The sequence below is a fragment of the Carassius gibelio genome, chromosome A7 (genome assembly GCF_023724105.1).
Source record: "Carassius gibelio isolate Cgi1373 ecotype wild population from Czech Republic chromosome A7, carGib1.2-hapl.c, whole genome shotgun sequence".
In the NCBI taxonomy this organism is placed as follows: Eukaryota; Metazoa; Chordata; class Actinopteri; order Cypriniformes; family Cyprinidae; genus Carassius; species Carassius gibelio.
In genome coordinates this window covers 23,546,533-23,618,621 of record NC_068377.1, presented here as the reverse complement: position 1 = coordinate 23,618,621, position 72,089 = coordinate 23,546,533, and the positions used below count along the sequence as shown (strand labels likewise).

The window sequence follows — 72,089 nt, the reverse complement described above, 5'->3', positions numbered from 1 at the left end:
CAAATTATTATATAAATTGGTTTGTGGTTAGTTAGTTAGATAGTTAGTTAGGCAGGTTACACAAGGTAAATGTGAAAGATAGAAAAAAACTGATAAAAATATAGGAGGAAAATAAATAATTAAATGTGCTAATGGAAAATAATAATGAATATGATATTAAAATAAATAAATAATGAAAAATATGACCTGATGTCAAAAGGCTGAATGCAGAAAAACTGCAAAGGTTGGATCAAGGTAACAGACTTTTTTCTAAAGACTAATTAAATAGATTAATCCATGAATAGCTGCCCCACAATAACTGCAAAAGCAACATGGCAATGAAAATTAAACTTACATAAATTCAAAATATCGAAAATGGGAAAAGAAGTGGTAGAATCATTCAAAGTGGAAAAAAAATTACCCTCAGTGCTGGTGCTATGACATAATAAGTACTCTTTCCTGCAACTTTCAGACTTTTAGATGTAGGCCTGCGAGCTGCTCTTTTCTATACAATAAAAGTGGATACTGATTTTGAGTGTAATGCTCCAAAACTTACCACAGCACCACAGACTTCTAGAAAGTAAAAGAAAAGCTGCCAACAAAAACACAGCATGCATAAGAACACCTTCAATACTGTTTCAAAAGCACAGCAGGCTGCACCTTATGAAGTTGTTGAGAGAATGTGGAAGAGAGTGTGCAGAGCAGTAATCTGTGCACAGGTGATGGATTGCCACTTTAGAAATGTAATTTTTAATTAGGTCCTCCAATTGAATTATCTAGTCTCTTTTTATTTGCAGGTAGAGTAAACATAGATAAATATACTTAATTCTTGATCATAACGAATAGCAGCCCGGATAGTAGTGAAACCCTGAGTATTGAGAGCTCCCAAACTACTGTAACGAGCAGTCCACTGAAGGCGAGATTAAGAACCCAAGTGAAACTTTATTTCAAAAGTAATCCGAGATACAAACTTAAGCAAAATAGAGACTTGACTTGGCATGGACAGACTTGACTTGGCATGAACAGACTTGACTTGGCATGAACAGACTTGACTTTGCATGAAGAAACTTAACTCACAAACAGCAGGTTATAGCATCAATACTCGACATTATACCAAGCAGTGCAGGTCACATTACAAGAACCAACCAATAAGAGACAGGACACAAGACAACCAATCAGAACATAACACAATGAACAAAGGAACCAATAGCAGGAATATAAGAGTGCAAAGGAACCACATGACTAAACAGGAACCATGATTAAACTCCAAAATAAAAGACATGAAAACAATGAACAAGGAACAAATCCCCCGTTACATATCTCCCCTCTCAGGGCGGCTCCAAATGCCCTAACAAATCCTAAAAAGTCCAGGAGGGTGGTAGAGTGAAGGTGGAACAGGGGGATGGATGAAGGGCCATGGAGTAGAGGCAGACCATAGGCATTTCTCAATGTCAAGGAAGGATCCTTGGAAGCCAGAATTTTGAGGATGCTACGTCATCGACATCCGTCGAAGGACTGCTCCAATGTCAAGGATCCTCGGAATTTCAACCAAGGACTGAGTCCTTTGTTTGAAAAATGTCCCATATACAGGAAAGTATGCAAATGTGTAGCCTTAGCGCTCTTTGCGGTCTCAAATCACCCACAATCCTATGCGTGCAGCTTTGCTATCTTGTTAAAAAAATTCTACCGAATTCAATTGGGACCTGTCATTTAACAATTGTTAGCTTGGTTGCTGTTACTGTCATTTCTTTATAAACAACTAGTTAAGTTGTCCAAAGTAATTCAACGTTAATATTATACCATTATACCATTCACAGCGTTATTCATAGCTTTCTTGTCTTTTTTAACAAGGACCAAGTAACAAATGGAGGCGTTCATATGTCTCCGTGGAGAAAAACAAGCAGCTGTTTACCGGGGATACCATGGCGAACGGATATCGGTGAGAAAGCAAATTATTTTTAGAAAAGTGGACCTTGTCACTGACATAATGACGCAATGACGTGCGCTTGCTAGCCTGTTCCATTTACGTGTTCTTCAAATGCTAAAGAGGAGCCTTGTCTAGCCTCTGAAGGAAGTGACTTGGAAGGTCCAGTCCGGCCAAGGAAGAATCCTTGACATTGAGAAACGCCCCATGAAACAGTGGAGCAGAAGTCTGCCAGGTAAGATCCAGAGGAGCATGGAGCCCTGGCGGAACAGAGGACCACCAGGTCAGCAGAGCCTACAGGAGCAAAGATTCCCACAGTGGAACAGATGACCACCACACCAAAGCAAGTATCCACCAAGGCGGATCAGAGAGGTTAACAACGGCCTCTGCGGCTGTAAAAGGACAGGTATAGAGTTCATGGATGGCCTCCACGGTCATGACAGGGAGGACTGTGAGTTCAAGAAAAGCCTCCTTGGCCATGGCTGAACAGACAGAGTGGATGCTACTGCCTTGGGAGGTTCTGCAGTGGAAGCCACCACCTCTGGGACAGACTCTTGGACAGGAGAGGCCTCTAAAGTGCAGTGTGCAGCCAGAACACTCAGGATGACTACCGCCATAACAGGAAATACAGAGGATAGGGGAACTGTTTCTGTGATAGCCAGTGCCGAGGCCCTGGGGATGCCATCTGCTCACACTGACATCAGTGGTGGGTCCATTAGACTGCCAATCAGTCCTGGCCCAAGCTCCGCATCTGCAGGAGCTTCAGTACTATATATGGCAGCCATCTTGGTTGATGACTCATGTGTAGTGGCCATCCTGGCCAGGGACTCAGGCGGGGCTGCCATTTTGCAAAGAGACTCTTGAAGGCCGGCTTGACGTGAGCAGGCTCTGGCTTGGCAGACATGAAGTGAAGAGGCTTTGGCGTAGCAGAGATAATGTGAACTGGCCCTGGAGTAGCAGGCATGACGTTAGAAGGCCCAGGAGTAGCTGGCTTTGGCGTAGCAGGAATGATGTGAGCAGGCTCTGAAGCAGCAGGCATGACGCGAGCAGGCTCTGGCTTGGTAGATATGACATGAGTAGATTCTGGCATGGTGGTTACTGCAGGATTGTGGGGTCCCTGGAGACACATTCGAGATCCACTCATAAATAAACTGATAAAACTTTCAGTGAGGTTTCAGCAACCCAGCAATCCAAAGTTTTGACTGTATATGTTAAAATGAATAAAAGAAATTTGGGGATGCATTAGGGTGCAATGTTTTTCTAGCTTATACAAATTCAGAGCAAAACTAGTAAGAAAAATGCAACACCTGAGTGAAATATGGTAAATGTAGTTGTAAATTATATATTTGCTATATAATAGCACTGGAAATAATTAACATTGAAACTGCTTTGTAAGTGTTTTCTGTGCTTACTAATGAATGGCAAGGTTGTACATTTTTCAATGTTAAAATCCAATGAAATGTCACTCAGGTATGATTCTGTTCTATTTCTTTAATTTTATAATTAGTTTTAAATATCACTGTCCTATTGTGCATACTAAATGCTTGAGGCTATACATTTTTTTCAGAAACATTCATGTTGCATTCAAGTTTGAAATTGAGTGGTACATTAGATGATTCATTAGATGATTCAGAATCATAGTATTATTGTTTTGATTGAGGTGGGGAATTAATATGCAACCTTGTTCTGGCACTGTGTTCTTCTCATCAGAAAATATGTGGCAGAATTCCCATAAAAGAGGGAAGGGAAGAGTCATATCGACTATTATGGATCGGAGGAGTCTCACACAGTTATGTTTTTTTCAGAACTGGACTAAGATCTTACATGTGGCTCACATGTGGCCTTCTTTTTCCATTGTGTTAATGTGCTGTGGTAAAGGGACTGGTTATTCCCAAGGAATTTAAGTAACTCAATCATATCTGCAGCCGCTCCTATTTCCAAGAAAAGATGGGTTCATTTTCAAGAGGCAGAAAGAGCAACGCTGAAGCACTCCAGTCCTCACAGTTATAGTATGTGGTTTGACAGGTTGTATCCCAGGTGTTTGTTATCCACTAGCACAAAGATGGTGTTAAATGTACTTCTTTCAGAACTAAATCTCACAAACAGCATTCAGATGAATGCACCATGGTAGTCCAGGAGTAACAAGTGCAAAAAGCAATGGGTCTTGACACCACATGTAGGGTAAAATTTTGAACTAATAGATATCAACATACTTTCCCAGTTTGATAAGTCAAATTACATTAGGACAGCTGTTTTGTATTACAATTTTTCTTAAATAAGACAAATAATATACTAACAAACCCCTCTGTAAAAACCTACAGATAGAAATAAAACTTTTGGTGTATTTAAGTGCTATTGAAATGGAGATTTCTGCAGGAGAGAAAAAAACTTTAAGGTTATGTATTGTAATAAAACTATACAAAAGCAAGTAGATGTGTATTTTTGGATATTTTCTTTCCAATATGGTCAGTCAAGTTTGCTAGTTATGGAAGCAAACTTTGCCTGTATTGTCAACCTGAAAGTATACGGAGTACCAAGTACAAATGTATATGTTCTTTCTTACAATACTGATATTAAACAGTTTAACTTATATTCAAGGTCAATTTTCCTCACATAATGCAATCCCTGGGATTCAAAGCTATGATGCTGTTGTTGCTAACACAATGCTTTACTGTTGATCGCTATCAACAGTTAGCAACATTTTTCTCACCTGACTAACCTGATTATCTGATATATTTTTGTTTTCTCCTAGCACAGACAGTAAAACTAAAAAATAACTACACTGGTGTGAAATAGCATAAACACTGTATAAGAAAATGTTCAGCCATCTTAAAGTATGTACTTCTAAAGACCATGATTCAGACATTTCGTCCTTGAATCAATTTATCTTCAAAGTTGTTTTAAAATCAAGGTTGTGGGGCAATCAAGATAAATTTTTATCACCGATGAGAAGTCCTATGAAAATAAACACTAAAGAAAGTCAAGGACAGGAAATGTATGTATAGCCATGTGTTAGCAGTGGTGTGAGATGTGTAAGAGCTGGGTCAGAGGGATAGAAATCAGCTGGAACATGTTTCTCCATGCCCAGTGGGGTGGGTAAAGCTCTTTAGTTCAGTGTTATTTTAAAGGCTTTTGGTTGTTTTATTTCAAGGTGCTTAGTTAGAAATTCTTTGTGGAAGGAGTATGATGAATGATCTAAATACACTTGGATCAAGGTTTCCAAATGTTTTCTCTGGACATCCACAACATTCTCCTTGGACTCCTCCTGCCATGCACTTAATCTTTCTTTTTATTGGTGTACATGTTTTAAAAAGCATCTTTTCTAATCGTAATGGGTTTATTTTAACTCTCTGGCACACTCAATTTGTTTATTTGTGAGGAATCAGAAACCAAATTGTCTTGCTATAAGTTGTCAGTTGGAGAGTTCATCCCTTTCATAATTTCTGGTCAATGTTCTGATAAGGTTAAGAGCTGTCAACAGATGAGTGATGTTGCCATGCTCCTCATTTATTGAAGTGGAACATTGCTGAGGTTATGCAACCACACAATGTGTTCATTGGACATTTTAAAACAATATACATATAATGGTGTTCAGTATGCATACACAAAACTAGACTAACCCTAATGACATTTAATGTTGGATTTTTGTAGCCTAGTGTTTTTCCACCAGGATCAGGATATTTTAATTATGTTATGCCTGAAATGAGAGAGATTATTGCAGTTAACATGCTAAGGCTAAATAAAGAGCTGTTCATAGGCTGTATATTCAATATTTTTCATTTAGCCCCAGAAAAGATTTTGGAACTTTCATTGTAAATTAGTGTTTGTAGATTAAATCTTAAAGTAAATTTAATTCGCCTCAAGATTATGTGAACAATAAGAACGTAGTGAAGGAAATAATTAATAGGAATGGAAAATGAAGGCTGTGGGACTATGGGATTTTCAGAAGTCAAAAGTGAGGTTGATATCATCAGGCCCGAGGAGAGAGAGTGAGGGCGAGCGAGCAAGTCTTGAGCAAATGGAGAGGCTGTATGGACTGTTCTTTCAGGATCTGATAGTAGCTAAACAAAGAAACAGGTACAAAATGTGGTATATTGACAGACAGGGGTGTTGGGTGAAAGTTTAGGATGGGTCTCAGTTCTCACCACTGGAGAATTTTCAAAGCCTCACACACTCACAAACTCATCCACTCGTTCATTATGTAGGTAGAAGCAGTATCAAAGAATAGCACACTTCATGTGTCCCAGGTGGGCTGCTACTCTCATGTCCTGCTGACTTTGACTTTGGCAGTTTTGATCTTCTCTTTCCAACTGTGGGCAGATAAAACACATGAAAGCTATCTAGTTCATTTGAGGAGTAGGTGCCTTAGGTTCACAGATTATTTCCAAGGGAGGACACAAACCAAGAGGTAATAAGAAATAAGAGCTAAAAGAAAAAGAAGGAGTGATGCAAATAAATGACTTAGACTATTATGGAGATGAGGCTGAGTGTTATGAATAAAATGAAACATAAAATAAAAAGAGATACACTAAGGGGAAGATGGAGACATTATGCAATTACTGCTCGTGTAATCAAATGTGATAAAAAAGCCATTGCATTCAGATAAATTGAATAATTCCATGTCTTTTGTTTTCATACTTTCTGTCCTATTGAGCCGTAATACTGTGAAAGCAATGCAGAGCAACATCTGAGTTCAAACATTGAAAGTACATTGAACTTTAAACATGTGAAATACAATTATTGAAAAATACACTTACTGGAGAATTTAGCATCATGTACAGTGGAAGTACAGGATAATATACCTAGTAAAGTTACTGTACTGTGTGCTTTCTTCAATATGAAAATGCTTTTCATTCACCACTAAATTAAAATGCTCATTTGCACATATTGGTACTGCCTAAATATACATTATACATTATTAGTTAGTTAACATTAGCTAATTCAGTTAGTTAACATTAGCTAATGCTTTGGTCATCGTAAACTAACAATAAACAGTACTTTAAAGCATTTATTTTAAGGTTAATGTTAATACAGAACTACAATTGTTTTAGACATCAGTTATGAATTATGTAAATTACAATGTTAATGTATTTTGATTAACAGTGATCAATAGTATATTTACAAATTATAATCATTCCCATACTATTGATTATATATGATTTTATTTAGAAATCATATATGATTATAAATTAATTTAAACAGCAATTATAATGGTGTACTTTGACACTTTAGGCTGTTGGTGGATCAGGGCAGTCTTAATTTTGTCTGGCTTTTATGCTGCATTATGTCTCTACACAGAATTTTGAGCAGACACAGAGCAGCCTGTGTTACGTTGTGTAAAGATGCCTTTACTGAAGACACTTGAAAAGAAACTAAATAGAATACAAATTTCATACTAATGAAAAAAAAATTGCCCTCAGTTGACTTAGCTTACATTTTACACTTTAATTGGAATTTTTTTTATTTATTGTGAAATCCCCTCAAAATGTCAAAATGTTCAGAAGAGTTAAGATATTACAATGACAACCGCATGAATCTCTTTCTGCAAGGGGTCTATGCAGAGCCACAGATATTATTATGTGCCATATGCCGCACTCCGATGAGCTGGACCCTATACTGGAATTAGTTTCCAAGGGAAAATTGCAAAGAGTTATTCTATTTTATCAGTTGATCCAGCTGTCCTCAATGGCCTTGAATTCTCCTGATCCTTCCTCCCCTCCCCAACCAATAATAATAATAATAAAAACTCAGAGTCATCCAAAGATGTATGAAAAACTGTGTTCTGAAATAAATTAATTGTATAACATTAATACCGAATGATCAGTTCTGGTCAGTCTCAAACCTGCGTGTACACAAGGTGGATGATGCAGGAAAATGTATGAAAAGCGAAGCTCCACAATTGCTTGATTTTGATTCTGAGTGACACCTCAAGACGACATCCACCTTGAAACTACTGTCATGTTGTTGTTGTTGTTTTTTTCAAATGTGTGTTATTCAGCCGACATTTAACCGAGAACTGAAGAGCATTCATGTTTAAATTTAAGAAGTGCTTACTGGGTTATTGTCGTTGTTGTTGTTTCTTTCGGTTTATTGTTCTGAGGCTCTCACTTCACTCTATTTATTCCAGCACTGGCATCATCAGAGAAACAAAAAAGAGAAAGAGCTTCTGCTATTGTATTATTTGTCTCATCCCTCTGCTTCATCTTTTGTTTTTGTCCTCTCCATCTCTCTGTGAAACAGCTGACTCCACTGTTGTATATATGTCTCAAGGAAGATCAGGATGTTGCCATGGAGACCCCTTATATGATGTTTTACCTCCTATTTAATAGACTGAAGGGCTGCAAGGTTTGAGCCTGTGAGAAGCTGTCAACGCACCAAAATATGCATAGACAAAAACAACTTTCAGTTGGATTTTTGTATGAAATTACCACATAATATCAGGGAATTACATTTACTATTATAATAAAGCCCATGCTCATTTTGATATTAATTTGAAATCTTTGAGTATAAACTCCATTGGCAAAAACATTCAATTCATTAAGAATGGATTGACTCTGGCAATTAAAAGCATTTAACTGTTTTTGACAATGTTTGCATACTAGAAAACAGAGATTGTATAGATGAATATAAGTAGCCTGATCTGCCAAAAATATACCAGTTGTTAGTTTGTGTGATTCTTTAGCGCCCTCCTCTGTCATAGATGCGCATTACAAACAAAATACATGTTATTATGTACCTGGAGAAATAAATTACTAAAAATGTATCTATTACACTGTAGTTTTTTTTTTTTTTTTGCATTATCTGTCTGTACTAACCAAACTCGACAAACGTTGATTTAAAAATCCACAATAACATGACATATGTTGTATATATTTATTGAACTATATACAACAAGCATCTCATAGCTGTCCACAATTAGGCTGGTTTTAGCATTACCCCTTAACTGTGGTGAAACCACTGCTGTTCAGTTTTGAGCAGTGATGTCGAGGAATATCTACTCATTTTGTTTCTTTAGTTGGAAGCCAGAATCTCATCCACCCAGCTGCGGAGCTCAGTGACCCGGGCGTACACACCAGGAATACTGGTGTCACAGCGGCTGCTTCCCCAGGACACGATACCCACCAGAGTCCAGACATCACTCTTCTGACACACCAGGGGACCACCAGAGTCACCCTAAACAGACAGAAGGACATAAGACAGTTAGGGGAGAACATTAGAGAGGAAGAGAGGAAGAGAAGAAGCGAGGACGGGCCAATAGTCTTACCATGCAAGAGGAGGCACCAGCAGCACCTGCACAAATCATTGTGTCATGGATGTTGCTTCCCCAGTAGTTCTTACAGTCCTCGTTTGACAACAGAGGCAAAGCAACCTGCTGAAGCTCATTAGGGGTGAACAGAGCTACATGGAGAGAGAGAGAGAATAAAGAAGCAATTGTAAAACATATCAGCTATTGCAAATATATGTAAAATACCATTAAGTTTTGTTTTTTGCCAAAGTAATTATTACTTTTATTCAACAAAGACACATTAAACTGTTCAAAAGAGACAGCAAAACGGATTGAAGGAAAAAAAATTAAATATCTATTGATCTACAACCAAGAGCAAGTATGTATTATGGACTGTGGTCATATGTTAGTCAGATAACCAACCATTGTATCTGGTCACTCCCCAGCCAGAAGTTACACAGGTCATGCCAGGGGCAAATTCATCTGAAGTCTCAGCGAGACAAACGGGGGACACATGGGCATTCAGTGAGACGGGGGCAGTCAGCTTGATCAAGGCAATGTCATTTTCGATGGTGTTAGAGTTCCACTGAGGGTGGGTGAAAACCTGGAATTGAGATTGACTCATAAATGTTGTGCCAAAATGCAGAAAAAGCATTAATTACAATGACGAGAAACACAGATGTTTAATACACTCTCAGAAAAAGGTATAAAGCTGTCACTGGGGCAATACCTTATTTACCTCTAAAAGAAACATAATAGGGCCTTGAAGGTACATGTGAATACTTTAAAAGTATGTATAGCTTCCTAAAATGTACATAATTAAGATCTTTTTGAAAGGCTATTGCCCCAGTGACAGTTTTTTATTGTTGTTTGTATTGTTGAGGAATAGGATTGAAGTTCTTGAGCCTCACTTTTGACACTTTCATAGTCTGCGTGTCCTCCTGAGTGTTGCCGCTTCCCTTGTTATGCTCTCCCAGGATCACACGGTGACTAGTTCTGGAGATAAATCACAGAGGTGAATAAATCCATGTCTATCCCAGCATTTATGCAGTTAACACAATGATTTAACTGCCTCACCTCACACTGCAGTGGGCAGCAGTCACAACCCAGTTCTCATTAATCAGAGAGCCACCGCAGAAGTGGAAGCCAGTGAAGTCCTGTCATTTAAAAGATGTGAGGTCATTTTCAAGCAACATAACTGAAATCAGAAAAAGTAGGTTTAAGTATTACTATAACACTAACACTGTACCTGCAGAGAGACCTGCCAGGGCCAGGAGTGAGGGACCGCCTCCTCACCATTCACAATGCGGGCATAGCCACTGACAACAGGAGGAATGCTAGGAATGCCACAGCCTGAAGAAAAGAAGTGCAAAGGGATTAAGAAGAGATGCAAGAAGATAAATAATGAAATTTCATAGTACAGTCCAATTGACCAGGGCCAATATATATATATATATATATATATATATATATATATATATATATATATATATATATATATATATATATATATATATATATATATATATATATATATATATATATATATATATATATATATATATATATATATATATATATTTGACAGTGGAGACTAGCAATGCTGATCTTTTCAGCAACTATGACCATGACCCTTGAAAAACAGAGAGAACTTAAAAAAAAAAAAAACCCTGAAGGGGGGAAAACACTTTCTCACCATAGGCTGCACTAACAAAGGCAACGCAGGACAGCAGCCACAGGAAAGACATTGTGCAGTAGACAGAATTATTGACAGCAGAAAGACCTATTTAACACCAAACCATGATTTCACTCATACCAATGAGGGCATGACAACCTGACGTTATGGTCAAAAATTAACCCAGAGAGTCTGCATCAGCTGGGCGTCACCTGTGCATAATCCCAGGATGTCACACCACTGTATATGAACATTGTCATGTTAAACATACATAGTACATTGCATTCTTTATAAACTGGGCAATACTTCATGAATATGTTATTGAAATCTTGTTTGATTGATTTTAAAATGTTGTTTTTGAAACGTTTTAGTGTTAAATTATTTGATAATCTTATTTGATGCTATGGTAAAAAAATAAATAAATAAAATTAAACAAATGACTGAATATGTTAGCCAGCTAATCTTTCACTGAATTGTTCAAATTAAATTAATTACATTAAAAAAAATCTGCATTGTAAAAGTTTTAATAAATATATTCATGAGTAAATCATATACTCATCCTTGTGTTGATTCACCTGTATGACTTCTTATTCCTGTGCAACACAAAAGAAGATATTTTGAGAAGAGTTTTTAGTTTTCTTGTACTGTCATTAAGGTTAGGTTAATATTTTTGTTTTGCAAAAGCATCACCATAACATCATAATTTTTAATAAAAAATTCCTTTAAAAAACACCTTTTACTTATAACTGTAAAAAAAAAATATATATAATTAACTCTTGCTGGGCACATAATATATCTTTGTAAAAACAAAATGTTTCCTAAATTTTACTATTTGGAATAACATTTAAAAAACAAACAAACAAAAAACATTTTATTCAATTAGAGGTCAAATTTGTTTGGGTAACATGCAAAATCTAATTTGACAACACTAAGATATTGCTGATAAGCAAATGCTAATGCATCTTCACTTAAACTTGGCTATTTCTCCTTTACCCATGAAATGTCTGTCGTATTTTTAACTTTGGTAAAATTATTGAAATGAAACATGAAATACTTCATATATAATGCAATGCTACAGTATATGTAAGAGGTTGAGATAAGAAGTGTGAGAAGGTGCCATGTTCACATAGTACATACTGCATGTGTCATTCTAAAACATTTTCTAAAAATAAAATGCTAAAGCTTTAAATACAGTTGAAAAGCATCTTGATTTTTACTAATCATGATGCATGACTTTACTGTTTTCTTATTCTTGCACCTATTTATATGCACACATTCTTACAAAATGTTATGCTCTAAGACAAGTGATCTAAAGTTTGAACTATAATATTATTTAAAAATAGATATATAATATAGATGTATTTAGTTTTATGTCTTCTTAACATTGCAATATGATACAATAATAATAATAATAAAATAATAATCATATATCATTTTAAAAAAAGTGTTATACGAAATAAAGGAGACATGATCTATATATGGGGTTTCTGGAATATTTAATATCTTAAGTCATAAGTTATATCATTATATAAGTGAAAAGTCAAGGTAAAAATGTCAGCAAATTTCAAGAATGACTCATGTTTGTTGCAAATTATTTAATGGGAAGGTCAGACACACACACATTTTTGGCATTAAAGAAAAATCTATAATTGTGACACATTTTTGAAATTAAAGAAAAATCTATAATTTTGACTCATACAATGCATTTTTGGCTATTGCTACAAATATACCCCAGAGACTTTTGGTCCAGCTGGTTTTGTGCTCCAGGGTCACATGTTTGTGTGTGTCACAACTGGCTTCCACTTCCGCAGTGGCTCTCTGATCAGTGAGTGGTGGGTTGTAACTGCTGCTCACTGCAATGTCAGGTAAAACGTTTTAAAGAATTCACTGTAATAATAATAATAATAATAATAATAATAATAATAATAATAATAATAATTATTATTATTATTATTATTATTAGTAGTAGTAGTAGTAGTAGTACTAGTAGTAGTAGGGCCTATTTATATTAGTATTAATATTAGTATCAGTATTATTTACAAACTATCATTTAAAAGTAGGTCTCTTCTGTGCAATTCTGGAAGTAAAAATTAAAATATTATTATTAGGACCTCTCACCGTGTCATCCTGGGTAAGCATGATCATTCCTCCAATGCACAGCCCACTCACACCATGACTATTTGCAAGGTGTGTACACCTTTAATATTTCCTGTTTCAAGCCTAATTTATTTTTCTGTACAATCCTGCCATATGTACATTAACTGACAGTTACTACTGATAAGCTACTACTAGATATATTGTTGAAGCGTAATTTTCTGTAAAGTTGCTATCCAACAATTTGTATCATGAAAAGTGCTATACAAACGTACTTGACTTGACCTAAACCACTGAGATTACTGCAGAGAATGCTTATGTGTCTGAATCCTCTTCACAAAGGTTTTCAAGCACCCTAACTACAACAGCTTCACCATCAACAATGACATCCTCCTGATCAAGCTGGCCACTCCTGCTCAGATCAACACTCACGTGTTTCCTTCCCTGGTTGCCTGAAGTGTGTGACCTCTGGATGGGGCCTGACCAGATATAATGGTAGATTTTATTCCTGAATTATCTTCTGTTGAAACATTTCAAAATATACCTTCCAATCTACCCTTTTCAGCTCCTGATACCCCTGCCCTGCTCCAGCAGGCTGCTCTGCCACTGCTGACCAATGACGACTGCAAGCGTTACTGGGGAACCAACATCACTGATCTGATGATCTGTGCTTGGTAAATTTCTATTGATTTCGCAGTTTACCTCTCTTTTTGTTCTCAAAGTTCTTGAAGATTGTACAGATCTGACTTACTTTTGTGTGTTTCAGGGTGATTCTGGTGGTCCTCTGGTCTGTGAGAAGTATGGAGTCTGGACTCTGGTTGGTATCGTGTCTTGGGGAAGCATCACCAGCTCATGTTTATCAATTAAGTTTTATTTTGAGAAAACAAAACTCCCTGATTGTTCTTGTGTAGTAAAAATTTACATTTTAAAAGAATTAAAGTGGACAATGGACATTCAATTTGTTTGAGTGATTTAATCTTTTTGCATAATATTAATAACTTCAAATCAATCCTAAAATTATTTTTGAAAATAACTTTGAAATTTGAAAATAAAATAATAGTGATATAAAGCAGGCAATTATGTCTAGCACATCTGGAGTTAATGAATTAATGAACTGCAAAAAAAAAAAAACATTTATGTATGTAATGTATACTTACTGTACAAAAAGAAAGGTGGGCTCTATGACATTGAGCTAATATACATACATACATAAATATTTATAGTACAATATATATATATATATATATATATATATTTATATATATATATATATATATATATATATATACAGTGCATTGCAAATGTTTTCCTACCCTTTCATTTTTTTTCACGTTTTGTTTTGTTGCTACCTTATGTTAAACTTTTTTAAATTAGTTTTTTTTTTTTTTTTTACCACAACAATCTACACTCCATATACCACATTTGTAAAGAAAACAAGCCAACATCTTTCAACATCTTTGCAGATTTATTAAAAAATTAAAAAAGTAAAAAATTAAATTGATCAATTGCATATCTGGGAAAGATGAAATTTAGCTCAGGAGTATTAATTTTGTTTGTCGATGTTACTACACTTTAAGTCAGGATAACCTGTGGCAAATTCAATTGAGGGTATGATTTGGGTATGATTTGGAAAGGTACACACGTTTTAATAAAAGGTCTAACAGCTGATAAGGCATATCAGAGCAAATACCAAGCACTGAGGTCAAAAGAACTGCCTGTAGTGTGTCAAGCCACACATATGTCAAGCCAAAAAAACTGTTAGTTTTATGTTATAAAATCTTTTCTGCCCTTACACTCCGAAGTGCCCTTTTTTTGGTGGTGTTTTTTTTTTTTTTTTTTTAATGCTATTGGTCACCCTTTACGTCTGTATGTCTGTTTTACAAATATTTAGCAAATTAAAGTTCTTAAAACGAGCTTGTGTAAATCCAATTCGATCCTCAAGCTGTCAGTAAGCTGATAACTCCGCCCCCTCTATATTCATTGAATCAACTGAAGTTCCACAGCAGCCGCACAGTAGACAACAGCTGAGCTGAACAGTTTAGGGTAAATAAATATCTTGTTGTTTGAATAAGTACTACTAAACACTATGTCTATAAAGGCTCATATTTTATTTATTGGATGTCTGTCTGACTGACTGAGACATGTGGGACGTCGCCTGAGAGAGAGGGCTAGCATTTGCCATCTAGTCATAGCCAATACACAACACTTAAATAGCCTGTGCATACAGTAGCATTTCATCTTTTATAAAATGCGATTTTGGCCAAATTGTTTTTACCACAGGAAAAACTGAGCGCTCCGTCTATATAGCTACAAAAACTAGTTTGTTACCTGTAGATGAAAATGTAATGCGATTTACCATCGGAAAATCATAACAGGTGCGCCCCCGCACTGTTTCGTACTGGAACTTACACAAAGCGACGAGTGATCCTCGTCACCTAGATAACTATATTTCTAAGAAATTTCTTTATTTGATTTATGATTGCTGATACAGTTAATTTATTAACATTTAGGCTAATCATGTTATGGTATACTCTCCGTATACTCTCTGTATAAAATGTAGTAAAACATGGTTTTACTACAGTAATGTAGTAGTAACAATTTTTTTTTTTACAGAAGATCACTGTGAAATCTTTATATTTTATCATGCAGAATGTAATTCATGATTCATTCCAAGGATTCGTTTATTTGATCCAAAATACAGCAAAAACAGTAATATAGTGTAATATTTTTACAATTTTAAATAACGGTTTTCTATTAGAATATATTTTAAAATGAAATTTATTTTTGTGATCAAAGCTGAATTTTCAGCATCATTACTCCAGTTCAGTACTCTTCAGTGTCACGTGATCCTTCAGAAATGCTTTTCACTGCAACTGTACTTTTCACACTATTTTTATTTATTTTTTCACTGCTGGCTTATTTAATGGAAAGTGTAGTGAATAAAGAACTTCAAGAAACCAACATCCCTGGTCCACCACAGTATCAAATTTTTGCCAGGTAGGCGGATACATGTTGGATATGTTATAGTAACGGTATGGCTATACTTTCTTATAATCTGGAATTGAGTTGGACATAATTACTTAAATTATATTTCAAAAAAGTTTGTCAAAAATACTTGACTCATTGCTCACCTTCCCCTCTTCTCAATTACATTCATAATAATGTTAACCAAATAATAAAAATTAGCTTATGAAACCAAACAGAATAGCTAAAAAAGAGTATATATAATTGATATAAAAAAAAGAGGGGGTGCCCTTTTTCAGTTTCAGCACATGCCCCTCAAAAGGTCTGTGCACGGACCTGGCGCCTATCCAGTCCTTATGGTGGTGTGGCCAAATGTCTCAGGTTACATGTAACCATGGTTCCTCGTGGAGTGAGATCAGATTGGAGAACCATACTCGGCCCAGCCAGAACGGGGCTACTAATAACAACCGAACCCCGTCCCAGCGTACTCTTGCCAGGCAAAAGAGTACAGACGAAGCCTCGAGCAAGTCTGTACCATAGCGTTCAGTCCCAGAGGAGCTGAATGAACTAGAGAGAACCAGAGGGGACATTGCAATGTCTCCTGATGAACTGGAGAGAACCAGAGGGGACGTTGGGATGTCTCCTGAGTCACAAAAAAAGGTCCACCTAAGCCTGGACAAAAACTCTCCATATCTGCTTCACCACCTCGGGGTGAAGAATCCATTCCCCGGGCCTCGGCCCCTGTCTCTATGGGACTACCTCTGCTCCCATATTGAGATACCCAGGAATAAATACTGCTCTGAGTGAGAGGAGTTTGTCATGGGACCACACAAGGATCTGGTTCGCCAGCTTATTCAAGGGTCGCAGACCTCCTTGGTGGTTGACATAAGAGACCACTGATGTGTTGTCGGTGCACACTAACACATGATGGTTATGCCATGTCAACACATGATATGCCATGTCTGATGGAGACCACATTGTGTGCAGACACGCACCGGCTTGACCTGCTGCCGTGTACCCCTTGCCTACCAGGGCTGATGTTGTATGCAGCAGCTTGTAGGGCAGTACTGGAGCCTTCAGGGACAATGTCGCGCCTGGGGACAGATTGCTGGATAGTGTCTCCTTAACCTGGGACATCGCCTTGTAACCACGCTCACTCAACCCTGCCAGATTTCCATAATAGTTGGAAGCAGGAATGAAGAGGTGGGCCAAGAAAGGAGGTGTATGGCAGGATCCGGCATGGAGGTGTTGGCCTTGACCACAGGAAGCATTCATCCAACTTGCTTTGTTGCGGCTCTTTCTGACTGTCAGCGGGCCAATCGATATTTAATTGGTCTACCGCACTGGGGGCGAGAGCAAGACCTCATAGATGCTCTCCACATCAATCTCCTCAGAGGAAGACAGGGGAAGGGCCGAGCTTTCACCCCATTAGGAAGTAGCCGCAGTGTGGGCTTCCAAACCCAGAGATTGGGCAGATCTGGTGGGTGAGGAAGAAGATAGGGACTTGCCTGTCTCCATTCCTTCCAGCAGATCTAACTACAAACCCCATGAATGAAGCCACCGCTCCACGTCGCCAGAAGCGGGACCAGCACAGCAAAGAACGCCAGTGAAGGGAGCCTTCCGAGAGTGAAGCAAACGCAGTGGAAGACGCTTGCAATGCGGGCAGTCGGCCCCCTCGAGAGTGTGTTAATCACCACCTGTGATGTAGCATGGGCAGGGGGGAACAAACAATCTAAAACGTGACTCGGTTTCTCCATAATGTTTTGTTTTAGACTGAGCTTTCGGCATAGTGGAGCTTCTTTACGGGGTTGTGGAAGACAAATAAAGGTAAATAAGACTCACAACACAGATTGAGACTGACAACACACAGACTGCTTGCTGAAATGACAGAAGGCTGACGCTGGTACTGCTGCACATATCTTTAAGCTTCCTTTTCAATAACGTCACCGGCCTTTGACGTCTTGTCTTTCCACTGGGCTGATTAAACATTTGATTCAGAGCGCGGTCACGCAGAAGACATTCACCATAGTGTTTTGACACAGCTCAAATTCCTGAAGAGGACTCTGAGAAACAAGATTATTTGGTCTGATGAACCTTACTTGTAAGCATCATGTCTGAAGGAAACCAGCTCTGCTCATCAGCTGCACAGTACCATCTCAAAAGTAAAGTGTGCTGGAAGCAGCCTCATGCTGTGGGACTGTTTTTCAGTGCCAGGGACAGAAGGACTCGTCAGAGTAGAAGGAACACTTTCAGTCTAGAGCATTCAGAATCTCAAACTAGGCAGAAGATTCATCTTCCAACAGGACAGTGAGGCTAAGCACACAGAAAGAGTGGATTATAGACAACTGTGTGAATGTCCTTGAGTGGCCCAGGCACAGCCTGAGCTTGAACCCAATCAAATATTTCTGGAGAAACCTGAAAATGTGCATCTGCCCCCATCTAACATGACAGAGCTTGAGAGGTGAAGAGATGAGAAGAAGAATGGCAGATAATCGCCAAATGCCGATGAGCAAAATTTGTTGCATCAAACAAAAACAGACCTGAGACTGTAAAGGTGCTTCAACTAAATATTTAGTAATATTATTTTGCAATGTACTGATTTCAGTTGTTTATTTTTAATAAATTTAAAGGGGGGGTGAAATGCTCGTTTTCACTCAATATCCTGTTAATCTTGAGTACCTATAGAGTAGCACTGCATCCTTCATAAATCCAAAAAGTCTTTAGTTTTATTATATTCATAAGAGAAAGATAGTCTGTGCCGATTTTTCCCGGAAAAACACGGCCGACTGGAGGCGTGATGTGTGGGCGGAGCTAAAGAATCACAAGCGCGAATAGGCTTTTGCGTTGAGAGCATGTGGAAGCTGTGACATTACCGTGAGGGAAAACCCATCATCCAAAACAAACCATGGCTTACAGTCAGATTCATCCATTTATTTATGATCCAGAATCAGATCCAGAGGCTGAAAGTGAACGAAAGCAGCAGCAGCAACGACTCGCTCCGAGCGGGGCTCGAACCCGGGTCTCTGGCATGCAGGGAACAAACAAAAACACTTGCACAACTCCGTTGATGCTCTGTAAAAATAAACTCCATCCACTGGTCCCTTAATGCTGTTTTTTTTGGGTAATCTGTGCATGGTTGTCTTGCCCTGGCAACCAAAAACATACTTCTTTTGTGACTTTTCGCAACGCTCTCGCTCTGATCAGTGAATCGCTCTGATCAGTGAAATGTCTGTGCTGCTCAGCCTCGCTATACGGGAGCGCGCGCTCTTCCGGCAGACGTGCGTCAGGACCCATATAAGGAAATTCCGCTCCATCTAACGTCACACAGAGCCATACTCGAAAAAAAACTTTCCGAAACTTGTGACAAACCGGAAGGAGTATTTTGGGAACAAAAATACTCCTTCAGATGTACAACTTAATTTTTGAAACTTTGTCCATGTTTAGCATGGGAATCCAACTCTTTAACAGTGTAAAAAACTCAGTATGCATGAAATAGCATTTCACCCCCCCTTTAAGTTGTGACAATTCTGTTTTTTCTTTGTCAGTATGGTGTATGTAGTGTAGATTGATGTGGAATAAAAGTAATAAAAGTAATTTAAAGAAGTTTATCATAGGGCAGCAACATAATAATATGTATATATATATATATATATATATATATATATATATATATATGTGTGTGTGTGTGTGTGTGTGTGTGTGTGTGTGTGTTTCATTTTTCATTTACTTTCATTCAAATTCTTACATTTGATCTTTAGGTTCAGTTATAATAATGTGTTTATCTATATGTTAAATAAAATAATTGACACAGAAAAATACAATTGCATTAAATAATATTACGAGATAATTTTTAATATTTTTGAATATGCAAACAAGAAATGGTGGTGGAAACAATACTTTTCAATGAAATTAAAATGTCAGGAAGTGCCAGTAGTGTGCAAAACAGTATTTTTTTCATTACGCACTTATGAATATAAAAGCACAGTGAAACCATTTAACACATTTAACTGTTAATCTAATAAATCTAAAAACATTGAAAAAAAAAAGGAGACAATTACGGTATTCACAGTCTCTCCAATCTCCATTTCAACTTTTCAAAGCAATACTAGTAATTTTGGATTCCTTAAAATTATTTCCTACTGCTTTCCATTCCATTTAAATCTCTGAATTATAACAAGCACCAAACAAATACATTTAAATAAAAATAATAATAATAGAAAATGACTAATGAATAAAAAATTATACCAAGCCCCTTTTCTCTCTTAATTAAATATCATAATATTTGATATCCAGTATATATTGGTTGCAGAATGCAAGTTATGTAACTCTTGTGATTATGTACATTTACAGTACATACAGCTGCACTAATGTACTTGTAGGGAATATGCTAAGTGAAGAGGTTTACCGTACCTGGGAATCAGTGCAGATGTGAACACACAGGCCTTGAAACTGAGAAAACAGCTTTATCAGTGTGTTTAAAAATACAACCAATCACATCAGGATTATTGCAGTAAACACGATGACTTTTGATAAATTTATGTTACACAACAAAAAATTAAAGAGAACTGAATGCAAGTTATCAGTCTTCACATAACAGTTTTCCTAAGAAATTATTTCACAGTATTACAGCTATTTTCTGTCTGTTAATCTGCAGCATTCAGTCTTTATTGGTAGTATTCCTGTAGCTCCAACAGTACAGCAAGGTGCTAGCAATGTCAAGGTTAAGGGTTTGACTCCCAGGAAATGCATGAACTGATCAAATTATTAATTTCAATGCAGTTTTAGTTTCTGTTAAATGCATACATTTAAATGAAATTCACAGATGAAAGACTTTAAGCTGATTTAAAGCAACCAGAAGGAGGAAGCGTTATCTTTTGTAGGGATGAAAAAAAAAATTCTAGGTGCACACAATCCCACAGTAGCGAGATAAGATGTCCAGTGTATGAATGAGGACAGAATATATAAAGCCCTCAGAGGAGCAGACAACATTCAACTGCAGCAATGGCCTTCTTGTGGATCTTCTCCTGTCTCGCCTTCTTTGGTGCAGCCTATGGTACGATTTGTTTCAAAATAAGATACTTTAATAACAGCCTTTAAGCCTAGATTACGTTAATTAAATAGCCCTTAGAACAAATTAATCTGTTAAATTGCTTTGATTCAATTTTTTGTGGTCTGCCAGGCTGTGGCGTTCCTGCCATCCCCCCTGTTATCACTGGCTACTCCAGGATTGTGAATGGTGAGGAGGTTCGTCCTCACTCCTGGCCCTGGCAGGTGTCTCTGCAGGTAAAATCTGTCAATAACAATACATTTCAATGCTAACTCAAAAGGTTTATTAAATTATTACATCATTACAATTTTTATTCCAGGACTCCACTGGCTTCCACTTCTGCGGTGGCTCCCTGATCAATGAGTGGTGGGTTGTGACTGCTGCTCACTGCAATGTCAGGTAAACAGTATTAAAGATTAAATCTACAACTTTACAATGTTTAGCTTGTAGGACTCTATTAAGATTAAGTTTGCATTTTAAACTAGCAAGTACTGTTGTCAAAGATTTTGTGTTATAAAATGTAATTTTTTACAGAACCTCTCACCGCGTCATCCTGGGAGAGCATGATCGCTCATCCAATGCTGAGGCCATTCAGACCATTAGTGTTGGAAAGGTGTGTAGACTCTCAATATCTATTATACTGAGCATCATTTCCTACAGAATTCTGCTTTAGCAGGGGAAACCTCCATCCAAATTCACTCCATAAATAAATAACAAAATCATTTAATTGATTAATAAAAACTACACGTAAAATGCGAATCTTTTTAACAACACATCATATGGACAATCAGTAAGTGATGATCCTTACACAGAACATTCTTCAATCATTCAACATCTGTGAAAATGTTCAAAATTACTATTCAGGATTCATACCTCAATCAGTGTACTAAGTTTCATGATTTTACTTTCTACAGTTCATAGGGCTACCCTAGACTTCTAACAGTACCAATAGGGGCTACAGCAACTTCAGTCATTGGCCCCTAATAATGATAACTTGCATTTCTGTAAGTCAGGTGTTGATTCACAAACATATCTGATCGATATAGTTCAGTAAAGACTTGATCAAACTGGAATCTTTTTGAACTAGTAGCTGATTCCTCGCTGCTGAAGCGCTGCAGGACTAGTGTATTGCACCTGAATCACTGGAGAGAGAATTCCCACAGATGAAAATCTTAAAATCTACTTAGAAATCTGAACGTTTAAATGTCTGTATCCTTTCCCCACAGTCTATCAAGCACCCTAACTACAACAGCTACACCATCAACAATGACATCCTCCTGATCAAGCTGGCCACTCCTGCTCAGATCAACACTCACGTGTCTCCTGTGTGTCTCGCTGAAACCAGTGATAACTTCGCTGGTGGCCTGAAGTGTGTGACCTCTGGATGGGGCCTGACCAGATATAATGGTGAGTTTCAGAATCTCCTTCATTTCAGCATTTGTATCAGTTTGCATGTATTTCTAAACTTGAATGTATGTTTTAGCCTTTGTTCATATTCTCTGTCCTAATTTATTTTCTGTTGAAAGCCTTTAAAATTCTGCCAATCTACCCTTTTCAGCTCCTGATACCCCTGCCCTGCTCCAGCAGGCTGCTCTGCCACTGCTGACCAATGACGACTGCAAGCGTTACTGGGGAACCAACATCACTGATCTGATGATCTGTGCTGGAGCCTCTGGTGCTTCTTCCTGCATGGTAAATTTCTATTGATTTCGCAGTTTACCTCTCTATTTGTTCTTGAAGTTCTTGAAGACTGTACAGATCTGACTTACTTTTGTGTGTTTCAGGGTGATTCTGGCGGTCCTCTGGTCTGTGAGAAGAATGGAGTCTGGACTCTGGTTGGTATCGTGTCTTGGGGAAGCAGCACCTGCTCAACCAGTTCACCAGGCGTGTACGCCCGTGTCACCAAACTCCGTGCCTGGGTTGACCAGACCATTGCTTCAAACTAAAACACAATGTTTATACAGTAGTTCTTGGTCATGTTTATCAATAAAGTTTTATTTTGAGAAAACAAAACTCCCCAATTGTTCTTGTGCAATAAAAAAGTTATTTATAGTGGACTATGGACAACATGTTTGAGAGATTTAATCTTATTGCATCATATTAATAGCTACAAATCAATCATAAAATTATTTTTGAATATAATTGTGAAATTTGAAAATAAACTAATACTAGTGATATAAAGCAGGCAATTATGGCTAGCACTTTTGGAGCACTTTGTGAACATTAATGAACTGCAAAAAATAAAAATAAAAATAAAATAAAATAAATTGACAGTGAAAACCAAAATAATATAAAAAAAAACATAATTTATTTGAATGTATGTAATGTATACTTACAGTGCCCTCCACTTTTATTGGCACCCTTGGAAAATATGAGCAGAGGCATCTTTAAAAATAAATCTGCATTGTTTATTCTTCTGAATTTTCATTAAAATAAAATCACAAAATGCTAAACTTTAATTTAAATAAAACAACTGAAAATGGGTATGAAAATCTCATTGTGCAATAAATGATTTCTCTAGTTCATGTTGGCCACAATTATTGGCACCCAATCATTGCAACACATTTTTCCAAGTTAACAGCTCTGAGTTTTCTCTTATAATGCCTGAAGAGTTTGGAGAACACTTAATAAGAAATCAGAGACCATTCCTTCATGCAGAATCTCTCCAGATCATTCAGATTCACAGCTCCATGATGGTGCTTCTTCTCTTCAGTTCACCTCATTCATTTTCTATAGGGTTCAGGTCAGAGGACTGGGACAGCCATGGCGGAAGCTTCATTTTGTGCTCAGTTACCCATTTTTGGGTTGATTTTAATATTTGTTTTGGATTAATGTCCTGAAGGAAGATCCAACCACAGTCAATTAAAAGATTTCTAACAGAGGATAGATTTAAAACATTTTTTTTTTCTTTGGTATCTGTTTGAATACATTATGTCATGTTACATGATGTCCAGGACCTCCGGTAGTAAAAAAGGCAGATCCAGCAGTATATTTAAACCTGGGCATGGGGTACTTTTTTTATCCCTGTTTGTACTAAACCCCTCTGGTGATTTATTTATTTATTTATTTATTTTTTCATCAAAAGAATGAAAACATTAATCTATATTTTATTCCAATGAAAATTAAACAAACCTTTTAATTTTTGTACATTAAAAAGTGCTACACAACAGATGTTTATAATGTAAAGATCAATGTCACAGAATTTGTCAAATATTGAATGAATAAATCAAAAGCAATTCAGTACACCTCAATCAAACCAAATGGCAAAATACTATTTAGCTACTACTGTCGACAACCACCAGCGCTGTGCAGTAAATTCCGTTTTTAAGAATGGATTTCGGTATTCCGTCCCCATTTTCTACATCATTGAAATCATAGGGGCCCTACTTTTGCTAAGAAGCATGTTCAACACAGATGTACAGACAGTTCTGTCAGGACCACTATCGTTAAAATGATAGATACTTAGCATGTACTTTGATTTGGCGGTATGGTTCTGTTCTGGACAAAAAACTCCCTGCCCATCTATGCAGCATGTCATGAATGAGCAGGGAGATCAGCAATAATAACCCCCTTGTGTAAACAGAACAGAACAGAACAAGGCAGATATCATTAATATACTTAATGATATATTTAAGTGTAACACTTTAATCAAGATAAAGGAGTCTGATTTGCAAGGAATATCAGAAAGCCAAGCCCTAACTGTGGCGAAAGGAGGAGCTGGGGATGGAGAAGGGTAATTTGCTCCTGAGCAAGCTGAAAAGCTGCTGAAAACTACTGAATAAGGCTTATATAGGAATGCCGCAATAGGTGTCGTATTCCTATAGGTAGATGTGAAAAGCCACCACTTTCACGTCCGCACCGAACATGAATCTTGCATATAAACATTTTTTTAGGGGGCCCTTGGCTTTTGGGGGCTCAAGGCAGTTGACTACCTTGGTCTAATGGTTAAGTCTGCCTCTGGGCCTTTGTGTTCCTCATATTTATAATTCTGTGGAACAATTTAATGCTCATAATCAACCTAATGTGCTAAAAAAAATTAAATATCAATGATAATATACAGTATTGTTCAAAATAATAGCAGTACAATGTGACTAACCAGAATAATCAAGGTTTTTCGTATATTTTTTTATTGCTACGTGGCAAACAAGTTACCAGTAGGTTCAGTAGATTCTCAGAAAACAAATGAGACCCAGCATTCATGATATGCACGCTCTTAAGGCTGTGCAATTGGGCAATTAGTTGAATTAGTTGAAAGGGGTGTGTTCAAAAAAATAGCAGTGTGGCATTCAATCACTGAGGTCATCAATTTTGTGAAGAAACAGGTGTGAATCAGGTGGCCCCTATTTAAGGATGAAGCCAACACTTGTTGAACATGCATTTGAAAGCTGAGGAAAATGGGTCGTTCAAGACATTGTTCAGAAGAACAGCGTACTTTGATTAAAAAGTTGATTAGAGAGGGGAAAACCTATAAAGAGGTGCAAAAAATGATAGGCTGTTCAGCTAAAATGATCTCCAATGCCTTAAAATGGAGAGCAAAACCAGAGAGACGTGGAAGAAAACGGAAGACAACCATCAAAATGGATAGAAGAATAACCAGAATGGCAAAGGCTCAGCCAATGATCAAAGACAGTCTGGAGTTACCTGTAAGTACTGTGACAGTTAGAAGACGTCTGTGTGAAGCTAATCTATTTTCAAGAATCCCCCGCAAAGTCCCTCTGTTAAAAAAAAGGCATGTGCAGAAGAGGTTACAATTTGCCAAAGAACACATCAACTGGCCTAAAGAGAAATGGAGGAACATTTTGTGGACTGATGAGAGTAAAATTGTTCTTTTTGGGTCCAAGGGCCACAGGCAGTTTGTGAGACGACCCCCAAACTCTGAATTCAAGCCATAGTACACAGTGAAGACAGTGAAGCATGGAGGTGCAAGCATCATGATATGGGCATGTTTCTCCTACTATGGTGTTGGGCCTATTTCTCGCATACCAGGGATCATGGATCAGTTTGCATATGTTAAAATACTTGAAGAGGTCATGTTGCCCTATGCTGAAGAGGACATGCCCTTGAAATGGTTGTTTCAACAAGACAATGACCCAAAACACACTAGTAAACGGGCAAAGTCTTGGTTCCAAACCAACAAAATTAATGTTATGGAGTGGCCAGCCCAATCTCCAGACCTTAATCCAATTGAGAACTTGTGGGGTGATATCAAAAATGCTGTTTCTGAAGCAAAACCAAGAAATGTGAATGAATTGTGGAATGTTGTTAAAGAATCATGGAGTGGAATAACAGCTGAGAGGTGCCACAAGTTGGTTGACTCCATGCCACACAGATGTCAAGCAGTTTTAAAAAACTGTGGTCATACAACTAAATATTAGTTTAGTGATTCACAGGATTGCTAAATCCCAGAAAAAAAAAAATGTTTGTACAAAATAGTTTTGAGTTTGTACAGTCAAAGGTAGACACTGCTATTTTTTTGAACACACCCCTTTCAACTAATTGCCCAATTGCACAGCCTTAAGAGCGTGCATATCATGAATGCTGGGTCTTGTTTGTTTTCTGACAATCTACTGAACCTACTGGTAACTTGTTTGCCACGTAGCAATAAAACATATACTAAAAACCTTGATTATTCTGGTTAGTCACATTGTACTGCTATTATTTTGAACAAAACTGTACTTCAGAGATATTTTACCTTAAAATTATTTCTAGGGGTGTCAATAATTGTGGCCATTATGAATTGGGGATAAAGATCATCAAGAGATTTTCTCCCCACTTTCAATTGTTTTACTTTAATGAAATGTTAGAATTTTGTGATTTTTTAAATAATGATCAAAAGGATAAACAATGCCAATTTATTTTCACAGCCACCTTTGTTCATATTTACCAAGGGTGCCAACAATAGTGGAGGGCACTGTATATGTGAGGGAATAAAAATGAAAAAAAAAAAAACTATAAAAATTAAACATTTTAACCTATAATATAATTATATATATATAAATTGTTCTGTTTTCTGTATGTTACCCTGGACCACAAAACCAGTCATAAGGGTAATTTTTTTTTTTTCCTAAATCGAGGTTCATACATTGAGATTTATGCTGAATAAATAAGCTTTCCACTGATGTATGTTTTTTTTTAGGATAGGACAATATTTGGCTGAGATATTTGAAAAGCTGAAATCTGAGGGTGCAAAAAACCTATGCAACGCATTTTTGGTATTGCTACAAATATACCCCAGAGACTTAAGACAACGATAATGATAACATAAGTCTTGCAAGTATCTTTATAAATACACTGTTATTGCTTTAAAGCACATAACATTCGATAAATGTTACTAAATTATATAGTATAACGCCTCAGTTACATATGGTAACCCCTTATTCTCTGAAGGAGGGAACAGAGATGTCATGGTGACTGATGAATTGGGATCTCACTTGGAGAGACCAATCTACTAAGTGTTAACTACTAAGTAAACGAGCCAATGCACGTTGCAGTTGATCACATGATGAGCATGAAAAGGCAGTAGGTGCAATGCATACCAGGTTTTCACTGAGCGGTAGTAAAGCAACCAACAGGACGTGACGTCTCCCTGTGTGAGCCACCTGTGCCCCTTTTTTGTGTAGGCCAGGACTTGCAAACAAGAAGACCATTCACCATTAACAAGCACTACCCACTCAGTGAGACTGGGAAAAACACACACTGGGAAAAAGTACCTGTTCCATATGAACATCCAAAATTGGAGGTGATTGTAAACTCAGGCTCTGTGGCTATACCGTTGACTTTACATATATAGGATCCACTTAGGTCTCACATATAGAAGCTATCCTTCTACCAGTTGTCAATGATTTAACTAGTGAAGTCCTGGTGCCGGAAGTTCTGTGTCTGGCTGCCGATGGAATGGAGGAGCTTACCAGTGTCTTCAGTAAGGAAATTTCCAGAGGTCTGGACACGGTGCCACAGGGTGCCACATCTCTGAGTCAGTGGATCCTTCCTCAGAGGAATCTGCCTGGGAGGGGCTGTTGTGAGGAGCAGTAGTTCAGGGAACCAGGTCTGAGTGGGCCAATATGCCAAGCAAGACCTGCTCCTCATCCTCCCTGACCTTGCACAGCGTCTGTGTGAGCTGTGTGCCAGTGCGTCCATGCTGGGTGTTCCCTTGGTCAGGGAGTAGAACAACTGACAGTGAGAGGTCTTTGGAGAGGCAAACAGGTCTACCTGAGCGGCTCCGAAACATTTCCAAATCAGCTGGACTGTCCGGGGATGGAGTTGCCACTCTCCCGCATAGCCAAGGCAGATGGTCCGCAGGTACCAGTGAGATGGGCTAGGTAGCACTAGCCAGGCACTCAGATACCATGCAAGCTTGACCAACGGAACCAAAACTGTACCCGCAGTGGGGCAGTGAGGTGGAATGCACGGACCAAACTTGAGTGGCTTGTGAGTGGACTGAAGCGGGGACTGAGTGTACAGTGCAACGCAGAGGGTGCATGAGAAGGAGCTTTGTTGATGCTCTCAAACCACCCACTGCTGCCGGCTGGCAAAGGAGGAGGATGAGTGAGGTCCGGTGTTGTACCATCTGTGACTTTCTGTGCCCCAGATAGAGAAAACCGCTCGCAGTGAGATTATCCATAATCTCCACCTGGCCCTCCTACATAGGAGGGAGAGGTGCCTTCACCATCCCACAGAGAGCAGCTTCCTTTCTCTCTGGGTCGCCTGTCCCGGGCCTCTTGTTCTTTCGCTCACCACCTGGTTTGACAGGGGCCAGGACAGGTGAGGCATCTTGCCTATGCCCAGCTCAATGGTACCGCTTGCTGTTGGCTGCTGCAGATCCGGCATAGGATTGTGGGCAGATGCAGACATGCAGGCTGGGGTAATGTGGGAAGTGGACGGGTGGAGGCAGCAGATGCCCGCCGGGGCAGGGTATGACAAACTGCTTTAGTCTGCTTCTGTGTAGCCGAGAGCTGCTGGGCCAGGCTCTCGACCCCATTGCTGAAGAGGCCTGTCTGGGACACAGTGGCATTAAGAAACCGAACTTTGTCAGTGTCCCTCAAATAGATCAGACACATTCACTTTTGGCACTCCTGGACCACCTTAGTGGACATTGCACCGCCCAGAGACCGCACAGTGACCTTAGTCGCTCATAGCAAGAGGTCAGTAGTGGTACAGAGTTCTCTCAGAACTTCTGGTTTGTGACCATCCTTGTGCAGGTCCTTCAGTGCCTTGGCCAAGTGCACCTGCAGTAATGCCGTAGTGTGTAAGGCAGAGGCAGGATCTCAACAGGCCATATAGGCGTCGCCGAACAGGCCAGACGAGTACCTACAGACCCAGGAGAGGAGGCACTGTTCGCCCTGCCGGGTGAAGGCGGTATTAGGACACAACTTCTTGGGATGTGGTGGAGGTTTGCACTCAAGCCCTACCTCTTTGGCGGCTTGTGAAAGTATAGCTATTTTTTTTAGGCATTGCTACCATCTTCCACAGAGAGCTCTCACACTGATGTAGTGATTGACATCCGGTCATTGGGAGGAGCCCGACGTGAAGTCCAGAGTGACTGACTGAAAGGGAACCAATCTTACAACTTTAAATACAATATCTTTGGACAGCTCCAAAACTGACATTTGATCATAAAGGGGCTACATTTTGTTAAGCAATTATGAATATGACAGCACAATGAAGACATTTATACACAACTGTTAATCTAATAAATCTTAAAACATTGAAAAAAATAATAAATAATTATTACTGTATTCACAGTCTCTCCACTCTCCATTTAAATGTTAAACTTTTCAAAGCAATACTAGTAATATTGCTTTCCTTATATATAATAAAGTCCTAATGTCTTCCATTACATTTAAATCTATGAATTAAAAGGAGCACCACAGGAATAAAAATAGATTTGAAAATTAATACAAAATTACCAATGAATAAACAATTAAAATAGGTATACCAAGCTCAGTTTCTCACTGAATTAAATGTATTAATATTTGATATCAGTACAAAGTATATTGGTTGCAGAATGCAAGTTATGTAACTCTTGTGATTATGTACATTTACATTACATACAGCTGCACTAATGTACTTGTAGGGAATATGCTACGTGAAGAGGTTTACCGTACCTGGGAATCAGTGCAGATGTGAACACACAGGCCTTGAAACTGAGAACACAGCTTTATCAGTGTGTTTAAAAATACAACCAATCACGTCAGGGTTATTGCAGTAAACACGATGACTTTTGATAAATGTATGTTACACAACAAAAATTAAAGAGAACTGAATTAATTTAATAAGCTTATTTGACAGATGCAATAAAATCCTCTAATTAAACTTACAGGAAGTGTTTTTATGCTAATTAACAGAGGATATTACACAAAATAACAAAACTCACACGTGAAATATGTCACAGCCAATTACCAATTCCACCACATGCTGTAGTTATTATCAACAATAATCATTCATTTAAAATGGAAGTTATCAGTATTCTTAGAACAGTTTTCCTAAGAAATTATTTCACAGTATTACAGCTATTTTCTGTCTGTTAATCTGCAGCATTCAGTCTTTATTGGTAGTATTCCTGTAGCTCCAACAGTACAGCAAGGTGCTAGCAATGTCAAGGTTAAGGGTTTGACTCCCAGGAAATGCATGAACTGATCAAATTATTAATTTCAATGCAGTTTTAGTTTCTGTTAAATGCATACATTTAAATTAAATTCACAGTTGAAAGACTTAAAGCTGATTTAAAGCAAGGAGGAGGCGTTATCTTTTGTTGGGATGGAAAAAAAACTCTCTTGCAAGGTGCACACAATCCCACAGTGGCGAGATAAGATGTCCAGTGTATGAATGAGGACAGAATATATAAAGCCCTCAGAGGAGCAGACAACATTCAACTGCAGCAATGGCCTTCTTGTGGATCTTCTCTTGTCTCGCCTTCTTTGGTGCAGCCTATGGTACGATTTGTTTCAAAATAAGATACTTTAATAACAGCCTTTAAGCCTAGATTATGTTCATTAAATAGTCCTTAAAACAAATTAATCTGTTAAATTGCTTTGATTCAATTTTTTGTGGTCTGCCAGGCTGTGGCGTTCCTGCCATCCCCCCTGTTATCACTGGCTACTCCAGGATTGTGAATGGTGAGGAGGTTCGTCCTCACTCCTGGCCCTGGCAGGTGTCTCTGCAGGTAAAATCTGTCAATAACAATACATTTCAATGCTAACTCAAAAGGTTTATTAAATTGTTACATCATTAAAATTTTTATTCCAGGACTCCACTGGCTTCCACTTCTGCGGTGGCTCCCTGATCAATGAGTGGTGGGTTGTGACTGCTGCTCACTGCAATGTCAGGTAAACAGTATTAAAGATTAAATCTACAACTTTACAATGTTTAGCTTGTAGGACTTTATTAAGATTAAGTTTGCATTTTAAACTAGCATGTACTGTTGCCAAAGATTTTGTGTTATAAAATGTACTTTTTTACAGAACCTCTCACCGCGTCATTCTGGGAGAGCATGATCGCTCATCCAATGCTGAGGCCATTCAGACCATTAGTGTTGGAAAGGTGTGTAGACTCTCAATATCTATTATACTGAGCATCATTTCCAGCCATTCTGTCACAGGAACATAATTCACATTCACACTCACAACCTTTAGTATGATTTATTTTCACTGCAGGACTAGTGTATCATACCTTAACCACTGGAGAGAGAATTCCAACATAAATCTGAAAATCTACTTAAAAAATCTGAACGTTTAAATGTCTGTATCCTTTCCCCACAGTCTATCAAGCACCCTAACTACAACAGCTACACCATCAACAACGACATCCTCCTGATCAAGCTGGCCACTCCTGCTCAGATCAACACTCACGTGTCTCCTGTGTGTCTCGCTGAAACCAGTGATAACTTCGCTGGTGGCCTGAAGTGTGTGACCTCTGGATGGGGCCTGACCAGATATAATGGTGAGATTTAGAATCTTCTTCATTTCAGCATTTTTATCAGTTTGCATGTATTTCTAAACTTGAATGTATGTTTTAGCCTTTGTTCATATTCTCTGTCTTAATTTATTTTCTGTTGAAAGCCTTTAAAATTCTGCCAATCTACCCTTTTCAGCTCCTGATACCCCTGCCCTGCTCCAGCAGGCTGCTCTGCCACTGCTGACCAATGACGACTGCAAGCGTTACTGGGGAACCAATATCACTGATCTGATGATCTGTGCTGGAGCCTCTGGTGTTTCCTCTTGCATGGTGAGCTGTCCCAAATACATTTATGATCATTATTAAGTATTATTTTAAAATGTCTTCTAACATGTATAGGTAAATGTTTGATTACAGCTCTCCTATGTGTGTTTCAGGGTGATTCTGGTGGTCCTCTGGTCTGTGAGAAGAATGGAGTCTGGACTCTGGTTGGTATCGTGTCTTGGGGAAGCAGCACCTGCTCCACTTCCACCCCAGCCGTGTACGCCCGTGTCACCCAACTCCGTGCCTGGGTTGACCAGACCATTGCTGCAAACTAAAGCAGCCATTAAAACGGTCTTTAGTTTCATCAATAAAGACATATGACATGACCTTTGGTTCAGTTGTTTTGGCTATGATGAAAAACAGAGTGCAACATACCTATATATGCACTGTAGAAATCTGTAAATGCACATTCATCCACTATCAGTATTCTTTACTAGTATTATCTTCTCCATTTTAGAATATCATGAAGTCATCAAAACACAATTGGAATTATGGAACAGAGCTTACAAATGTTAAAAATATTTTAAAAAATTGCATTATATTTTAGCTTCTTAAAAATAGTCACTATTTGCCATAAACATGCTCTGTTTATTTTCTGAAATGATTTTATGAGGTGTATCCTGGGATGCTTTTTCAAAATATTGAAAGTTTTGCAATGCATGCAGCACGTTTGTTGCATTTTAATTTTACCGAAGAACAACAAAAACATTTAACATTTAATCATTCCTTTAATCAAACAAAACAAAGAATGTGTAATCTTTAGTTTGAGGTCCTGCTCAGCCCAGACAAAGCTCTTTTTGATTCTGTTCGGGTGATTGTGCAGGGCTGGTCTGAGGTTTAAGGTTTAAGGTTTGACGATGGTCAGATGCTCGGTCACATGAGTTAGTATGTGTGTGTGTGTGTGTGTTTGTGTGTATCCGGGTATTCAGCTATGGGAAGTCCGACTCGTTTACACGAATCGGTTCTTTCGAACAGTGTTGAAAGATTCTAGCTTCAAAACAATTGTCGTCTGTTTTACGTCATTAGGGCTCTAGACTAAAACCTTCCCAAATGGCCCTGTCCCAAATGGCAAACTTCATGTGCATCTGCGGACCCTAACCCACGCTCGCGATGAACTTCGTTTTAATAAATTCATAAACAATTATTACATTTCATTCTTACGCTTTGACTGTCAAAACGGCACGGAAATGTGGAAGACCGCGGGGGTTTAGGGTGCGATTTGGGACGGGGCCAATGTTTCCAAATTAAATTTAATAATAATGTTTAAGAATTTATTCAAACGAAGTGCTTCGTATGTGTAGGCCTATTGATTGAACTGCCATACAATCGAGCTTTCCTCTACCCTAGTAGCTGGCTCATTGAATCGTTCAGACCAGTTTTGTGAAGCTGTTCAAACAATTCACTGAAAAGATCCGACTCAGAAGAACGATTCTTTATCGATCTGACCGTACTACCACTCAAGACTGCACTAAGGCTACATCCGTCTCTCTGTTAAGCTAGTACACCGGTAGTCTTATTTTCTCACAATGCCTTTCTCTGAATTATATTTTAATGTGGATAACGGTTATCTGGAGGGGCTGGTGAGAGGTTTTAAGGCTGGTATTTTATCTCAGGCGGATTATTTGAATCTCGTTCAGTGTGAAACTCTGGAAGGTGAGTCCAATGTTTGTTGCTGCTAACGTTAGCTGATCTGCTAGCTCTCTGTTTTCATAAGTGACATTTCCACATACATCTTTGTTGACATTTATCGTCATTTAAAGGTGCAAATCCGAATTACTGTGGTAACTCGCTGAGAAATATAACAATATAACGTAACAGTAGCACAGCTAACGTTAATGTTATTAGCACATTTAACGTTAGCTTGTTTCTTTAACCATTCAAATTCCATTCAGCAGGTGAAGATCAGTTATTGTCACTATATATTCCTAATTTTCCTCAGACCTAATATTAAGTAAACAATGGAAGTCCCGTGATTATTTTACTTGTTACTATTCACTATTAGCATTTAAATGTAACGTTACATGCTAACTGTAATGCTACATATTGAATGTAGCTAACTTTACTATTTTCTGAATACGTGTTCAATTTAAATGATCGTATGCAAATGTTTAGAGCACGGCTCTATTTTAATTATGCAAAGTATGTAGTACTATATTGTTTTTATAAGGTATTGGTTAAACCTGATTGACTGACGGGTTAATTTTTTTAATTGTTATGTCGAGTAATAGATACGGTGCCTTTTATAGCAACGATCGAGATGAACAGTAAATGTTTAACTTTTTTATATAAACGAAATATGCTGGTTTCATTTGAGGAATGACAGTCGATGGTGCTGGTCATGTGATATTTCATGACGTCAAAACGAGCAAGAGCTCTTGGGAATATACTGCTGAATGGAGCAATATTAAATTGTATAGTTTAAACATCTCCTGTATTTACTGGAGAGGAGCATGGTTATACTGAGATGTACTGCATTTCTACCAAAATAAGAATTGCTACTTTTTTTCTGGTATTTCCAAGTGGCGTGTATCCTGTAATATCCTGTAAAAATTGAGGAAGAAACTTAATATATTAAATCAATGCAATCAGATACATTCATTGGCAGGAATCTTGTTGTTTAGTTTACTGTTAATGCCTTTTATTGCACTTTTTTTTATTTAAATTGCTTAACAATTTGCCTAGATATGAAATCTTTCTTGCTGAGATTTCTCATACTGTAAAAATCTTATAACTCATAAACAATAAGAAGAATAACAAATTAGAGGATTATGATTTTTCTTACTGATTGAGTTATTTATTATTATTATTTTTTAAAGAGACCATTTGTTTACTTGTTCAACCTGTGCTGCATTATATCATAATATTTCACACTTTACAATAAAGTCCTTTCAAAATAACCCAGATTCTTGGACTATTTAAATTAAAGCTAGATGTATATATATATATATGTGTGTGTGTGTGTGCGTGTGTGTAATAAAGTTTAGCTAATTTTGTCTCTCCTTTAAGCATCAATGGCATGTGACTCACATGGAAAATTTTATCTGTGCTTTAGGGAACTGGAAATGATGTAAAAACGGTTTCAGATGAATGTAGAAATCACTGCCAGAACACAAGCTTTTAACACTGAAGAACAAGGTTTTGAGTTAATTTTTGAATCTTTAGGGGTTTTTCTTGTTTTCGTTTCCTCAGACCTGAAGCTTCACTTGCAGAGCACTGACTATGGAAGCTTCCTGGCCAATGAAGCCTCTCCCCTCACCGTCTCCGTCATTGATGACAAGCTGAAAGAGAAGATGGTGGTTGAGTTCCGGCATATGAGGAACCAGTCTTATGAGCCTCTGGCCAGCTTCATGGATTTCATCACGTGAGTGCAGAGTCAGACAGACATCAAAGAGTATAAGCAAACCACACTTCAGATTCACACATAATACTGAGCTCCTGTAATTTACAGAAGTATTATGTTTGGTTAATATTCATAGCCAAGAATATGTTTGTTTGCTTTCACTGCCATTTTTTGACTTCATCACTTTTTCTGTTTTAAAGCACTTCACCTGTCAGGACCCATTATTAAGCTCTTTTCCATCTTTCTGCTTTATCAGATACAGCTATATGATTGACAACGTCATCCTGTTGATCACTGGAACTCTCCATCAGCGGGCCATTTCAGAGCTGGTGCCCAAGTGCCATCCTCTTGGCAGCTTTGAACAGATGGAGGCCGTTAACATCGCCCAAACTCCAGCAGAGCTCTATAATGCCATCCTGGTGGATACACCTCTTGGTAAGACAGCCTGATATGAAAAATTCACACATGATTGACATTCACTGCATGTTTTGTAGCCAGAGAAAGTCAGTGGCATATCATGTCATTATTTTTTAAGCATTCAGAAATATTGTGAAACAACTCAAAAACATGTTCTAAATAATACCAAGGTGCTTATTTCTACATCACAGTTAATGTCTGTGTCCGTTTGTTTCAGCTGCTTTCTTTCAGGACTGCATCTCTGAGCAGGATTTGGATGAGATGAACATTGAAATTATTCGCAACACTCTTTACAAGGTCAGCCTTGTGATGGAAGATACTAGCATGTAAATCTTAAACATTCACTAGGAATTTTTCTATGACATGACAAGTATGCATAGACACAGAAGCCTGCTGGTTTATGTGTGGGTAGTGAACGTAAACACTGTTTTTACAGGGGTAGTCAGTTTCTGTATAGGCACATATAGTACCAATATGTTATAAAAAAATTATAGTGTTATAGTGCAGTTGACAAGGAAAAACTATACAGCTCATTATACACTTTTCTTGCAAGATTCAAGAATTTATTCATCATATACAGTTATACAGCGTTCAGTGAAATGTAAACCTGGACATCTTATTTTATTTGCATTAAATATGAATAGGATGTACAATTCTAAAGTAAGGTGTCATAAGGAATAATAATGGGAAAAAGTAAATAATAACAACAAAATAGCATTAAGGTAAGTAGGATTAGAAAATGCTAGGCATGTTTCCTGCAGAATATATAAAGTCAGTATTAAATCTGTTATTGTTACATCAGTATATCAGTTATTTCATTAATGACTCTCTAGGTTTATAAAGGCCTTTAACTAAGAAATCAAGAGCTGTAGTTGATCTCCTCTCTGTGTCTCCAGGCCTATCTAGAAGCTTTCTACAAGTTCTGCTCTTCACTGGGTGGCACAACCGCAGATACCATGTGCCCAATTCTGGAGGTGCGTAAACACCCATCAAATCAAGTATAGGGAACTTGATTCTAAAATCTGATTCTTTTTATTGTTGTTGTAACCAACATATTTCAGTATTTTAAGAACTAAAGCAAAGGTTTGCTTCTGTATCAGTTTGAGGCAGACAGACGAGCTTTCATCATTACCATTAACTCTTTTGGTACGGAGCTCTCCAAAGAAGACCGAGCTAAACTCTTCCCACACTGTGGCAAGCTCTACCCAGAAGGTCTTGCACAGCTAGCCCGCGCAGATGATTACGAGCAGGTCAAAGCTGTGGCTGAATACTACCCTGTAAGTATCTGTGTAGACCTCAGTGAGTTTAAACCGAGCGCCAACCTCCCGCTCTCTCTCGTGAGGCCAATAAGGAAGTGATTAAAACTGCAATTCATCGACTGGCCGCTGGAGGCTGGCTGCAGAAGAGAGTCAGTCCCATAGACTCCCCATGTTAAAATGCTCAACTTTACAGCAGAAAAAAAAAAACGTTTACAGCCTGGTGCAAAAAAATTATTTTGGTCTAAATAGCTAATTTTGCCCTTCATATGACAACTGTGAGGGGGGTTAATTTTTTTTTTAGAACTCATCCGTTTAAATTATTTTAAGACTTAAAATTCTGCATAATTAGGGGGGTGGCCACTTGAGTGACGGGGGATTGCCGTTTTTGGCCACTAAAAAAAATGTGAGGATTAACAGGTGTTGATGCTGTTTCAGGAGTACAAGCTTCTCTTTGAGGGTGCTGGTAGCAACCCAGGAGACAAAACCCTCGAGGATCGCTTTTTTGAACATGAGGTGAGCAAACGTTTTGACATGGTGAAAGAGAGAGAATGTTACTGCATTGAAAATCACAATTGTTTTTGATGTTCACAGATTTCTCTGGTTTGAAAGGTCTCTGCTAACAATAAACTGTGGGTTATATTCTTGCAGGTGAAACTCAATAAGCTGGCCTTCCTGAATCAGTTTCATTTCAGCGTGTTCTATGCCTACGTCAAGTTGAAGGAACAAGAGTGCCGAAACATTGTGTGGATTGCTGAGTGTATTGCCCAAAGGCATCGGGCTAAGATTGACAACTACATCCCCATATTCTAATGGTACATAATATCAGTCTTGAACAGTGATCCACATGGCATGCATTAACTGTGCTCTGTTATGTCAAGGTTTGAAAATGACGATCCTGTCTCCGCCCTGTTTCATTGTGATTGTCTTTATTAGAGTTAAGGATCATTCCTTTTTGTTTGACAGAAAAAACAATGCAGTAGCATCCCCCCTCCACCCTTAGGATTTTTTAAAGGAAGCTTTTAGTAAAGTAAGATGTTTTTTGTTTCTTCATGATGTCATGACTGTGAATCCGGTTACCTGGCAACCAGTCACAGCCCATTGCAAGTGAAGGTTCCAGGGAATTATGGAGAAACAGGGAAGTTTAAGTGAAATGCAAAACTCAAGACATCTAATTGTCATACTCTTCCAGTGATCTTCCTGCTAAGAAAACATGCATTCCATTATTATCATTTATGCTTATAATTTTCAGCTGATAAACTCTCTGAACTCTTGGTCTCCCAGTGTTCACATCTGATGAGTGTTAGAGAATCGCTGGTTATTTAGACGGTGAGCCTTATTTTGAAACGCAAGCAGAATGAATTAGTTTTGTGTAAACCGTTGTATTTAGTTCAACTGCATGGTTGCATAAAAATGGATTTATAATTGATTTACAGAATAATTGTTTTGCTTGTGTTTTACTAATAAGGAACAATGGGATTATCCTTAATAAATAAGAGAATTGCTGGGAATTAACATGGGGACATTTTTTTCTTTTGTTTTGTTTGTTAAAATGAGAATTGTGTGCTTGTAAATTATTGCTAAAATTTGTGCTGATGTAATTTATGGAGTAGATCATATTTTATGATTGACAGCTGAATTAGTGAGGTCAAATAGATGTGATATTAAGAAAGACCTTGCATCAGCTAAATCTATTGTGCTATTGTAATCATGTCGTCTGTATTTTGTGATCATATATATATATATATATATATATATATATACATACACTATATAAAAAGTTAATCTGTGTTTGTGTTTTTGAATGTCGTCTTTCATAGAAAAAAGAGACAAAAACAGCCACTATAGCAAGTTGTACAGCATAAATAGTACTGTAGTTGCATTATTCACCACCAGATGGTGCAAAGAGCCCAATCATTCTTCATCAATGTAGTGTACTCTATGCAGTTTGCCTTGGACTTCACATTTTGGCTACAGCATAAGCTTAAGAATTAAAATGTGCATTTTACTACAGACAGATATTCAGCTGAACAAAAAGGATTTGCTGTACCTTCTGACACAGATGTAAGATATTCATTATAATCAGAATTAGTTGAGGGCTTTGTGATACAGTGCTGAGATGCTTAAGCATGTGATGTGCTAGTTGACAGGAAGATTAGAGTCTGCCATAACCCACTATAGGCCTCGGGCTAATGATGCCATGTTTACATTAACTCTGCCAAAAGCGAATCTGTATCTAAACATGTGAAAGCGGTGCCAGCCACTTACTGACAGAGCTTTTGTAAATACCTGACTTGGTTTAAACATGCAGTTGAATGGCTGGTTATCTGTGTTTCACATCCATTGATAAGAAATGGTCTTAGGGCTTAGTGATGTTCTAAACACCCACGCAGTGCACAGAGTTTTGTATTTCTGTTTGGATGAACATCACTTTTTTTATTTTTAGGGGGATTTGGATCACTCCCTGATGACCCCATCCTCGCTCTTTCTACGTGCTAAAACATTAAGATTCAGGCCTCATTAAAAACGCTTAATTACTGCAAACAATCGCAGCCATTTAGCTCTGCAGTGCTCTGGACCTTTTGCAGATCAGAAGACAGAAAAGGGCTCGGATTCTAGCGATCTTTGCAAATTATCTTAGCAGCCATCTCACTGCCGCCAAAAGAAGAGCACAATGAGGTTAAACAGAGTTTATACTCTTACTGCCACACGGGTCATGATAGTACTGGAAAATGCATAAATCTTCCAGATGCCTCCAGCTGTTTTTTTTAATTCAGTATATGAATATACAGGGTATGACTTAGGTTGATGTTCACTTTTGACTTCATCATAATACTATAGTACTGATTGTAGTATTCCTCTTCTTCGTGTTCACCAAATATCAAATCATAAAAATGATTAGTTTAGCCAAATCTGATGCCGTTCAATATATATATAATGGAAGCCTCAGAGTTAAGCAAAATGAGAAAATAGTTACTAAAAGTAATGACTTTTCTGGTTACCTTTGTAAATACATGTGCGTTTATGGAACAGTGTGATTTGAATTAGGTGATACATGTTGCACAATGTTTCTGTTGAATCATCATCTGTCACACAAGTATCTCAGAACAACAATTAACTTCGTTCAGTCTTATGTCATTTCAAACCTGTATGACGTTCTTCTGCAGAACACAAAGGAAGTGCCAAAACTGGTTGGCAACTTCAAAATTAATTATTTTGTGTTCCAGAAGAAAGTCATACAGATTTGTAATGACACGAGGGTGACTGAATAATGGTAGAATTTTGATTCTGGGGTGAACTGTTACTTTAAGTTCTTGCAATGTTAAAAGAATAGTAAGCAGTATAGTAACCAGTCTTATGTCCCTTAGCTTTTAAGAGCATGTTAACTATTCTATAATTGGATTCCAATCCCTGCAGTCGAGCAGGGTGATGCCCTCCAACATCCTCTAGACGTCCCCATAATTAGTGGTGAGAGGCCTTGGTTATTTTTTTGCTGATACTAGGAAATGTAGTTTTAGTATTTCTGTGGTAGAAACCATGTGTTACCAATGACCGGAAGGACTAGCATTTGGTAAGCTTTAATGAGATACAGAAATAAAGATGATATTGTGAGAGTATGGGAGGTAAGTGAGACAGGACATTGTCACCTGCTATAACTGGCAAAACACTCACACTGGAGATGCAGGTTCAAAAAGACAGCATTCATTTTTATGACTTGTGGATCTGGTGGAGAAGGGAAGATGAATTGAAAATGGGTGTTATGTCTACATACTTGTGGGTTTCTTTGCTCTAGCAAGAAATGGCCCTCTGGTTGCACAAGCCACACTGGGATTTGACTGGCATTTTTACAAGTGCACTGGGAAGATTCATCTCCATGGGCTTTTTCTTTGACAAGAAGATCTCTGCTGGAAACCAGATGAGCAAAAATAGCCTTTTAATGATCTTTTTGTGGGCCATTGTCAAGTAGTGAATGAGAGGAGAAGTCGAGGGCTGATGTATGCAGACTTGTACTCATTGACCTCCACTTACAAACACAGTGAAACAAAAGCGACGTATAGGCATCCTGAAACATGAAAACGCTGCAACCTTTGTGTCTGAATGGGTGGGAACTGCTTAACATTCACTGCACATGAACTGACATCACATTCCCATGCTTATGCAAAGCTGCGAAAGCTTGCATCAGATAACGGGCGACATTCTGCGAAAGTGAACATGAAGAATAGCATCATTTAGTTCTGCTATAATTACTCAAAAAATCGAAATCAAGGATGTGACCTCATTTTCAGTAAACCAGTGGGAGAACATAGTGAGATGCCATTACAATAAGGCAATCTTTGCCAATCCATTCTTTATTTGTATGGATGAAATGAATGGTATTGAGGCCTAAGACTACTGTATTAATTGGGCATGTGTGCCCTGTGGTATCCAAGCCCCTCTGTGCCCCTCAGTTTGGACATCTGACAAATGCCCCGGTGGTCTGGCCCCATGTCCTAGTGGTAAATGCTGTGAATAAATATGCTATACATTGTGTCCAACAGTCCAGGAAGAAAACAAACAAACAGTGGGAACTCAATGGGCTTTGAAGAGTATGACGTGAACTGGAATGTGGTGACATGTTAGATAGCATTTTCATTGAGACATTAGCTCATTCAAGGAGATTTACAGATGGTCTCATGAGTAAAATCTCTAGGAAATGGTGCCTCATTCATGTGGAAGGAAACTCCATTTTGGGCATTAATATTTTAGGTTGTTTTTACACTTGTTTGTAATATTTTTAGAAAATGTTTGCTGCTAACATAAAACTCATTTGAGTTTTAGATAAAAAATAATTTTGTTAATATCACTTTTTAATCACACATCACAAATCACAAAAATAAACTATTAAAAATTAGAATAAAATGATAATTTTGTATACTTTATTATGTCTTTCAAACATATTTAATACAATTATGCAAATGAAAATTTATTTTTTTTAACCAATTTTCAACCAATTTTTTTCCCTTCTACTTTCTCTTCCATTCACTTTTTCCCTTTCCTTTTGTGATAATACCCACCACCAACACATATAGAAGAAGAACAACAGCAATAACATTAACATACAAAAACACTTGTACATATGAGAAATAGGGGAAATAATAAAAAAAGAAAAATGCACAGACATTCACATATTCTTATCAAACTCTTATAATGACACCTAATTCTTAATAAGTAATTTAAATAATCTTAAAAAAATAATTAATAATAATATTAAATAAATAAAATAAATGAATAAATTAAAATTGAGACCGATAATGCAAAATTAATTACTATAATTATAATCAAAATTCTAATTCAAATTGCTTTTACCTCTTAAATGTTACTCAGTCAGTGTTGTCCTATTTTGTGTCAGTTAGAATTTTTTCGCTGAGGATTCTTTCTCATGCTTCGTCTTAAAAAACCAAACAGCTGAGAGCAGATTCTTAGAAACAGACCTATGTGGCTGTTCCTTGAAGTCTGTTATGGTTTTGGATCTAGTTCTTTAGCTTAGTGAGTCTAGCCAGCACAAACGTTACCATTTTCCAACACTCCAAGTATGCTTAGTGTTAGGAACTTAGTGTGTTGATGTTGGCAAGTGTGCTGTGCTGGATTTTAACATCTGCAGTGCTCTGAGACAGTGTACAGCTCTCCTCGCTTTGAGATCTGGCAAATTACACCGTGGCCTTAAAACTTGTGGCACACCTGCAAAGGTTTTTAATGCTAAGCTTTAAGCAGTCTGAAATTTGTAGCAAGCAGCCCAGTCACTCACCCTTTTTAAGGTTAAAGAGTTCATATGACGTTTCTAAAAAGAACATTATTTGGTGTAATGCAATGTGTTTATGTGGTTTAAGGTTAAAAAACACTTTATCTTCCTCATACTGTACATTATTGTTGCTCCTTCATGTTCCAGCCTTCTGAAACGTGTCGACTTTTACAAAGCTCATCAGTCTGAAAAGCCAGGTGTGCTCTGATTGGCCAGCTATCCAGTGCGTTGTGATTGGCCGAATGCCTCAAACGTGTGACCAAAATGTCATGACCCTTACCATACTGTGATGCTGTGTCCCGGGCACGATGAGACAAAAACAATCAAACCCATTACAAACGAGGCATTTGCTGCAATTAGTGTGGACATAATTAATGATTATAATGACTTATATTGTCGCTTTATTGTATGTGTAGTGTTGCATTGCATTGCGTATCGCACCGTGTAAACATAAAAGCGGCAAACTCTTCTTGACTGCTGGTGGATAGAGTGAGCAGCTGGTTGATTCGACGAAGGAGTGGCCAGCGGGCTTGCAGCAACCACACGTGACAACCCCGGGCTGGACTCCGCTTCATCCACAGTGAGAGCCGATCCGGGGATCCACAGTGCGAAGTTGATGTATTTCCTCAGCGACCAGCACGGATCAGCTCTAGACACGATGAAGCGGACATCATCCTCTTTTGGATGGCCAAACAAAGTAGTTTCACTTTCACAATGAATCTCCATCTCCACAACATGGCTGTGGCGGCAACAACAATACTACAGCGAGAATCAAAAAGTCTTCTTACGTCTTCTTCTTTTTATAAACATTTGGGCTGTGTAATGCAATTCTTCCCACACAGTGATGTAGACATGTGGGGCGTGTTAATTTTGATAGCAAATTTTGATTTATTTTTAGTCATAGACTTTTTACTAAAATGCCATTTAGTTTTAGTCATATTTTTGTCATCTGAATTGTTTTTAGTTTTAGTGTAATTTTAGTCAACTAAATCTACAGCAAATTTAGTCAGCTAAAACCTAATTGGTTTAGTTACACTGTAATGCATTTATTAAGCATTTCTTTAAAATTTCCAAATTCATTATATAGGTTTGATATTAAGGTTTTATCACGATCGACACTGATTTAACTGCGGTGACACACGACATGCCTTTATGTTAAAATTAAATCAAACAAATTCTCATAAAGAAAAAGAACATGGACTTCTTATTAATGAAATACCAATGGTTAAAGGCTAATTATGCATTCTTTATAGCAACTTGTTTACCATATTCTTCATCCTTTCAAACAGACATTTATTTCTATAAATACATTTTGATTAATCTTTAGGGCTACTAAAGTTTTTTCAGTCAAGAGCAGTGAGTGACTTTCTGTCTTTCTTTTGTTGCTTGATTAACATCAGTGCCACAGACAATAGCAACAAAATTAGGCTGCTGTCCCTTTCAAACCAAATGCACAGATGCAATGGATGCAATGTACTCATATACCTTCTCCCTGCTGTTTACGTTCACTTGAGATGTTAGGGCTGGGTAAAAATATAGAGATCTTGATATTAATCGATTCTCTTTTTTACGGAACAATATCAATTCTTGAATCCCAAGAATCAATTAGTGTAGCCTGTTTTCAGTTAATAGACGGAACGTTGAAGGGCACTTCCCATCCAATAAATCACAATAAGCAATGTGCTTTGGTGCTTTTAATATGGAACAAAGCCTCAGGTTTAAATTTATGTCCATTGTATTGCAGTATTCAAAAAATAAATGCCGTTTTGATGCTGTTTAATGTGGAGTGACAGATCGCTATATGGATTTTCTTATGATGTTAACGTTCTTTAATGTATACCTTAAACATACTTTAAAGTTCAAAAAACACATTATTTTTCAAATACTGTACATTGCCTCTCTCAAACGCGTTGTTTTCTACAAAGTCCCTCTTTCCGACAAGCACAGTCTGCTCTGATTGGCCAACTGTCCCAGTGCATTGTGATTGGCCGAACACCACAAGCTAGCACTCGTTGGAAATGTAAGGTCCCTTTCCATAATCACGAGCTTCATCTTTCAAAATAAATGTAAAAATATTTACACATAGTGATGTAGACATGTAGGGGCGTGTTTAAACGAGCCGTTTTAGGATAAAATAAATAATAATAATAATGGTTTAACCAGAACACACTGGGATCTGCATTTGCAATAATCAGTCCCTGTTCAACATTATTGATACACTTTTTGTGGAGTATGTAAAGGGGGGAAATTCAAGTGCTTGCAGGATTCTTAGTTAAATGTAGCTATGTATAAAATGAAGCCTATTTTATAAAAAGATCTTACATATTTTTAGACCCTGCTTAAATGATTGTGACATACAATGTCGTAACATTTTGATCTGAACAAAATAATTACATCTGCTTAATATCAATAAAAAAGAAAGTGCTAACAGCATTCCTAAAACTCTTCTAAAACTATTCAAGGCCGCAAATTCGCTTGGATGCACGCGGAAAATATGACATAATCACGGTGTTGCATAGTTGAACAGACGCGGCAGCACGTAGCGCACGTGAATTTACCATCTTCTCCACATTAACAACAGCTTCAGCGCAAAATAATCATGGACTTCCGAAGGTAAGTTAAAAGAAAGAGTACAACTATATTATCCATATCCTGTCTCATGTAATCGCTCAATCAGTGTTCCAGCCAGGCTAAGACGTCAAAATAACAGCTTGTAAGCAATGTCTCGTAATGTCACATATTTACCTCAGAAACAAACATACTTGGTGATAAACTAATTAATTATATGATAAAAAATTAATAAATCCATAATTTGTTTATGACAGGCACCATTTAAATGTTTATATTTTAAAAAAGAATCGAAGTAGAAACATTATTATGTAATTGTAACTGTATTATTTTAAAAACTTAATTGTGTAATTTTAACAGTTGTATGTTATAGCTTACAAATCAATCAGTTTTAACCTTCAATATTATAGTATGGTATGTAGTACCAAATGACTCTAATGTATATTTTATAGCATTAGTTACGTTTTTTTTTTTCTTGAGAAATTTTGGCATGTAGGCTACTGTGCACCTGATATGTATCCAAAGTAATCAATGTTGAATCGAATAGAATCAAATTGGTAATTTAATTGATTCGAAAGCTTGTGAATGAGAATCGAATCAATCATTACATTTTTGTCAAAACCTAGACCTATAACACGTAATCAACTGTGTTTACATTCATACTTGTCAAAATTGACAATTCAACATAATTTTGTGTGTAATTCTCTGTTCATGCGATGTGAAAGAGTACTCGCTCGCTGTGAGATGCACTCTCTCTCTGTGTGTAGCTATGCTTCAGTGTCTGTGCCCAGAAAACCAGACCGAAATTAATCTCTCTCGCGTTGTCAGATTAATCTGTATGTCAGCTCCTCTCTTACTCCCACATATTGACATTTTTTTTTTATGTTTTATGAGACATGCAGCTAGGGGTGTGTGATATGACGATTTTTGATCGCGGATGATAAAAATGTCTCTATGACTTGCTTTTGAAAAAAATAGTATCGCGCTACAGCTGCAGTTCTGGCGCCTCAATCATATAGCTACTGTACAACGCCGCATGCATGCACAGCAGTGTTAACTCAGCGGTAGAGTTACTCTCTCATTATTTGCATGTGCTTTTAAGTGTTTCATATACAATGGAAAATCATGCGGATAGTCCATGTATGATGAATGAAACCAGCTGTGAGGTAACTCTGGATTGGCCTACAGCGTTTATTTATGTTAGTGATGTGTTATTGTTCCCTTTTTGCGTGGCACAATCTCCTGCCCTGTGTCCTAAAAACCTGACCACCACCCAAGAGTTGACTTGTGTTTGAAACATTTGTGAGTTTCTTTTCCCCTTTTTTGAGTAATTTTTCTTTTCAGATTTGGCTGAACTCTTGCCTCAGGACACCACTAGCATTATTGATCTGAACTTTCTCTCAAAATGTTCTTTGCTTTTCTTTCTTCCGTGCCAAATTTCTCAACTCTAGGACACTGGGTCCAGTATCCTGTTTAATTTAAGCCTTTTTGCTTTGTTAACTAACAGTGGCAGTATGAAGAGCAGTAAATGATGGGATAGTTCATGCAGAATTTGTATTGCCTACATGAGCAGCACATCTCAATGTGTCAGAACTGACAGTCACTACAAATGGTTTTGTAAGCAAGATACCTTGGTAGTGCTTCATAATTGATATATATATATATATATATATATATATATATATATATATATATATATATATATATATATATATGTATGTATGTATGTATGTATGTATGTATATATATATATATGTATGTATGTATGTATGTATGTATGTATGTATGTATATATATATTTTTTTTTTTTTTTTTTTTTAATCATAGTGAAATGTTACATCATCACAGTATATAATTTTCTTCTTTGTGGAAAAAAAAAAAGACACAACAAAAAAATTCTGTGTGATTCCCCTTTAATAGAGATGTTCCCTTTTTGAATTTTGTTTCTTATAGTAAACAACACCATGAAGAAGATTACATTTTTTCTTTTGTTGATGTATTGCCTTTTGAAACAGGAAGTTGGTGCTGGACACATTGTCCCTAAGAGCCTTCAGTTTTACATCACAGTCTGGTAAAATTGCACAAGACAGCGTGGTTGGAAAATCGATAGTTGGGAAAGAAAAAGAAGATGATGTATGAAAGTTTGCGATGAAAAAACAAAAACAATGAACAGCAGGAAAGTATTTATTTATTTTTTTTGAATGATGAATGGTTTTCTGATAATAACACAAATTGCTGCAGCTGGGAGCGATGCTGAGCGTACTTTTCTCTGTTTATTACACAAGTGACACTTATATTTATAGTTTACTTGCAGGGACCATTTGCATTGTTTAGGAACAAAGTTCTCATCAATTATGAACCAAGTGCTGCTTTGTTAATCACAGGACACGATGTGATGTGGTGTGTGACAATGTGTCCCATTTATTCCTTATTGTTTCAAGCTATCAAAAAGGCCAAACTGCTCTTTCCAAAAACAATAAATGCAGTTAATGAGATAAACATGATTACCAATTAATCTCCCAGGATTCTGACCTTGCTCCAAAGGCTGAGCTTCTCAACTGTGGGTATTTTGAGCCAGTTCCCCTGCTCTCTGAATGCTCCAATTCCATGAAATTTGAGCAGGCTTAGTTCTTGGTATAACATTTACCAGGGGTGTCATGCACTCATTATTTTTGAGGGGGCACAAGTGGGGTGGGGTGGGGGGGGGGGGTCAGCATGTGACACACAGCCAGCTCAATACTCAAACCCACAACCTTAGAGTTAGGAGTCAAACTCTCTAACCACTATGCCATGGCTTCCCCTGTTCCTGGTTCTGTGTTGACAGGACCGGGCTAATATGGTCATACTTCCTGGTTCTAGTAAGAACTCTTGCTGCTGCATTGGACTAGCTGGAGTTTGTTTATTAAGCGTGCAGAACAACCGCCCAATAAACATTACAATAATCTAACCTTGAGGTCATAAACGCATGGATTAACATTTTCCATTTGACATTGAGAGCATAGGTCTCAATTAAGATATATATTTTTAGATGGAAAAATGCAGTTTTATAAATGCTTGAAACGTGGCTTTGTAAGGAAAGATTGCTATCAAATAGCACACCTAGGTTCCTAACTGATGATGAAGAAATGACAGAGCAGCCATCGAGACTTAGACAGAGTTCTAGGTTATTACATGCAGAGGTTTTAGGTCCTATAATTAACACCTGAGTTTTTTCTGAATTTAGCAGTAAAAAATTACTCGCCATCATGTTTTTATATCGACTATGCATTCCGTTAGTTTTTCAAATTAGTATGTTTCGCTGGGCCGCAAAGATAATTTTAATATGACCGACTTTATATTAAATGTGAATTTAACATTGAAAGTTAATGTGATACAAAAACGGCTACTAAACTTTCACTGTACCGAAAGAGAGCAAATAACATTTACATAATCAAAGAACATTTTCACTGACAGTCTAGAGTTCAAGCACTCTTACAAACTCCCATTAAAATCTCTGAAACTATGACCACTGTGAAATCAATATCGTATTGACAGATTCGTACATGCATCTGCACTTTGTTGATTCTGACGAGAGCCTTCACCAGAAAGAGGTATTCAGTCGGCGATCGAGTGAAGGAAGCACCGGCATTTTAGCGATGACTCATTAGAACACCTTTGATTGGCCATTGCATTCATAAGCTCAACAGAATCTTGTGTGATTGGTTATAATGCGCAGTGCTGTAAAAGCGCGTTTATCTCTGGCTCAGCACCAGCCAGTGAACGCAGAACTGAATTCAGCAGCTGATGATATGACTCGATGAACGTTCTTACACTGGTGTGACTGTATCAAATATTAATCTGCTATTTTAGACTAATTTGACTTTTACCGAAAACTGAGCATGTTGTGCTCTGGTCAAAAAACTTTTAAATTAATTGAATTGAAATGTCAAAGAATCCTCAGTTAAGTGTCCAGACTCTCTCAAGTAGAGATGATTCATAACATGGAACATTAGACAATGGCATGACAAGGCAGCCTTGGCATCAGACTCTTCCTCCACCATCGCCTTCTCTGACGTAACCGGGCTACTTGGACACGTATTATCAGCCAACTGGGCGGCCTCACTTTCACCTGCATCTGGCAACACAAGCACATTAAGTTCAACCAGTTTTTGAAAAATCACTTTGAATTGTTTTCTTTATTTATTGCCTCACCACAGAGATCCCGTAATGGTCAGAGAATAAATCATCCTTCCTACACCTGCCAAATTTATCTAAAGTTGGGTTATCAATAAATGACTGTTAGTCAAAGGTACTCATGTTTTCACTTATGCCACTTTCACTATATCTGCCCCCATAAATGTTGCATCCCTTAAGTTATAAGGAATAAGTTGGGCTAGAGGTAATTGGGAAAATGACATTTGGTAAAGTGTGTGTGTGTGTGTGTGTGTGTATGTATGTGCACGCACTCAGAGCAAACTCCACTCAAACTATTTATTGGTGTGCAGTGCTCAGCGAAAGCTGGAGAGATAGTATTTACAGTGTTTACAAAAGAACAGGGAACAACATTACAATGACAAAGCAAAATGGTGGGAAGGAGGAGCATGTGAGGTGGCATATAAAATAAATAAATAAAAGAAAATACAGCTAGCTAGTATTGTAATCTAAGCTAACTACCAAAATAAAAATGCAGAAAGATAAAGATATTCAGTGTTACAGCGGCCTAACTAAACTAGCTAAATGAATAAACTAAACTTGCAAGTGGGGGAGGGGGGGACTCTCCTAACTTGGTGTGTTTAATACAACATGATGTACAATGTATATCATGTGACATACTTACCTGCTCAGGACTTCCCAACCTGACACACAACGTGAGGATTGGTGAAAACTGTATCTTCAGTGTCACATGCTCTTTCAGAAATCATTCTAATATGCTCATCATTTTTTGCTTAAAGGAACACTCCGACTTTTTGGGACTTTAGCTTATTCACAGTATCCCCCAGAGTTAGACAAGTCCATACATACCTTTTTCATTTCTGTGCGTTCTGTAAGTGTTATTTGACGCACCCACCACTAGCCTAGCTTAGCACAAAGACTGGATGTAAATGGATACTGTTAGCATAGTAATCCCAATAAGTGACAAAATAATGCAAACATTTTCCTATTTACATGTTGTGATCTGTATAGTCACAGCGTGTACAAATAACACGGCTATATGAGACCGAGACCATTTTTAATCGTATAAATACTGGGAACTATATTCTCACTAGGCGTAGGAGCACAGCTAACGTTACTTTGGTGGAGTGGCTACTTGGGCGGAGTGATTAGCGCAGCACACGAGACGTGCTGTTGATGGTTCCGTAAACAAAACAAGTGACTAGCTAGACGTGACTTGTGATCATGGCTGACTTTGAGGAATTGTCAGACTCAGAGGAATTTTACTGTGTATCAAACCAAGATCCAGAACCATAAAGTTTTGAGCCAGAATACAGATTTCTCTGCCCTAATACACCCGGAGGTTGTCGCTTTTTTTCCCCATTGTGACAAGATCAACTGGAAGAAACGGCCCATGCCGATTGAACCTAATGGTCAGCTGTCCACCAAGTAAGTGATTTTGTTATAATGATCACGAGCAGTGTGTTCATGACAACACAATAATAACAATAAAGGGGATACACGGAGCCCCTATTTACGTAATAATGTCACTACTAAGGTTATATTACATTAGAATGGCACTGTTACAGTATGGCTAATGTTAGTCATCTCAAAACATAACGGAACACTTACCGCAGCAACAGGTGATCCAATTTGTCCTGTCTTTATTATCGATGGGATGACTGTATCCTTTAGCACACGTTTCATGGTCCGTGTGGCAACTTGCATTTTTTCAAAATAGCCGTCCACAGTAAAATGTTCAGAGCAAACAAAATACTTTGTGATGGTTTTTACAGGTGTGTTTGGATCTATTTCCAGAGCAAGTAGCCATCTATTCATCAGGTCAGCGTTTTGGATTGGAATTCTATGAAACATCATAGTATTACCTGGTCCCCCCTGTTTATTGTTGCAGCTCTTTACAATACAGCAAACACCCATGATTGTACACTATAAATGTACTATCTAGTAATTGCTGACTCTATTACTCCAACTCTGAGCGAACTCTCTGCTCATCACCACGGTGCGTCTCAGGTGCTGCGCTAATCTCTCCGCCCAAGTAGCCACTCCACCCAAGTAACGTTAGCTGTGTTCCTACGCCTAGTGAGAATATAGTTCCCAGTATTTATACGATTAAAAATGGTCTCGGTCTCATACAGCCTTGTTATTTTTACACGCTGTGACTATACAGATCACAACATATAATTAGGAAAATGTTTGCATTATTTTGTCACTTATTGGGATTACTATGCTAACAGTATCCATTTACATCCAGTCTTTGTGCTAAGCTAGGCTAGTGGTGGGTGCCTCAAATAACACTTACAGAACGCACAGAAATGAAAAAGGTATGTATGGACTTATCTAACTCTGGGGGATACTGTGAATAAGCTAAAGTCCCAAAAAGTCGGAGTGTTCCTTTAAGAAAAATTTCTTATTACTATGAATGTTAAACAAAGTTGTGTTGCTTAATATATGTGGAAACCCCCCCCCCCCTCCAATATTCTTTGATGAATACAAAGTTCAAAATATTCTGTGAATGTTTTTATTGTGGTTTTAGATAAATGTAAATGTACCTTTGCTGAACAGTTTATACTTTAAACAGAAAAACTGTATCGCAACATTTTTGTAGCTCTGTTATATCTGGCTTGTAAGACTTTGGCTTCATTACACAAACTGAAATTTGCAATTAGCATAGCTACACACAATTGCTAATTAACACAGCAGAAGTGGGTGGCTGGGTTTTAGTACAGTGATTAGAGAAGGTCATTTAGCATTGACAAAGATCTTTGACCAGCTAAAGGAAACCATTGTTTATGTTCTCTGACAGGAAATACAAAAACACGCAGATCATTTATTATCAAAAGTCAGCTTTAATATACTCTAAGAATGATCAAGTGAACAATTTACATTTTTTTTGTTGATATTTTTTCAATATTTGTATAAAATCCACAGTTTAAGTGATTTATATAAGAACAAAATGGCATAAATATGCCAACAAAAATGTGACAGAATTTCTTTTTAAATATATAATAAATGCTAAAGGATGGAGTAAAATGCATTTAAAAAAATAACTTCTGTCTTTAGGAGCCACTTCAGCCCATTGGTCTCTTAAAAAAATATATTTACTTAAAGTTGCACTGACCAATTTGACTGGTTTGATCATAGTAACATTATCATCAGCCTCTGCAGTGCTGTATGGAAAGAGAGCCTCAGATTGTTTGGCTGTTAATGATCATCCATGTCTTAGTGAAATTGAAATTTCACACCAAACTCAATTAAGATCACCCAGAATTTATGTCTTCTGCAGAATACATAATCCGTATGTTATCTGTTTGGATTTTGCCTCACCTGAGAACTTCACTGTATTCACTATAAATGTGGCCTGTGGGCATGACCTCTTTTTATTTTTATCATTATCGTCATGATGCTCAAGAGTGTCATTTGCCTATTAAGAACTGGATTAACCACAGATGATTTGGTGCACTTCAGTCATCCTCTCAAAATATTACACAATATGTACAACAAAATGAAGACGAGAAAAATAAAGTATACCCAATGGAAACTAATCTCTAGAAGTAGATCACATTAGTTGAGAACAAGTTTTTTTACGCTCTTTACCAGATCTAATCAATACTCTTTGTGAAGCTGTCGTTGTTGTTGTTACTGTTATTCATGTTCTCCTTTATGCTGTTGTTATTGTTGATGAGGCTCAGGCCTGGTTGTTTCCTAAGGACACGAGGCATCACTTTCTTCTGTACAAAGACTTTCTGGAGGAACCTGTCACTGATGCTAAAAGGGAGGTAGCTGCAGATGAAGTACATGAGAGTTACACCCGGTCCGGCGTAGTATCGCACCTGGGGTTGAGGAGAGAGGAGTGCGTCCACAATGGTGTTGATGACAGGGCTCAGATCTTCATTGGCTTTTTTTGCGTAACTGTGGAACAGTTCCTTGGTCTCCAGCAGGTATTCTTCCCCATATTCTTCTAGAAGGCTTGTTGGCAAGTTCTGGATCTGGTTCTTGTACTGTTTTTCCCAGTACTCTGTATTACTGCTCTGGCCTGCAAGTGAAGGAAATGGCAGAAAGCATGATGCAACATGAATGTAGGGGAGAAATCGGTCCAGAACAGACTGTAGACGTAAACAGGTCTGGGAACACTTTATTCAGTAATTTAAATTGTAATTTCAGACCTGCATTTGGCCGAACTATCTGTACAGTCGGACTCAAACCTGATGGATCCCTGAGGCTCAGATGTAAATAAACAAATCAAATGAGAACTTAACCGACGTGGTAGTTCTCTCTCAAGATGTAACCCATTTGGATAAGAACATCTGGTGGGCCAATTTACCAGGACACAGCAGTGCTGTCTTTATTTAATCTGCTTTTATAGCAGGTAGGCTTTGTTAAGCGTCTGATAAAACCTTATTTGTAAAATGTTCTTCTTTTGATATAATAATAAATACATAACTAAAATATAACTGTAAAAACAAAGAATAAATAAAGTACAAATATTTTTAGATTTAAAAATGTATTTTTAATAATGCAGTGTGTTTAGAAGGGGAGGAATTAAATGATTCACTTCTTGCCTGTAGTTTAACTTGCAATACGTTATAAAATAAAGTCTTCAAACCAGTAAACTGAACTGGATGTTAAAAAGGTCATCTGCAGTTTATACACCAAATCGTCCATATAAGTGGCCTTAGACCTTGTCAAGCAATTTACCTATACACTGTGTGTTTTATGATAACATAAAGTCTAAATGTCATCAAATTACAACCACTGCGACATGACTTGAGATCGGCAGTATACAGGTGAATCATCAAACTGGAAGTATACAATATTTTGGTATATGTAAGTAACTTTGTCATTGTAAAAATTGTAATCACCTGTCTTAAAGGCAGAGGGTAAGATGGTGGAGACTTTGACACCCCACGGCTTCAGCTCATGACGAAGTGTGCTGATTAAAAGATTCAGAGCAGCTTTTGAAGCCCCGTATGCTGCCAAACAAGGGAAGGGATTCTCACCTGCAGAAACAAACATTAAATCGAGATATCTTAATCACAGTTCACAGCACTGGATATCCTTGAACATTTTAATGAGCAGGCTGAAAAAACTACTTAAGAAGACCTACCACATTAATGTTTTAATTCTACCACGTTGTCTGAAAATCGATAAACAAATTCTGAAAGTCCAGAAGGTGTGGTGTTATTTGAATGAGGGTATGTCATTCATTGTAGGGGTTATGAAGATGTAAGAAAAAAAAAGCCAGGACAATCATCAGTTTAACGATGGAAACCAATAAGCTCTGTGAAGTTCTATATAAAAAGTTTATTAAATGTGTAATTTAGCCTCAAGACTTTGCAGACTACAATGCTTAATTGTTTTCAAATCACTGGGAGGATGTACGGGATGTTTTAAGACAAAAGGCTTCCTGTAAGCCCTCTGAGAGAATGACTGTTCATCTGTATTGTGACAGTAGCATCTGCTGCTCATGACAGCTAAAACATTTTGTTTTCCTCCACAGTGAGACTGCACTGATGGAGACATCTTTATTTAAAAGGGCTGCGCGCCAGAGAACTCAACAGCGTCCTGCTCCAGGCTGTTACTCATAGTATCATACTGTTTTGGCACAAAGGCAGTAAACAAATGGAGATACAATCAGGGGAGCCAGGCAAAGCTAAACGTACACTGATTTTCTCAACTGTGAATTCCAGCATGAGCTTGAGCAGAGAGCTGCTCTCAGATGGAATTGTTAGAGGACACATGAGAGGAACGGAAATCAGGTGGATTAGAGTTTGGGCTCCGATCAGTGTTTGGTTAGGTGTGATGAAGCCAGATGGAAGGCATAAAATAAACATCTGAGTGATAGAGATCCATTTATAAGTGCTGGCAGCTTTATGTGGATTGCAGAGAGAGAGAGAGAGAGAGAGAGAGAGGGGGATAGATTTCTGATTAGATTCAGCACTGAAACAAGAACCTGAAAATACTCATAAAAGTATCACCATGCAGACAATTAAATTTACTTGTTCTTTTCTTTCTCTTTTATTAGTGATGAAGTCTGTGTAGAGTGGCTTGGATATACACTGTCACCACCTGGATTTAACTAAGCAAATAGGTAAGATCCTCCCATTGGATAATACTGCATGGATGATTATGTTATGTGTCCAAAGAATGAGGTCAGCTGACTACCTGAATATACTGAATGGCCAGGTCATTCCATCAATTCGTTTTTTCTTCCCTGATGGCACAGGCATATTCTAAGATGACAATGCCAGGATTCTTTGGCTCAGATAGTGAAAGAGTGGTTCAGGGAGCATGAGACATAATTTTCACACATGGATTGGCCATCACAGAGTCCAGAGTCAGATCTTAACCCCATTGAGAATCTTTGGGATGTGCTGGACTTTGCACAGTGGTCCGACTCTCCCATCACCAATACAAGATCTTGGAGAAAAATTAATTCATCTCTGGATGGGAATAAATTTTGTGACATTGCAGACGCTTATCGAAATGATGCCACGGTGAATACGTGCCGTAATCTAAGCTAAAGGCGGTCCAGTTAAATATTGAAGTGTGTGACATTTTTGGATGGGGAGGGTATGATATCTGTATAAAAGCTCTAGCTGATTTGTTAGAACTTACATGTACGTTATGTGTATCTGTACGTGAACAGTACCTGAAGGGCTGGAGATTGTCACAATCCTGCCTTTGGCCTGTCTGAGAAGTGGCAGGAAGGCTCTGGTGACATTGAGTGTTCCAAAGTAGTTGACCTCCATGCATCCTCTGTAGTTGGACATCAGGCAGAGCTCAACATCCCCAATATTCACACACAATCCAGCATTATTAACAAGCCCCCACAAATCTAGAGGAAAGAAAACATGCATAGTTATAATATACTGTAGATTTATTTTTATTAAGAAAATGATGTTTACTGTCATTAAAGAAAGGTCCTTTGGGGAACCCCAAATGGTTTTTTATGGCATGACTGGCATCTTTATGGCATCTTTTGGAAACTTTGTTTTTGAGGGTGTATGGGTGAAAATAACAAGAATTACAAAACTACATCAGATATTAAGATGTACTGTATGAGCATTTGTATATGTCCTAATTGTCCCCTTAGATTAGCATCTAAATTGAGGAAAATAAAGAATAAAATATAGTACTAGTCACCTTGAGTTTTGAAAAAGGCAGCATGGATAATTTTTTTTTTTTGTTGTTCTTGAAAAAAAGAAGACATCATAAGCCACCTGGGGCTATGATGTGTATGTTTGAAAAGAAATCAGCCCCTTGATGTAGTGCCAAATTATACACCACCCTTCCACTCCACCCCCTCCTCTTGCCAACAGTTTCTCTGAGATTAAACATCCACGTCGGTCACACACACACACACAAAATTACACATACAAAGACATATAAACCTGACTACCCTGAATCACTTGTAAAGTAAACAGCACTGACAAAAAATGTGCCCATGGAGCACAAATGACTTGATTTATCTGACCTACGTTAAAGGTAATTCAATGAGGTGCTTTGTTGATAGCATAGCTCCAAATTGGTTCAGCAGAAACATTAATCCAAACCACAAACTGGTTAAAGTCTATTCAGGGCAACCAAAAGTTGCTGACAGTTTCAAGATATACAAACATTCAGGGGTATTTTATGTTCACGTTTGAGTGTGATTGTGTGTGTGTGCATTTCTGGCATAGTGCAAGAGTAACTCCTCACCTCTCATGCCAAGTTTAGCCTTGGTGTCGAGCAGGGCTTGCTGTACCTGCTGAGGCTGGGTGATGTCTACCTGCAGGAGGGTGAGACGTGATGAACAGACTCTGCGCAAGTGCTTGGCTCCCTCTCCTTCCAGGTTCAATACAGTCGCGAACACTTCAAACCCCATGGCGTCTAACCGCTTTGCTGTAGCATTACCAAACCCCGAATCACAACCTACAGAGACGGGGGGAAAAAACATGAGAATGTTATGCCAATTTATTACAATCCAAACACTCTAAATGCTCACAATTTGGCAAAATTTCCCAGTAATTTCACTTAAATGGAATCTTATGCAAGACCACATCAATATTATCATCACCCTAATAGCTGTTTTGGATTCAGTTTTGAACACTCAAGCCAGTTTTAGGGAACTGGAACAAGAGTGAATGCTTGATGAGGAAGCATCATCAACATTGGTAACATGTATTGTAATCTCACTACTATGACCTCTGTACACCTATAAAGTTGAGCGAAATCAGAACAGTACATCAGGAAGCAAAAGTACAGTTATATAAAGTCTCCCCCCCCCCCCCACATCAAGTAGCGTGATAGTACGACGCATCAATCTCTGAAACACAACTCTCTTATCTCTTTACTAGATTACACACCTGAAAGAGATATCCTTTGATTTGAGAACTTTGTGGTTTGAGAGGTGTATTACTAAAACGCTAAAAATGCAAATCAGGACTCAGTGTGTTAGAAACAAATGCAGTCATGGTTACAAATGCATGCTCATGAGTTTGATATCTGACACTCTCTCACACACACATTTACAGAAGTGGTGGCAGGGAACGACACATTAATAAGGAAATCGGATCTTTATGAGGGTCATTTGAGTACAGATAACATATAAATCCACAGGAACTTTACCCTCATCATGCAGAAGAATTCTAAAAAAAAAAAGGAGAGCAACTGTAGACTTTCTGTTCTTTTCCTATCCCTGATGTGCAAGTTGTTTTTGGAACTGAATGCCAGTGCGCTACAGATTCTGGAAACAAAAGTGACATGAATAGACACACACACACACACATAAATATTTCTCTCAGTGTGAGGTCTACAACATAATTGAACCGCTGGGCTTTAGAAATTAATGTTTTCTTTGACTGCCAGATTTTATAATCTTTGTTTAAAAAAAAAAAAAAAGATTGCTTGGAATATAGTTTCCATCCAAACTAAACTTACCGGTATTCTATTTTGTGTCTCTTTAGTTTGGCAGGGAAGTCAAAGTTATGATCCTAAAACAATAACAAAACTGTGATGCGTGCAAATTTTTATACACTGTCCAGAGGTCAGTGGCCTCACTTTTCACCTTGAATTTGTAAATGTGTGGCAAACAATTAGATTTTTATTATAAAAGGATAATTTTATTATTTTTCCAATGTCGGATCAAAAGCGGGTGTGCTAGTGCGTGCCAGGGCCAGGGCCAACGAGCGTTAGGGCCGCAAATCATTTTTTAAAGTTAAATGTACTGTATGTAGGATTGACACCGAGTGGTTGAACTAGGTATTGCAGTCCAAATTCAAAATATTGGACTATTTTTTTCACACCTAAAGGGTCCTTGCCCTGAAAAAATGTTGAAGACCCCTGATGTAAAATATACACTTATACACTGATAAAAACTTTCAATTTTAGATGTTGACAGCAAAAACAGAGCTTATGTATGTTATGCATTAAATAATCCCATGTGCTACATAGTGCATTCTATTGACATTTTTGCAATTTTCATCTACTTAATCTACTTCCTTATCTGTTTAAACTCTTCACCCGAGTTGACCAGCTATGGGGAAAATACCAAATGTGTCCCTCCCCTTCCTTTTCCTCCAAATATTTACTGTGTCCTGTTATGTAACAATGATATGGGTATTATTAGACATCTCGGGTCTAGCATATCTCATCCCACACTCAACTGGCCTGCATTCTGGAGTTGCTCCAGGAACATTGGGTAAGGAAAAGGCCTGCCAGGGCCCTGATGAGCCACTTCTGAATTCCCACACACACATGTGATCGCAGTGAAGCCCACAGGGCTTGGAGGACAGTCGGTACTGGCACTGTGTGCTGATCAGTGAAGCAATACATGGAACTTCCCTGGCCTCAGCAAAAAAAGAGTGAAACAAAAAAACAGTGAGGGTGACAGAGAGGGAATGAAGCAGGAAGGAAGCAGACACAAACTGTAGACGTCTGATAAATGTGCATGACACTTTACGACACTTTAAAATCCCTGAATGGCATTGCAATAAAAGTAAAATATCAAACCAATTTGCAAACAAATAATGCTTGACTTTTAGAACTAATTATTATTTTATTTATTTTATTTTATTTATTATCATGTTTAGTGTATATATAAAGTCAGTTCTCTGGAGACATTAAATATGGCCATGAACAATAATGTTTTTTTTTTTCAGCCAATATTTTATTAATAATAGTAATAGCAATAGCAATAATAGTAATACTATAAAATTATTAAATTAAACAATATTTATACATTTATAAATGTCTAAAAAATATTTTGTACCATAGTATATACAAAATATAATAAAATAATGATAATAATAATAAGTAGAAAATTATTAATAATTTTTACAACATTTACAAACATTCTAAGTGTAGCTTAGGTGTCTAAATACTATTTTGGACTTATGTATGTGCAGAATATAAAAAAGAAGAAAATTCTAAGAAAATATAACAGAAATAATGCTATATATATATATGTATATATATATATATATATATATATATATATATATATATATATATATATATATATATAATCTAAGTAATATTTGGGACCAAGGTAAATACATCTTTCGCCTCACTCACTTGTGACCTGAATGGCTTGCATTTAGGTCTCTGAATAATGTGGGATTAATCGTGCTTCCTCCTGCTGTCTTCAGCATGTAAACACAAAGGAGTGTGCCTCATGCTAAGTGATCAGATTTCCCCCTGGCCTTAATCACACATACAAACTAATGTCACTTGGTACTTAGTAGCTCATTTACAGATCCGGATTGACGTCATACTTTTCATAGAAATGTTGGGTGCTGAATTATACGAATTATTATTATTATATGAATTATACACCGATTAGCCTAATTCTTACAAATTTCCACATCTCAATTGGGGATAGTCTTAAGAAGCAAATGTTAGTGCGGACAGATGAAGAGATGAGAGCGTGTGTTTATTTAAGTTCACACCTTCATGGTGCTAGAACCTGGTGTTAATCACAGCTTGGTTCAGTCATCATGATTCACTGGCAATGTGAAATTGAGAGAAAGCGACTTATAGCAAGATTCCTCTTTATCGCTCCCTTTATTGGGCAATTTATAGAAATCCTCCTTAGCAATAAAAATGCTTTAATCAAAGAAAGCCGGCTTCATTATGAAGAAAGGAAGCATTCTTTGAGGAACAGATGCCTCTGATTAATTAGAAGTCAGGATTACAGAAGTTTATATGTTGGGAAGCTGGTGATTAACATGTATAAGGTGTACTTGCCTTGTAGTCTATAGGCGATTTTCCAGCTTGACTCTATCCAAACTAACGACTTTAGTTTGTGTAGTCAGCCAATTCTGTAACCTTAACCCCCTGCCTCACAGCATTTCAAGCCCTGACTGTGCCTTTCTGCTGGCTTTGTAAGAGGTTTACAGGTTTTCCACTTTAGTTTGGTTTTTGGCATAAGATTGACTTAGAGCTTTGAGAAGGGTAATTTGAGAAAATATAATGTCCATCAGAAATTTTACTTAAAAGTACAATACCATGTCATTACATGCTGGTAGTACAGAAACTAAGACAAGAAAATGAAGAAAATCAATTAGTGTGCTCTGTGCCAACCTCAGAAGCTCATGCTGGTTCAGTGTACATGTATTAAACCAAGCAATGAAGTTGGCTGATTGGGTTGCTGGTTACCATGCCAATAGACAGCAGACAGCTTTGGGGGATTTAAGGAACCCATATGAGTTAGTTCTGAGAAACCCACGTCCATCAAAGGGACATAAGCTGCCTTGGAGTAACTGAATAAATGCAAACCCTTTGCCCTGCTAAGTGAACCAACTAAAGGGAAATGGACATGCCTGTTTGTTTATCATGGCAGCTGAAGAAATAAACAAAACATGGTCAGAAAATTGACATCAGTAGTTTAACTATATAAAATGATTAACAGAAAAACTTTAACTGTTTAGTGTGATGGAAAATATACCATACAATTTTCATTCTAAAAGCCCAGGATAATAATACAGTATGCAGACATACATGTGTGATACATAGGGTTATACACATGCATTCATGCATACATACTGTACATATAATACATATCATTTACTCAAACTGAATCAGGGTTCATTTTGTGCTTGTACCTCTCTGTTTTTTTATTTTATTTTGTGGTTTGCCTGGGTTGCAGAAGAGGCTGAATAATTAGTAATCAAGCATTTGTTAATAGGTGTTTAGGGCTGGTTTGGGCTTTAGTAGACAAATAAATCATACTGAACAAAAAGATACGTGCTCAAGTGAAGAACAAAACTATTGAAGGAGCTTATGATCCAGATTAAACAGGAATTCTAAAACCGCTTAACAGTCAAATAAATTAACACAAAACTGCCTCCATTCCTCGAGGTCTGGCAGTTCCACAGTGTTGGTGAGTTTCTTTTTTAAGAGCCGCTGGTTGCAAATCTCGTACATTTACATGCAAACATCCTTATTGTTTTGATACTGAGATAATATAACTTTCTATTATTTTGTATGTTTAAGAAGCCATAAACCAAAACCAATTTTAAAATCTTGATGACTTTGATGAAGGGCAATGTACTTGATGACAGAGTTGTTGTTTTTTTTTTTTTTGAGTGAAATATCATTTTAAAGCAGTACACAGTGCAACTGCAGGAGCCTTAAAGAGCACTTAAAGAAGCAGTTTACAAAGGTGCAAGTGGAGAAATACAGCTATAATTTGTATATGAGCTTTAAGTATACCAGCAGGTACAACACATCAGCTCTTTGATTTGATTTATGGCTTACACTGCATTTTTGTTGCATAAGACCATTTAACTTAGAATCAGATTAGCTCAGCCAATTACGAAAAAGCCAAATTATCTTAGAGTACTCTCTCGTTCACCGGCAGGACTCAATAAAGGTTAACACACAACGCATCAGCTGGATTAGACAATCAGAATACATATCCTACAAATGCCACTCAAACTTGGCTTAGCTTGTATAGAAAGACACATGACTGATGTCATTTAAGTTGTACCACGTGTTTTCCTCATTGCCTTAAAATATGGTTCAGTAATGATACTGAGCTGAACATTACATCAGTTCAACTTGATATGATCAATGGATAGAGAAGGTCATTTTACAAAGTACGGGATGTTCTGAATCAAGATCTACAGTACTCAGACAGAAGACAGGATGTTTTGGTGAGCCGAAGTGACTGATCAGGAGAGTAATTAATTTGGGACTTCACAATCATAGCATGTGCTGACAAGAAGTGAAAAAATGTGTTATGGCACAATGCAGATGCCATAGTGCATCCTTATTTTACCTTTTAAAGTTGCTGAGTCACTAGACACAAAAACAATAGCAATCCTAATGTAATTGTGGCAATTTTGCACAACAGGATCTACCCAGCATGACCCATATTTCCCATTTGTTTGTACAATATCTGCTTATCAATTCACGTGCATTACAGGTCAATATATAATGATCTTCTGAGTCAGCCACGAATGAAAGAAAGTTACACACAGCACTAAATATAAATTCAGGTTAAACTATGACACATGCCTGTTAATTATATGCCTTAATAATGTTTTTGTTCTACTTCTTTTGTTTGTTCTTACCTGTGATGAAGACAGCCTTGCCTTCAACTGGCAGGAGGGGTTTGGGGGTGGCCCATGTAAAGTACAGCCAGCAGGACACACAGAGGATCAATCTTGCAAGAACAGCAGGCATGCACAGGGCACACAGTCTCTCCACCAGAAGAGTGGCACCCAGCCATGCCATCATTGAGGGCATGGCACCGATATGGAATGCCAGAAACTTCTTCATCGCTCCACCAACAAGGATGGACATAACTCCGATGTAAATCCAGAAAGACACTGCACAGTCTTCCATTGTACTACAGGTGGAAATGCTTTGTTATCTCTCCCTGCCTCTTTTCTTTTTCTTTCTGTCTCTCTTGTACTGCCTCTGGCAACTTTCCCTCTTTTTCCTCTCGCTCTCTCGTTATCACTGTCTCTTTCTCAAAGTGGGATCACACTTACAAATGAGCAACCATGTGCCTACTCGGTTCCCTACAATCTGAAGCTCAGGCAGGCTACACACAGATCTCACACATTCCAACTCTGAGTAGGAGAGTAAGACCTAGTGAACAGATTCCTCTGACTCTGTGTGTGTATATATAGTGTACTCTGCAGGAGAGGGGAGGGACTATGCTCAAGCAGATGTAATCAAAGCCCAATAGCCAAAGCTCCTTGTAACCTCCCCCACCACCACCCCCAGCATACATACGTCTCCCTTCCAGCAAGTCATGTGCTCTTCATGCCTTTTCCACCTTTTTACTCCTTTTGTTTGGCTTCAACAATCACTTGTGAAAACTTTCTTTTGTTAGTAATCAGAATTGTGTAGCTATATATATATATATATATATATATGAAAAAGACATCATATGTTAAATTAAACTGAAAAGGACCTTACAGTCTTTTTCAACAAAGCTGCTTTGATACAACGTGCACTGCAACAATTAAGACTTGACTTGAATTGCAGGGCTCAATTACACACTGTGACTGGCTGTACTACATGTTGTACTTGGGTTTCCTCATGCGTATGCGGTCTTTCCTCTGTGATTAATCCATGAAATGTCCCTTTGATATGTTTTGGCATCAGCGTGTATGTTATAAGCCCAGCAGGTCTAATTTGCTGCTCCTTTCAAAGTTACACTAAGCATAAGTTTGTTCGCAGTAATGTACAAAAGGAAGCAGCAGAACAGGACAAAAAGTGCGGCTGGCAGATCAAAAGCAGAAAGTGTTTGTGCTTGTGCAATGGGGAGAGAAAGATCTTATTTACAGGGCATTGACTCTTCTTCTAAATGCAGATATTTTGTACATCTTTATAAACATATGACAAAACATCCAAGAAAATGATATAATATCACTGAAATATTCAGACAGTCATCTTTAAATATACATTTACTTGAGTTTATCTAATTACATATGACAGTACAGTACATCATAAGAAATTACACAGTTCCTTACACAGACAACACAAACTCCAACCCACATTATTCATCTCTAAGCCCTGCCCTTAAAGAAATGAAAGTGTTCTCTGCACATATTTGCTTCGATGCTGTGCTGAACACAATTTTCTTTGCCTTGGAGTGAATGGCTTTTGAAGGTCACAGAACATTTTGCCATTCATCCATATCACCACTGGTCAGTCCTGTGCCACACATGCTCCACAGCATTGCCTTTTGATCACATCACTCACACTTATGTAAGCCTTTGGCACAAAGACAAGCTTTTATCATTTTGACAGGTTCAATGTTTTCCACCAGAGGTCATTTTAGAAAATGATTATACTGTAGGTACAGAATACCTAATAAGGTACATATTAGTTTATAATTACACATTGCATGTGAATAGTTCTGTACTTCAAAGGAGATTTAAAAAGTGCTTATACAAAGACACAATATGGGAAATAGATGCACCTTCACGAACAAATTAAGTGCTGATATCCTTTTTCATATTTACAAGGTCACAGTAGTGAGATTCCTTCTCAAGTTTATCACTGTATGTTAATGGGGGCGATAGAGAGCTGTACAACTATCACTCCTGGAAATCTAATGTTTTGGCCCAAGAACATTCAATAAATTTAATGGCTTTAAAGAGAGGAGATATTGCAAAAAGAGCTTTAAAAACTTAATTAATTATTTATGTTTTGCATAGATTGGCCACATGCAAAATAACAAAAAATAAAAGTGTTTTAAGATGGTTACTGGGCTCCTGTTTTCTTTATTTTAATTCATGTTTGTGTGTAATGTTGCTGGATAAAATAACAGAAAGACAATATATCAGTGTCAGCATTCCCTCTGGATTTTTTTACTAGCTGAGCAAAATTTTTACCTATTTTTAACCCTTGAATGTAATTAAATAATGGATATTTTAGGTTACCTGATAAAACGTTTTTACAGTGCTGTGTTACTTATGAAGAAATTCTCTAAATATATATATTTTCAAATTTCACACAGAAGAGTTAAATTCTTTTTTTATATTATGTGACCCTGGACCACAAAACCAGTCATACACAGACATGCCCCTTCCACGTTTGATTGACAGTAGCATTTCATCACAGGCTGGACTGATGTCTTACCTTAGATCCGTCATCAGTCTGCCATTGTGTTGTGTTGTTGGATGTAATAATGAACATAGAAGTCGTCAAGACCCATTGTGCATAAACAAATTAACACAATCTCTCACAGAGTATAAGGTCCTGCAGTATTTCATAATATCTTTCCATCTTCAATTGCTCAAACTGATTAACTTCTAATAGAAGTAATTGAATATTATGACAGAGGCAGAAATGAACCCACAGTGCAAGGCTCTGCTGATGCAGGTTATCGGTCACGGAAGTTCAGAAGTGTTATGTCTGGCATGGATTTCAGGTAAAATCCTTCCCTGTAGTAACAGAGTGTAATTGAAGCTTTCCAAGGGGCAGGGGTCAATGGTACACTCTTAAGGCCATTTAAGTGGGGTCAAGATCAAAACCATTCCTCAATCTGCCTATCCCAGACCTCCAGGAAGGGTCCAGGATCCTTTCAACAACCCTGACCGAACAAGGATGAAGGTCATGGCAGAAACCAGATTAATGTCTACTCCTTCTGTAATAAAGTTATAATAAAAAAAATAAAGTTGTAATCTATATATACAGTGGATACGGAAAGTATTCAGACTCCCTTAAATTTTTCACTCTTTGTTATATTGCAGCCACTTGCTAAAAAGTATTTTTTTTCCCTCAATGTACCACAGTACCCCATATTGACAGAAACACAGAATTGTTGACATTTTTGCACATTTATCAAAAAAGAAAAACTGAAATATCACATGGTCCCAAGTATTCAGACCCTTTGCTCAGTATTAAGTAGAAGCACCCTTTTGATCGAATACAGCCATGAGTCTTTTTGGGAAAGATGCAAGACGTTGTTCATAACTAGGTTTGGGGATTCTCTGCCATTCTTCCTTGCAGATCCTCTCTTGTTGGAAGGTTAACTTTTGGCCCAGTCTGAGGTCCTGAGCACTCTGGAGAAGGTTTTCGTCCAGGATATCCCTGTACTTGGCCGCGTTCATCTTTCCCTCGATTGCAACCAGCAAACACCCCCACAGCATGATGCTGCCACCAGCATGCTTCACTGTTGGGACTGTATTGGACAGGTGATGAGCAGTGCCTGGTTTCTCCACACATACCGCTTAGAATTAAGGACAAAAAGTTCTATCTTGGTCTCATCAGACCAGAGAATCCTTCAGGTGTTTTTTTAACAAACTCAATGGGGGCTTTCATGTGTCTTGTACTGAGGAGAGGCTTCTGTCGGGCCACTCTGCCATAAAGTCCCGACTGGTGGAGAGCTGCAGTGATGGTTGACTTTCTAGAACTTTCTCCCGTCTCCCGACTGCATCTCTGGAGCTCAGCCACAGTGATCTTTAGGTTCTTCTTTACCTCTCTCACCAAGGCTCTTCTCCCCCGACAGCTCAGTTTGGCTGGACAGCCAGCTTTAGGAAGGGTTCTGGTCATCTCAAACGTCTTCCATTTAAGGATTATGGAGGCCACTGTGCTCTTAGGAACCCTATGTCCAGCAGACATTTTTTTTTTAACCTTGGCCAGATCTGTGCCTTGTCTATGAGCTCTTCAGGCAGTTCCTTTGACCTCATGGTTCTCATTTGCTCTGACATGCACTGTGAGCTTCAAGGTCTTATAAAGACAGGTGTTTGGCTTTCCTAATCAAGTCCAGTCAGTATAATCAAACACAGCTGGACTCAGATGAAGGTGTAGAACCATCTCAAGGATGATCAGAAGAAATGGACAGCACCTGAGTTAAATATATGAGTGTCACAGCAAAGGGTCTGAATACTAAAAAACGTCAACAATTCTGTGTTTATATATATATATATATATATATATATATATATATATATATATAACAATCACTTAGGCACTGATTTCAGAACATTGGTTTCATTATTAAAACCCTTGAAAACAAAACTCAAAACATTTTTCTTTTTTTAGAGTTTTGAAAAATGTGAAAAAAATAAATAGAAAAAATAATAAAAAATGACAGGCACTAATGTTAGTGGCAAAGTGATTGCAGAAAAAAATAACATTTCAATTTTTCATTTTTAAGATTCATGGACCACAACATGTGTCTGAGATCAACTTCATTAATCGCACAGAAGGAACAAAGAAAAGTGGAAAGGGAAGAATTGTTTTATTGTAAATATCTCATGTACATATGGTTGAAATTACAAAACAGCCGTTATGCAAATCTTCTTTCTTCTTGAAGAGACTGAATGGGAAAGAAGAAGCTACAGGCAAGACATTCCTAACTAAAATCACTCCACTCAACTCCCAACCACCTCCTTCAGTTCAGCAGGTGTGCTTTACACACAGCTGCCAAAATGATTTCCGCCATGTTTATGCAAACTCTACTTCCTGATAAAGTTTATATTAAAACTGCCAGTTATAAATTTCTTCCTGTAGTGCTTTGAAAATTGTGTGTGTATTTGTATATAACACAATATTTGTGTCAGGAAGAAAACATTATGTTGACTTCAATAAGCTCCGTTTTGTTTTACAATAACAACATGATTCAGGTTGAGAAGGTCTAGGACATTCCTGAATGACTACACTATACATAACCCCATCAGGGTTATGACACTTTATTGGCAGGTTACAGCAAAGAACTGAGTTTTGTCTGTAGGACATTTTGACAGGCTTTCACATACAAACCACAAATCATTTAGATATAGTTACAGATATATTATAAGCTGTATCACAGGGAAGTGCACAGGAAACCCTTGATATGTAGGGTTTCATATCATTGGGTGTTTCGGCCACTTATCACAAGACACCCTCTGCCGGGGTTGGCCCACCACGGGTTGATCAGACCCGGGTGTGTGTCGCACGGTGGTGGCACCATGCGATCATTTGGCAGCCCATGTTGAGTCCCTACGTTTCAGCCACAGCCAGTGACTGCTCCATTCCGCTACAGTGGCAAGTTCTTTGATTGCCCTCCGTTGGGACTGCCCTCTGATCCCTACTTCCTTCAAGAGCCTTGTGGTAGAGCTGGCTACAAAACCTCTGCATCCCACCTCCACTGGCCACACCTTCACGTTCCAGCCCCGCCCCTCTGCTTATATTGGTAAAACTTAAAAGTTGTGCCTATGTTGTATGCAAATCTCCAGAACTGAGAAAAGAGCATTTGCTTATTAAAGTGCTTACTGAACTATATGGTAAACAAGAACAAATCACAGATTAAACATGAAATATAGAGGATTGTGATCCAGCGGTCGTTTTAGATGTTGAAAGAAATCTTATTTTTATTTTGCAAAAGTAGTTGTTTACCTACCACTGGAGCTTTGCTACTGAGAAACATAGAGAGAAAGGATCAACTCCTTCATATAGATAGTCCTCTTCAGTGTTTTAGAATAAGAACAAAGACTTGATGGAAGAGTAAGAGAGATGTGTGAAAAAAGAAAGAAAAAAAGCTTTCCCAGGACAGCTTGTTCTTAGGATCTGTCAGATATATACTGCAGAGTAAATAATGGACATCTGCCAAACACAGCACAACTTGTACAATCTGCTAACCCCCTTCCCACACACACACAAACTCACACATGCATAATGATACACAAAAACAAATGAGCTTACACAAACGAACACAAAAGACACGCTAATATGACATAATCTGCGACTGCAACACATTCTGTACTGAGTGTTCCATAGTGAAGCTGCAACATTCTCTCGTAACTACACATTCTTTTTTTGTGTTGCTCATTCCACTTTATCTCTGCCCCATTTCCTTCTATCGTCCCACCATCTACCCTGTTTTGGTTTCTACTCTTACTCTGAATCTATTTATGTGAGCTTTATATCTCAGCTTTCAAATCTCGATCTCTCAATTTGTCCAATGTTGTTTTCAACATTTTTCCCCTGAATGTTTAAATGATGGCCATCATCTTCAGGAAACATGAAAGAGACCTTATCTGCATAATATGAATGTGTGTTTATGTGTATGCAAGCAAGCCTGCAAAACATGTTTCACTGCTTAATTTCATAACAAGAGTTCTTTTAGTCAGAAAACCACTATGACCCATTTACTTGAAGTACTCACAGGGACATTTTAAACATTCAATTTCAAGTTTTTTAACATTACTTTTAAGTAATAATGGTGAGTACCAGTCATTTTTGTACTGCGTATATGCTGTTCATATTATGCTTTTAAAAAATACAATGAATTTCAGAACATTTTTGAATGCACTTATCTTTTAAAAAAAAAATATGACTTTTTAATTTTAAGATTTACATCTTAAAGTATACAAGGCATGCAGTCACTTGATCATTGCAGTTTGTGTTTTTGGTGTAACGTGCCAGTCATTGAGAACAGTGTGGTAAATTGTAATCCACTCTTCATCCATTTGAACAAAAACAGTGGACAAACTAAATCTGCCAAACTTAGAAATACTCACGGATTTCCGGTAAACACAAACACATGCTATGATGCTTAAAGAATGTTTCTGACAGATCTTCTAATGGCCTTTCCTACCGAAACTGATTTTAGTTCAAGAACAATCTGTTGTGTTAGTGTTTATACGTGACTGAAATGAAATCATAAACAAGAAACAAATCTTTTAAGCTTTGGATCTTCAGAACTTTGGCCAGCATAAGACCTGATCCACTCAATTATGCCCCAACAGGGTTATACTGGAAGAAAATAAGAACGTAGACTCTGTTTACATGTTCACAAATAATGCGATTATTTCCAATAATCAGGCATAATCACAGTTAGATGTTTGTGACACAAGCAAACCTCTCTTGTTTATATGCAGTTTTTTCTTATTATTGTTAGACTCTCAGAAAAAAGGTAATAATAATAATAAAAAAATTAATAATATGTACCATATAAGTACTAATATGTATACTTTCAACCTGACTTTAGTTATGCAAATGTATGGTACTAATGTGCACCCTTTTGTGGGTGAATAAGGTTTTCAAAGGGTTCTGCCCCAGTGAAAGCTTTCTGAGGGTGTATGAATTGTTATTTTTACCCCCATTATCAGTGATGTTTCTCCATTTTGTTATTTTCAACCATCTATATATTGCATTATATTCATGTTGTGCAACGTTGGAAAAATGAACTCAGTTTCTTCAGCACCTCAAGATTGTGAGGCCTTCGTTACCACCATGTTTACGAATCCATGCATCATTGCGGGAGCATGACATCATTTACATCACAAGCAAAGGCACACTTTGGTCAGAGTGGAATACATGCAAAGGGTTTACATGCCTGTTTATTGTGATTAAAATCGGCATACCCCAAATATTTTACTAGTTATTGCTACGATTATGAGCTTAATCATAGACATTTGATCAAAGTATTGTGCATAGATAGGTTTACTTTTACTGTATATTTTATTATTGCATTATGCTTGTCGCACCATGTGCTGGTTTTCTTGGCTGTGAAATGGAACACTGGCATCATTTCTCGTAAGTGTTTATAAGAATCCACTTGCAGATACCCCCACCGCCCCCTTCCTTGGCTGAGTGGGATTTCTGCAATCTTTGTGGTTTCACACACACACACACACACACACACACACACATGCTTTATGTCTTTTACATTTATCTTACAATTTAGATACAGAGTGAAACAGAAAAGTGACATGCAAATTAAAGTACCACTTGCATTTTTAATGTCTTATTTAAAAGTTACATCCAATATTGTTTATCTCTGTTAGTCATCATTTTCAATAATTTATACAAATCTTATAAAACCTTCTCATAAAAACTGCAAAATCTTTCCACATTAGACAGGATGGAACCAGGTCAATGAACCTGTCTACACATGCCTCGCCTGTGAACTTCAAACAATGTACTCCTCAATGCTGCACCATCTGTGCTTCAGCTTTCAAGGGTCAAAATCACATTTGTCCAAAATCTTGATCTGTCTATTCAGCTGGGCTGCTGCTGGACTACAATAGTGATTGTAATTCTGAAAGTCAAGCTTGGGCACCAAATACACACACAATGATGTGGACAAGCAGGTCCAACACTTGAGACTAATCATTCTGACATAATTTTTTCTACAGGACAAAAATAACCAAGATGGAGGACAAGTTTTTAATGTAAATAATTTTAATTTGAACAGACCAGGCCGTGACATGCCTGCTTACCTACAGACTCTTTGTACTTCAAAGTCTTTTTTCAAAGTCCTTTGCTTCTCAACACATAATTCACTGCACAGCACAATCTAGGCCAGGACGCTCACTCATTCTCACCACATCAGTTGACAACCTTCAGCTGCTTGGTGAACAAAAGTAAAAACTTCGAGAAAGAAATCATTATAAAAGCCAAAGAAAGCTTTGTTTTGGATTAAATCAGCCCAGGCCTCAGACTGATTTTTAATGTGCATCTGATGCCTCCGAACAATGATTACTATTAGATGATTACTATTCCTGTTTCATCCAAAAT

The 72,089-nt window shown here is 37.6% G+C and overlaps 5 protein-coding genes across 5 annotated transcripts; 3 read left to right on the top strand and 2 right to left on the bottom strand.

The window, feature by feature from the left end:
- Positions 1–8,762: 8,762 nt before the first annotated feature.
- On the bottom strand, positions 8,763–10,982 carry ctrb.3 (chymotrypsinogen B, tandem duplicate 3). The gene is made up of 7 exons (XM_052601736.1): positions 10,825–10,982; positions 10,378–10,481; positions 10,206–10,285; positions 10,040–10,124; positions 9,552–9,732; positions 9,168–9,301; positions 8,763–9,076 (listed from the first exon to the last, which is right to left on the bottom strand). Exons 1-7 carry the CDS (start codon positions 10,874–10,876, stop codon positions 8,915–8,917), a joined length of 798 nt encoding a protein of 265 aa, XP_052457696.1. The 5' UTR covers positions 10,877–10,982; the 3' UTR covers positions 8,763–8,914.
- Positions 10,983–20,754: 9,772 nt separating this feature from the next.
- On the top strand, positions 20,755–22,921 carry LOC128016874 (chymotrypsin A-like). Its single transcript, XM_052601734.1, has 7 exons — positions 20,755–20,914; positions 21,041–21,144; positions 21,228–21,307; positions 21,443–21,521; positions 22,135–22,315; positions 22,467–22,600; positions 22,693–22,921. The coding sequence occupies exons 1-7, from the start codon at positions 20,863–20,865 to the stop codon at positions 22,852–22,854; spliced, it is 792 nt and encodes a 263-aa protein (XP_052457694.1). The 5' UTR covers positions 20,755–20,862; the 3' UTR covers positions 22,855–22,921.
- A 7,755-nt stretch (positions 22,922–30,676) lies between these two features.
- LOC128016875 (chymotrypsin A-like) lies at positions 30,677–32,451 on the top strand. The gene is made up of 7 exons (XM_052601735.1): positions 30,677–30,840; positions 30,967–31,070; positions 31,154–31,233; positions 31,369–31,447; positions 31,666–31,846; positions 31,998–32,131; positions 32,239–32,451. The coding sequence occupies exons 1-7, from the start codon at positions 30,789–30,791 to the stop codon at positions 32,398–32,400; spliced, it is 792 nt and encodes a 263-aa protein (XP_052457695.1). The 5' UTR covers positions 30,677–30,788; the 3' UTR covers positions 32,401–32,451.
- A 652-nt stretch (positions 32,452–33,103) lies between these two features.
- On the top strand, positions 33,104–38,929 carry LOC128016873 (V-type proton ATPase subunit d 1). The gene is made up of 8 exons (XM_052601733.1): positions 33,104–33,778; positions 35,315–35,486; positions 35,722–35,900; positions 36,100–36,179; positions 36,779–36,856; positions 36,983–37,159; positions 37,577–37,654; positions 37,790–38,929. Exons 1-8 carry the CDS (start codon positions 33,652–33,654, stop codon positions 37,949–37,951), a joined length of 1,053 nt encoding a protein of 350 aa, XP_052457693.1. The 5' UTR covers positions 33,104–33,651; the 3' UTR covers positions 37,952–38,929.
- Positions 38,930–52,463: 13,534 nt separating this feature from the next.
- Positions 52,464–63,737, bottom strand: LOC128016872 (11-beta-hydroxysteroid dehydrogenase type 2-like). Its single transcript, XM_052601732.1, has 5 exons — positions 63,194–63,737; positions 57,336–57,548; positions 56,287–56,472; positions 54,497–54,634; positions 52,464–53,670 (listed from the first exon to the last, which is right to left on the bottom strand). Exons 1-5 carry the CDS (start codon positions 63,465–63,467, stop codon positions 53,237–53,239), a joined length of 1,245 nt encoding a protein of 414 aa, XP_052457692.1. The 5' UTR covers positions 63,468–63,737; the 3' UTR covers positions 52,464–53,236.
- Positions 63,738–72,089: the final 8,352 nt, after the last annotated feature.

Excerpts from the sequence above, each read along its gene's own strand:
- ctrb.3 (XM_052601736.1), bottom strand. The coding sequence starts at position 10,876 with ATGTCTTTCCTGTGGCTGCTGTCCTGCGTTGCCTTTGTTAGTGCAGCC. Across the intron at positions 9,733-10,039 it reads AGACTATGAAAGTGTCAAAA|GTTTTCACCCACCCTCAGTG; the intron begins GTGAGGCTCAAG and ends TCTCAATTCCAG. Across the intron at positions 9,302-9,551 it reads GGGAGTGACCAGATACAATG|CTCTGTTCACCCCTAATGAG; the intron begins GTTGGTTATCTG and ends CTCTCCATGTAG.
- LOC128016874 (XM_052601734.1), top strand. The coding sequence starts at position 20,863 with ATGGCCTTCTTGTGGATCTTCTCCTGTCTCGCCTTCTTTGGTGCAGCC. Across the intron at positions 20,915-21,040 it reads CTTCTTTGGTGCAGCCTATG|GCTGTGGCGTTCCTGCCATC; the intron begins GTACGATTTGTT and ends GTGGTCTGCCAG. Across the intron at positions 21,308-21,442 it reads GCTGCTCACTGCAATGTCAG|AACCTCTCACCGCGTCATCC; the intron begins GTAAACAGTATT and ends AATTTTTTACAG.
- LOC128016875 (XM_052601735.1), top strand. The coding sequence starts at position 30,789 with ATGGCCTTCTTGTGGATCTTCTCTTGTCTCGCCTTCTTTGGTGCAGCC. Across the intron at positions 31,071-31,153 it reads CCTGGCAGGTGTCTCTGCAG|GACTCCACTGGCTTCCACTT; the intron begins GTAAAATCTGTC and ends TTTTTATTCCAG. Across the intron at positions 31,448-31,665 it reads AGACCATTAGTGTTGGAAAG|TCTATCAAGCACCCTAACTA; the intron begins GTGTGTAGACTC and ends CTTTCCCCACAG.
- LOC128016873 (XM_052601733.1), top strand. The coding sequence starts at position 33,652 with ATGCCTTTCTCTGAATTATATTTTAATGTGGATAACGGTTATCTGGAG. Across the intron at positions 33,779-35,314 it reads TCAGTGTGAAACTCTGGAAG|ACCTGAAGCTTCACTTGCAG; the intron begins GTGAGTCCAATG and ends TCGTTTCCTCAG. Across the intron at positions 36,857-36,982 it reads CCATGTGCCCAATTCTGGAG|TTTGAGGCAGACAGACGAGC; the intron begins GTGCGTAAACAC and ends CTTCTGTATCAG.
- LOC128016872 (XM_052601732.1), bottom strand. The coding sequence starts at position 63,467 with ATGGAAGACTGTGCAGTGTCTTTCTGGATTTACATCGGAGTTATGTCC. Across the intron at positions 57,549-63,193 it reads CAAGGCTGTCTTCATCACAG|GTTGTGATTCGGGGTTTGGT; the intron begins GTAAGAACAAAC and ends CCGTCTCTGTAG. Across the intron at positions 56,473-57,335 it reads GGCTAAACTTGGCATGAGAG|ATTTGTGGGGGCTTGTTAAT; the intron begins GTGAGGAGTTAC and ends TCTTTCCTCTAG.